The following is a 72,089-nucleotide window of genomic DNA, read 5'->3' on the forward strand; positions in this document are numbered from 1 at the left end:
GAGGTATGTTGATTTAGCTATAGAAATGGCATTAATAAGCTTGATAAAAAATGTTAAGAGGAGGCAGGTGGGGAAGAGAAAGGGAAAAGAAGCTTTGGGCAAGAAGATGGATTGAGAGCATAATGAATTAATGCTCATGTCATTAAGGTTCAACACTTCAGCTTTAATATGAAGAACTAATTTGTGCCTGATCACTTGTGCCATGTGGATAATAATGATCAGCAAGCTGTGTGCTATTTCTCTGATGTTTTGATTTTAATAAGTATTTTCTGAAGTCCTTCCTTCATCATTTGCTGAGTTTATGATTCTCTGGAAACCAGCTGTCATTCTGATTATCACATTTTTCTTCTCCACTGGATCGAAAAATGAGAAATAAATAATTCTGGTCCCATTGTCTTGTCTTTACTTTTTTGGACTGGTTTATCTTTTACCTCATACCAGAAAGTAGTCAATGTTTCCATCTACCTACTTCACAGAGGTTCCTTTTACTTGATTTCTCTGTTATTAATTCCAAGAGGATTCATGAATAGCCCACCAAAAAATTGGGGGAAAATAATCTATAACTCCAGAAAGAATCTTAATCCTGGTACATGGTAAACTCTTAATATTAATTATTGATAATATTATTAATATTAGCATCTATTTAGCATCTGTTAATAATAGCATATAATTGAAGTATCAATTTGTAAATGAGGAAACTGAAATCTAGAAGGAGCAGAGCAAAGTTTATTCAAAGAAAGTTCTGGCTTATGTTCTTTCTGCTCTAACATTAATGCCTCAGAGAAAATGTGAGTGGTTGAATAGTGGATTCAGTGTTGTGTTTTATAGCCAAGGATAATCTGGGATCAAGACCAGTCTCTGATATGTACTAATTAGGTGACTGGAAAAAAAATTCTTAACTTATTTGAAGCTCAAATTTCTCCCTCTGAAAAATTGTCTGAGACTGTTCCAAAGAATCCATGACAAATAATACTATTGAAAGAGAGAGAGAGAGAGAGAGAGAGAGAGAGAGAGAGAGAGAGAGAGAGAGAGAGAGAGAGAGAGAGAGGGAGAGAGAGAGAGGAGAGAGAGAGAGAGAGAGAGAGAGAGAGAGAGAGAGAGAGAGAGAGAGAGAGAGAGAGAGAGAGAGAGAGAGAGAGAGAGGGAGAGAGAGAGAGAGAGAGAGAGAGAGAGAGAGAGAGAGAGAGCGCTGAGAAACTCTGAGTATAGATTGAAGCTTACTATTTCCACTTAATTTTTCTTGTGTGTATTTTCTCCTGCAACATGGCTAATATGGACATATATTTCTTGGAGTAGGAGGATGGGTAGAAGGGAGAGAATTTAAACTCAGAATGCAAAAAAATATTAATTTTTTACATTTATTTGGGAAATATATAATTAAAGAAAATATACTTTAAGCAAGAAAGTCAGATTTGATAGCATCTAAAATCTCTTCCAGTTCTAAATGTACGATCTTATTTTTCTATCTTACTTTTAAGTCACATCTGGAAAGACTGAAATCTTATTATAAAAAGGTTAAAATTTAGTCATTCAATCAAAAAATATTCATTAAATACTTCCTGTGTGCCAGACACTGTGCTCAGGTACTGAATATACAAAAATGTAAGGAATGACACAACCCCCTATTCCATAGAAATTTACATTCTAATAATAGACCTAACAAGTACATGGAAAAGTGCTTATAAAAATAGTTAAATTTCAAGAAGATTGATGAGGAGGGTACAAGCATTTGGGACAATCAGAAAAAGATGGTGCTTGAACTACATTTTGTAGAAAGGATCCACTCTGTGAAGCAGAAATTAAGTAGAAGAATAATCAAGGATATGAACTTCTTAAAAGCAGCCACTGTCTTTTTTTTTTCTAGTGTCTGAGGCTAGATTTGAACTCAGAAAGATGAGTCTTCCTGAATTTAGGTCCTTCACTCTATGCTTTGCAGTCCCACCTAGCTGCCCCGTCTTGTAAATAGTTGTGCACAATAATTATTTCATTTATTTATTTATTTTTAAATTCATTCATTAACTTATTACTCATTTCTTTATTCATTCATATGATATTGATGGATAAATACAATATACTCATGTGTATGAACAAGACATAAGTTGCTATGTTAGACCTTAGGAGTTATATAAGTAATTAGTGACAAGCAAAAGTAAAGGAATGGAGTATAGAGGGAAAAAGGGATGTATTCAATGAAGAAGGAAGAGAGTGAGCAAAGACAAAGAAACAAGAGAATGATGGGCTGTTCAGGAGATATTGGTTCAGTTATATTATATGCAAAAAGGGTCAAGCAAGAAAGAGAAAATGTGATTGTCAAGCCTAGAACAACAGACTAGAACACATTGCAGTGCTTTCAGTGGTGCTCTGTGCTGTAGGGATACAGTCTATAAGCTAAGGTGGAAAGGTTGGTTGAATGTATTATTCCCAACCCATACAACACAGGTTTAAATTTAACTTGGGCCAATGGAAACAAATCATTTTGGCCAATTGTTTACTGACTTTTAACTGATTATTGACCTACAGAAGGATCTATAATATGAAGTGGGGGGCAGAAAATAACATAATTCAGGAGGGGAACCTGCCAATCTGAGAACTGGATGATTTTCAGCTTTAGAAACTGCCAAATAATGATGGCCAGATGATGCCAAGCTATCAATACATGATTTCAGCAATCTGTTCCCAAGCAAAATTCTTGTTCTATTTGAAAATGTGTCTTGCCATGTCTGAGTAAGTATTCAATGTGTTTTTCCTTGGCTTTGGTAATTGAACTTTCATCTTCTCTTGCCTAAAACCAGGCTATCAGACTATTTCTTGAGTTGTTGCCATAATTTAGACTTGCCTTTTCTAACCCAATTTCCAATTTTAATTCCTTTTTATTTATTTAGGTTTGTCTCATTGATTATAAACTTTCTGAGAGCAAGAATCGCATTGTTTATATTTGTGGCCTCAATATTTATCATGGAGGACTATACCTGGAATATGGTAAACGTTCCCCCACTTAACAGCATTTTATTTTTTTCCAATTACATGCAAACATAGTTTTCAATATTCACTTATATGATTTTGAGCTCCAAATTTTTTTTTTATCCTTTGTTCTTTCCCCATCTACTTTCCCCAAGGTGGGAAGCAAAGTGATAAAGATTATATGCATACAAACATATAAAATTTATTTTTACTTTAGTCATGTTGTAAAGGAAGAATCAGAACAAAAGGGAAGGGCGGAGCCAAGATGGCAGAGAAGATACACATGAATTTGTAAGCTCCCTTCTTCCCTCATTACCAATTAGTTAAATCAGCCTCAAAAATAATGATGGACTGATAAAAACCACAAGGATTAGAAGCACAACTTATCAGCTGAAGAGAATCTGGAATTTCAACAGAAAAGGTCGGTTCTGAGGGGAGGAAAGAAAAAGGACAGCATAGACAGGGTTAGGTGCTAACACACTGTGGCAATCAGGCTGGGGAGAACTCTGTGAACAGAGAAGCCACTGAGATAGAGGAATCTGACACAGGCTGTTAGCTCTTCTCTGCTTATAAAACAGCAGATTATCTGTCCTAGATCTATTTTCCAGGTCTATAGATTTCCCCAGTAAGTATTTGACGTTATTCTCCAGCTTTTCTTTTCTTTTCTTTTCTTTTTTCTTTTTTTTTTTTTGTTTTGTTTGACTGATTCTTTGTTTCTCAATGAATCATTCATTTCTATTTGTTCTGTCCTGATTTTTAATGAGTTATTTTCTTCATTCACATTTTGTAGTTCTTTTTGTATATGCCAAATTGAGTTTTTAAATGAATTATTTTGCTCTGTTGAATTTTTTTTCCATTTCACTAATTTTTTTTAATGAGTTATTTTCTTTTTCCAATTCAGAAATCCTACTTTCTTGAGACTTTTTTATCTTCTCCAATTCAGAAATCCAATTTTCCTCTGATTTTTTAACCTTTTCTAATTCAAAATTCTGTTTCCCTGCACCTCCTGTGAATTCTTTATTTTTTCCAACTCAAATTTCAGGACGTTGTTATTCTCTATCATAGCTTCTCTTTCCTTTCCCCATTTTTCTTCTCTTAACTCTCTTAACTTTTTAATAGTCTCTTCTAGGAGAGAGTTATGTGATGGGGGACAGGTATCATTCCCCTTTAGGGTGTTATCTGGGGCCTGTCTGGTGTTAGTTTCCTCAGGGTTGGATACTCACTCTTTCTCTGTGTAGAAGGTGTCAATCGTTCTCTTCATCTTCTTACTCATTGTTAAAAATCTGTTGGAATTTGCCCTTGGGTTAAGAAGTTTATTTATTTACCAGTTCCTCCTAGACCAGAGGTAGAATGCAACAACCCTGTGTCTGAGCTAAGGGAAAGCTCTGGGAGAGAGTTCCCCTTCCCCCTCTCTGGAAATGCCTCAGAGGTGGTTAGCACGGCTGTGCTGTGAGGAGTGCCCAGTGAAGGACCTTGCTGTGTGGCCTAGAGACTGCCCTGAGGTTTAAGGCTGAACAGTGAAAGAGTCACAAACCCCAGTCAATGCCTCCCATAGGGCTGTGGATGTCAGCAGCTGATGTGAAAAGCCCCTGTGCTCAAAACCGGAAGTGTCTGCCCGGAAACCGCGGTCCCTACTTCAAAGGTTCTGCTTCTCTGGGAGTTCTGCTTCTCTTGGAATTCTGCTGCTGCTAGAATTCCACTGCCTCAGGCTGAGCCCTGCACTATGTGGATTAGAGGCTGCCTCAAGCTGTGTCCCAGCTGTTCAGGTTCTTAACTGCCCTAAGGAGAAGCCCCGGGCAGCACAAGGTGTCTGCATAGCTGTGGGGAGATCTATTAGGTCACTTCCAGATTGGGGTGGGTTTAGGATCTGGTTTTATATTTTAAAGTGGCTTGATTTCTCTTCTGAGCTGCTGTTTTATAAGCAGACAAGAGCTAACAGCCTGTGTCAGATTCCTCTATCTCAATGGCTTCTCTGTTCACAGAGTTCTCCCCAGCCTGATTGCCACAGTGTGTTAGCACCTAACCCTGTCTATGCTGTCCTTTTTCTTTCCTCCCCTCAGAACCGACCTTTTCTGTTGAAATTCCAGATTCTCTTCAGCTGATAAGTTGTGCTTCTAATCCTTGTGGTTTTTATCAGTCCATCATTATTTTTGAGGCTGATTCAACTAAATGGTAATGAGGGAAGAAGGGAGCTTACAAATTCATGTGTATCTTCTCTGCCATCTTGGCTCCGCCCTTCCCTTTTGTTCTGATTCTTCCTTTACAGCAAATTCAAAATTAATAATAAAGAAAGAACAAAAGGGAAAAATCCCAAATATATACAGTATAATGAAATTGGATTTGGCAGTCAGAAGACCTTAGTTAGGATCCTGGATCTTCCACTTAAGAGGATGTCTGGATGAGCTTGGAAAAATCACCTCACTTTTATGCCCTTCAGTTTCCTCAGGTGTAAAATGAAAGTCTGGATTGGGTGATATATAAGATTTCTTCCATCTTTCAGTCATTGGGCTCTCAATCCAGGAGTGTATTCAAACTTATTCATGAGAACTGATTATTAAATTTTCATTGTGAATATTTATATCCATAAAATTGGCAAATGTCACAAATCAGGTTTTTATTTATTTTTTAATTATTTAGAATTCAGAAAGTGACAAAGAAAGCATTAATAACACATATTAAAATGAAAAATGTGTTGTACATAGATTTCTTTCCCCCATCGAGAGCTGATTGTTAAACATTTATCAGCACATGACCATCTGCATCCTAGACTACTAGTCTTATTTCCCAAATAATTTCCTAACCTTTACCCATATATGGCAATAACACAGCTTGTCCAGTTTTTGAGCAGCTGGGATTTTGCAAATTCAATTAAACAGCATTTATGAAATTTATTTTATGTGCAAACAACAGACTGTGGAACTTGCCATGAGGCCAGCCTTGGGATACTTGCCTCTGTTACCATGGGGTGCTTGGCAGGTTGGTTGGCACAAGACCCTCAATTCAGGAAGACAAATCAGTCATTAGATAGACATCTGTTGGTCTCAGCTGAGTTCCTGGCTGGGTGTTCTAGTGAACCATAGCTAAAGTACACAACTACAAAGCCTACAGGGGAAGACTGAAATATTATTCCTCTCAGAGAAATAAAGCTACTACTACTGAGGTTTCTCTACTAACAAGGAGCTAAAGATAATGATGAAAACCATGGGATCACAGATTTAAATCAGTGAAATATCTCTGCCATGGTCAATCCTTGTCATTGTAATAAGAATGGTAATAATAATAATCATAATAAACAACAAACATTAAGTGTCTATTATAAATTATTATTGATTCTATTACTATAAGTAATAATTTATAATAGGCACTGCATACTATTACTGTTATTTATTACTCATATATATATATATGTGTGTGTATTTTATACATATATATATATATATATATATATATATATATATATATATATATATATATATATATATATATATATATACACAAATCACTTTACAGATATCACTTTAAAATTATTAGTTTTAAAGCAGATACTTTTACCCCTAATTTACAGAGAAGGAAACTGAGACCAAGATAGATTAAACAATTTGTCCAGGATTATTCAACTAATGAGTATCTGAGGTGGGATTTAAACTCAAATACTTTAACTATAAAGGCAAGGCTGTTACCATAATGCAACACTATCTTATATTTGAAGCCACTGAAATTCATTTGATCTTCTCATTTTAAATTTCATGAATTTTTTCTCCCTTCCATAGTCACTTGTCTTTGAACACAATTGCTGTGTTGGGAATGTTGGACTCTTATCATCTAGCTATTTTTGTCCACTTGATATGTTTAATTGTACAACTTAAAATTATTTAATTTTGCATTCTTGAATATAAAAGAGCCTAAACAAATTTGGTTAGTAATAATTTACTTTTCCTATTTCAAAAATAATCCCTCCATGTCCTCGGACCATTTCTTTGTTAGAGAATGAGTATTGTTTTTATAAATATATTACAGTTCCTTGCAGATTCTGGATGCCAGAATTTTAATAGACATATTTCCTACAAAATTGGTTTCATTTCCTTTAATTTTGAAAATATTCCTTTTGTCATGTAAGATCTCTTTGTATTTATTAAATTCACAAGTTTTTCTCTATCAGCTTCATTTGTTTTAGAGATGAATTTGATTCTTTCTCAAATAGAATTTATTATTTTCTTTCAGTTTTTATAATGAAAAGATCTTTAGATGATTTGCTTAGTTATAAAGTTCATTGTAGTTGATTAACATGGTTTATTGATTTAATTATATTGAATGGGATAAAATATGGTTTTACCCTTCTATTTTTAAAAGTTTCCCAACAAATTATTAAAATAATGATGCTGTTCTCTAATATGGTTTTTTTGGGGGCTTATCAAACACAAATCTCCTATATGCCTTGCTCTCAGCTCCATTTCTATGTTCTCCATCTGGTCCACTTCTATTTTTCTGTTTTGTTTTATGCAATACCTGAAAAATTGTAATTCCCAATAGTATATTTTGAAATCTAGCAAGTTTTCATTAGCCAAAATTTGTTTTCATAGTTCTTTTTGGTCTTCTTATTATTTTTTTTCATCATGACTTTACTCAGTCAATGAGATAACCCATTGATATTTTGATTAAAATGTATTACATGGAGAAATTATTTGGGGAAATTATGAAATACAAGAATATTGGCTCTGTGACTTTTAAATTTTTATCATGTCCATGTATACATGTGCACATGTATACACAGACACGCCTTATAGAGACCTTAGAAATCATCTAATCCAAAGCCCTCATTTTGCAGATAAGAAACAAATTGAAAGAGATTAATTGACTTATTCAAGGTCACAAAGATAGTAAGTAGCGGAGAAGATTACTATCAGTATTCTGATGTTGGACTCCATACTTTCATATCTGAACTATTGAAATAATCTGCTACTTTGTCTCCCTGCCTCATCACTCCTTGTTTCAGTTCATCCTCTACTCAGTTGTCACAGTGATCTTCATAAAACACAGATATGACTTTGCCATTCAACAAGCTTTGGTGAGTCCATATTATTTCAAAGATCAAATAGAAAATCCTGGCTGGCTTTTAAAACACTCTGTGATCTGACACATTTCTAACTTTCTAGCCTTCTTACATCTTATCTACTTCTATGTATTCTATAATGATTGCTGTTCTTCAAGCACAATACTTCATCTCCCAACTCACATATTAACTGGCTGCTCCCCTGATGCCTGAAACTCTCCCTCCCCATCTCTACTCCTAATTTTCCCTCTAGTCTTAGTTGAACTAAATCCTACTTTCCGCAAGAAACCTTTCTCACTCTTTCTTAAGTTTATTGTCTTTCCTCTGACATTATCACAAATTATTTTGTAGAAATATTGGTTGTAAATATATGTATACATGTTGTCTCACCAATTAAACTGTGAGATCTTTGAGAGAAGGGATTTTTTCTTCTCCTTATAACCTTATTGTTTACTACAATACCTGAAGTAAGTAGGTAAAAAGCAATAGACTGAATAAAATGGGAGAGGTATGGCTAAACCATGTGGGAATGAATTTTAGTGGACTGCAAGTTCAGTACAATAGCATTGATATGGAATTTTTAAAAAGTTAATGTGAATTGAGGCTGTCAGAGAAGACTTGTGACCAGAAAGAAGGAAGTCCTAGGTCTATCCTATGTCCTGGTCAGAGTATTCTTTTTAAATACTTAGTACTATATTTTCATAAAGAACATTAACAAATAAAAAAGATGAAGTGGAGGTTGACTTGATGTAGAAGACAGTCAAGTTCATGACCTAATAGGTCCAGACAGAAAAGGACATGGATAGGTTTAGCTTGATTAAAAAATACTTAGGAAAGGGGTCCTCATAATTATCTTTAGCATTTAAAGAGCTTTCATGTAAAAGAAAATTCATGTCTTTTTAATTTTACCCCAGAAAGCAAAATGAATAGCAATATGTGAAAATTGAAAAGAACCAAATTTAAATTCAATTAAAAAAACATTCAGATGGGCAGCTAGGTGGCACAGTGGATAGAGCACCAGCCTTGAATTCAGGACCCGAGTTCAAATCTAGTCTCGGACACTTAACACTTCCTAGCTGTGTGACCCTGGGCAGGTCACTTAACCCCAGCCTCAGAAAAAAACAAAACAAAACAAAACAAACAAACAAACAAAAGACATTCAGAATGTTAGAGATAGCCCCCTCTATTGAATGGTTCTATTGAGCTGACTGTTCTGGGAAGCAATGGAATCCCTCTCACTGCAGACACTGAAATGAAGGTTTCACAATGACTTTTGTCCTCTAATCTGTCCTTCATTTAACTATTAAAATGAAGTTAGGTTTTGACCATGTCATCTCCCCACTCTCATTCAATAAACTCCAGTATCTTCTCATTACTTTAAAAATCAAATAGAGAATCTCCTGTTGGCTTTTAAAGACTTGCATAATCTGGACTTTTCCTACCTTTCTAATCTTATAGCTTATTATGGAATCCAGCAATGTTGATCTTCTTACTGTTCCTCATAAGACATCATTTCTGGACTGTATGCATGTTCATTGGACATCTTTTCTTTCCCACATTAACTTCCTGGCTTCATTCAAGTCTCAACTAAAATCGCATCTTTTGCAAGAAGACTTTTTCTAGTATTTCTAGTAAATGTCAGTACTTTCTCCCCAAGATTATTTAAACTTTATTTTGTTTAAGCATATTTTTTTTTGCTGTGTGTGTGTGTGTGTGTGTGTGTGTGTGTGTGTGCATGTTTTGTCTCCTATCAGACTGTGAGCTCCTCGAAAGTGGGGCTTGTTTTTACAATTGTTTGGGTATCTTGGTATCCCCAGTCTAAGTGTTGCTAGGATTAAGTTAGAAATACTATCCATAAGAATTTGCAGTAATATCAAGCAAATCACAATTAAATTAATTTCAAGCAGACTTTTCCATGGGGAAGACATATTCTCCTGCTAGTCTTTCTTTAGTGGCTGCTAAATAAATGTTTATTGATGGAATTAAGTATAGGTTGGACTAGATCCTGCTCCAGATACTTACTAATTCTGAAATTCTATGACCTTGTGGCACTTTTATTCTTCATTTAATTGGTCAGTTCTCCTCTAATTTCTGTTTAAAGTCATCTAAAATCATCTTTTTATGACTCTCAGTATCATAGCAAGCTAATGTGTGTATATTTGGGCATTTTTGTCAATGGCATCTCTCTTTTAAATCACCTTTTGATGATTTATTATTCATGGCACTTAGGAAGACAGTAGATTTTTCATGATTGTATCTTATAAACCATTTCTTTCTTAGTCATTTATTCTCCAAGCTAATTTTTTGTCCTTTTAGGCTACTGGATATACAATTTTTTTTAGCTCATTCATTATTAATCTTATTCAGTTGAGTTATTGCCATGGCTAACATTGCATAATGGACAGCTTTGCTTCGTTTGTTAAAAATGGGAACACCTCCAAAGCTTCTCCACTTTCTATTGTCAAAAAATGAATCAAGAATGCAATTTACAGTTTACTCAAATTGGAGCTTTATTTCTGTTGTTAAATTGTTTTTCAATGGTGTCAAACTTCCTGACTCAGCTGAAAAATTTTTTGACAGAGATACTGGAATGATTCATCATTTTTTTTCTCTATCTCATTTAACAAATGAGGAAACTGAGGCAAATAAAATTAAGCACTTTCTCAGGGTCACATGGCTAGTGTCTAAAGCCAGATTTGGACTCATGAAGATGTGTTTTCCTGATTCCAAGTGATTCCACTGTATTCACTGCACCATAAAAGCTTTATTACTTATAATTAAAAGGAAGAGCTTTTACAACACAGGAAAGAACACAATGCAGGAGTTCTTGTTTCATTGTTCAAGGCTAAACATTTTTATATTCTTTGAAAGAGGAAAAAAATAGCAAGCAAGGGTCTTGAAGATAAATGGAGTTGGGAGATTAATAGCAGTAAGCAAAATAAGATACAATAATGGAAATATACAAGATAGAACAATCAAAATTTAACAACTGTCGGGAGGGAATAGATTGCAATATTGGTCTGAGAAAGTAAAATATCAACAGGTTATTGGTAACAGTACTTAGTATAAACACTTCTGTTCTGAATAGGAAAGACATTTTCTTCTACTAGTCTTTCTTTAAGTTAGGAATATCATGTCTATCCAAAAGGCTTTGCAGCAATGTCAAGCAAAACAACATTAAATAAACTTCAAGTTGTAGCTTTTGTTTCCATGTAGATAACTTTTATCACAAGGAAAGAAATCCTTCTATTCCCCTTTCTTGAAATGATTTTAAAGTATAGATAAATGTGCATTTATTGAAAGAAAATTCTTTGGTTTACTTCAAGTCTCAGCTAAAATCCCACTCTTATTGAGAAGCCTTCAAGTCCCCCTTAAACTTAGTGTCCTTCCTCTGAGATGATCCACAATTTATTATGTACCTATTTCATTAAAACATAATTGTTTTCCTGTTCTATCCCTCCCTTGCTGACTGTGAGCTACTGCCTCAAGAGAAGGAAATATTTTTTTCTGTTTTTTTTTCTTTATATCTCCAGCATTTTTGACAGTCCCTAAAACATAGAAGGCACTTACTAAATGTTAGTTGATCAAATGTGTGCATTTTTAAAAACTAAAACCTTTTCAATAGTTAAAAATAAATTTAAAATTCTTATTGATGTTTATTACATTAATAATTTCTCTAATATCCTTATTTTCTATCTATAATTTCTGTTCTATCACAATAGTTATTTTGAGAATATATTTCTATATTTTATTTACCAACTTTTTTTTCTAACATATTTTATGATTACTGTTAAATAATGAGCTTGACTTGTCATTTTCCTTTTTTCAGCCTTTTCTTGGACAGATTTGAGGAACAGAATCATATTTGTTTTACACAGAGAGATATTGTATTCAGCTTTTCACTATATTTAGAAAACTTTTTTGAAATATCAAGATTTTGTATTCTGGAAAACCAACTTTTTCACTTTAATCACTTTAATTTATTGATTTGTAAAATTGGATAATATCACTTCAGCTAAGGTAATGACTAAAAAAGAACATTATAAAGCTTAAAGCCTTTTAGCAATGTTAGCTATTACAATTATTACTCTTTACTGATTTGAAAGATTTTGTTTCTTAATATTCATTATATATCAAAATCTTCTTAAGAAGACAAGCACTTCTTCTGGCTTATGACATCATGTTGTGTTAGAAGCTTGGTCAGGCATAGAAAATGCATTGGTTATCCATTGCATTATAGGCTATTTCCAGTCATCTTGACTTTTGTCAGATTACTGACAGAATTAGTGACACTGAAAAAATCAGGCCTTTGATATAATAAGACTTTATAGCTCCAAAGCTAATTTGGGGAAGCCCCACCACAGACCTTATGACAACAAGCAGTTGTGTATACTCAAAAGGAATAAAATAGTATCATGGCTATTGGGCACATGCTGGGGGTATACAGAATCAATCTAGGAAAACAAGTGTAAGGTGAAGATCATGTATCTTCGGGGATTGATTCCGCTAACTAAGTAACCTTCTACAGCTGATGGAGAATGAAGCCTTCAGGGATTAGGCCACTGGATGGTGGGTGAAGTTTAATAAGACTGTGGGAAGAAAAGTAGAGAAAGATCATGATGAGTCAGTTCTCTGGGCCAAATGGAGTCTCTGGAATGCTTTTAAAAAGAGGATTGGACTGTGTAGGTATGTTTATTTTGAGTTTATTCCCTCTTGACTTTAATGTTTGGGATAATTCATTCATGAATATGGCCCTGGGAATTTTCTTCCTAGGGAGTTCATTACTGCCTTGTTCAATTTGTTTGTTAAGATGGGTTTATTTAGGCTTTTTATTTCCAGATGTATTAAGGTAATTTACATTTTTATAACTATTCATCAATTTTGCTCATTGTCAGATTTATTGGCAAATAATAGGGCAAACTATTTCCTAATGCTTTAATTTCTTCTTCGTTGGTAGTGGTTTAATCCTTTACATTTTTGATGTTGGACATTTGGTTTTCTTCTTTTTAAAAATTGAATCAATCAAATGGCTTATCTACCTTATTGTTTTTCATAAAACCAGCTCATAGATTTATTTATTAGCTCAAATAGTTTGTTTTTTTTTAACTTTAAATATGTTAATATGATCTTTGATTTTCAGGATTTCCAATTTGGTGCTCTATTGAGGATTTTCAATTTGTTCTTTTTCAAGTTTTTTTTTTAATTTTAAGCTCAATTCATTGACAAGTTCTTTTCCCATTTTGTTGATGTAAGAATTTAGAGAAATAAGATTTCCCCTAAGTACTGCTTTGGCTGTATTCCATAAATTTTGGTATTTATTGCATTGTTGTCATTCTCTTTAATGAAATGAAATTTATTGTTTCTATGATTTGTTCTTTAACTTTTCTTTATGATTAGATAATTTAGTTTCCAATTAATTTTTATTCTGTGCTTCCATAGCCCTTTTCTGAATGTAATTTCTATTGTATTATGATCCAAAAAAGAGTACATTTAATATTTATGATTTTTTTTTTTGCATTTGATTTTTGAAGTTTTTATGTCCTAATATAGAGTCTCTTTTGTGTTGGTGTAGGTGTAGGTGTTGCTGAGAAAAGAGTATGTTCTTTTCTGTTCTCATTCAATTATCTCCAAAGGTAGGTCATATTAATTTTTTCTAATATTCAATTTACTTTCTTAATATCTTTATTGTTTCATTTTTGTTTGAAGTTCTGAAAATGAATACTTTGAGTCACTCCACTAGTATAGTTTTGCTCTTTCTTTCTTCTTGTTACTCATAGCATCCAGATTTTTTAAAGAGAATTTAAATATCACTTGATGGATGTATGTTTAGTACTGATATTGGTTCATTGTCTATGGCAAATTTTAGTAAGATGCAGTTTCATTCCTTACGTCTTTTAATTAGGTCTATTTTTGCTTTTGCCTTGTCTGAATTCAGGATAGCTATCCTTGTGTTTTTTGTTGTTGTTGTTTGTTTGTTTTGTTTTAACTTCATTCGAAATATAATAAATTCCAGCTCCTTACTTTTACTCCGTGTATGTCTCTCTGCTTCAAGTGTGTTTTTTGGCAAACAACATATTGTAGGATTCTGGTTTTCCATTGATTCTGCTTTTCGTTGCCCTTTTGTGGAAGAGTTCCTTTCATTCATATCTACAGTTATGATTCCTAACTGTATATTTCCATCATTCCTATTCTTCTTCCTGTTTGCCCTCTTTCTTCTTTCATCCTTTCCCTCCTCACCAGTGTTTTCTTTCTGCCACCTCCACTGATCTGACCTCCCTTCTTTCTGTCCCCATCTCAATCTTTACTTAATCACCCCCCCTCCTACTTCCCTTTCTGGTGAAATAGATTTTCATATTCAATTGATTATGTATATTATTCTCTCTGAGTTAATAGAGATGAGAGTAAGGTTCAATTGTTCACACTCCCATCTTACCCTTTCTTAATACCCTTCACATGTCTCTTCATTTGAAATAATTTACATCATTCTCTCTACCTCTCCTTTTCTTCTGCATGCAGTGTACTCTTCTTTCTAACATCTTAATTTTTATGTCATTCTCTCTAATTCACCTTATGTCTGTACTTTCTATGTATATTCCTTCTAGTTGTACTATTAATGATATAATTTTTAAGAACTAAATCTTCCTACATTAGAATGTAAACCATTTTGCTCCAGTGAATCTCTTATATTTTCTTTTATCTTTTTTTCCTTTTTTAAGCTTCTCTTGAGTCTTCATAGTGGAGCTCGGGTTTTTGGTTTAGGTCTGATCTTCTTATGAAAGCATGAAAACCTTATATTTCACTGAATTACTATTTTCTCCCTGGAGTATTAAGTTTAATTTCTCCTGGTAGGTGATTCTTGGTTGTATTCCTAGCTTCTTTGCCTTTCAGAATATCATATTTCATGACCTCTAGCCCCTTAATGCTATAGCTATAGCTGATTGTGACTACACAAAATGTGAATTGTTTCTTTCTGATAATTTGTCTTTTCCTTGACCTGATAGTTCTTGAATTTGGCTATTATAGTCATTGCAGTAAATTTTGGGATCTTGGTCCTGATGTGATTAGCAAATTCTTTCAATGCCTATTTTGCTCTCTAGTTGACATCAGAGCAGGTTTTGTTAATCTCTTGAAAGATGTTATTGTGATACTCCTTTTTATTATGGCATTCAGATGGTACAATGATTTTGATATTGTCTATATTAGGCCTATTTTCCAGGTCAATTATTTTTTTTTTCATGAGGTATCTTACATTTTATTTTATTTTTTTTTCTTTCCTATATATTTGTTTGATTGATTGCTGATCTTATAGAGCCATTAGCTACCACTTGCCCAATTCTATTTTTAAGGTTTTCTTTTCCTCGACTACTTTTGTACTTTCTTTTCCATTTGGGAAATTGTACTTTTTAGGGGAATAGATGTTTTTATCAGTAGATTTTTGTATGTCCTTTTCTACTTGATCACTTATATTTTTAAATTAGTTTTCTAAAATGTTGACTCTTTTTTTCACAATTCTATTGCATCATTCATTTCTTTTTCTAGGCTTTCTTCCTTGTATGAGTTTAAGCCCTTCATTTGTGTTTTCTATGAGTTCTTTTTAAGCATGAGACTATTTCCTATTTTTCCTTGGAGTTTGGTTCATAGATGTTTTGACATTGTTATCCTCTTCTTAGTCTGTGCTGTGTCTTGGTCTTTCCTGTCCTCATAATAATTGTCTATGGTCATATTTTTTAATTGTTTTGCTTCCCCCCCATCCATATCTCTCTCTCTCTCTCTCTCTCTCTCTCTCTCTCTCTCTCTCTCTCTCTCTCTCTCTCTCTCTCTCTCTCTCTCCCCGTCTCTCTGTCTCTCCCCGTCTCTCTGTCTCTCTCCGTCTCTCTGTCTCTCTCCGTCTCTCTGTCTCTCTCCGTCTCTCTGTCTCTCTCAGTCTCTCTGTCTCTCTCCGTCTCTCTGTCTCTCTCCGTCTCTCTCTGTCTCTCTCTGTCTCTCTCCGTCTCTCTCTGTCTCTCTCCGTCTCTCTCTGTCTCTCTCCGTCTCTCTCTGTCTCTCTCTGTCTCTCTCTGTCTCTCTCTGTCTCTCTCCGTGTCTCTCCGTCTCTCTCCGTGTCTCTCCGTCTCTCTGTCTCTCTGTCTCTCTGTCTCTCTGTCTCTCTGTCTCTCTGTCTCTCTGTCTCTCTGTCTCTCTGTCTCTCTGTCTCTCTGTCTCTCTGTCTCTCTGTCTCTCTGTCTCTCTCTGTCTCTCTCTGTCTCTCTCTGTCTCTCTCTGTCTCTCTCCGTGTCTCTCCGTCTCTCTGTCTCTCTGTCTCTCTGTCTCTCTGTCTCTCTGTCTCTCTGTCTCTCTGTCTCTCTGTCTCTCTGTCTCTCTGTCTCTCTGTCTCTCTGTCTCTCTCTGTCTCTCTCTGTCTCTCTCTGTCTCTCTCTGTCTCTCTCTGTCTCTCTCTGTCTCTCTCTCTGTCTCTCTCTCTTCTCTCTCTCTTTCTCTCTCTCTTTCTCTCTCTCTTTCTCTCTCTCTTTCTCTCTCTCTTTCTCTCTCTCTTTCTCTCTCTCTTTCTCCTCTCTCTCTCTCTCTCTCTTTCTCTCTCTCTTTCTCTCTCTCTTTCTCTCTCTCTTTCTCTCTCTCTCTCTCTCTCTCTCTCTCTCTCTCTCTTTCTCTCTCTCTTTCTCTCTCTCTTTCTCTCTCTCTTTCTCTCTCTCTTTCTCTCTTTCTCTCTCTCTCTTTCTCTCTCTCTGTTTCTCTCTGTCTCTCTCTCTCTTTTTCTCTGTTTCTCTTTGTCTCTCTATTTGTTTCTTGTTCTCTCTCTTTCTCTATCTCTATTTCTCTCTCCCTTTCTCTTCTCCTTTCTTTTAAGTCTGAACACTCATCCCCGGGTAGAAAGAGTCATGTCTCAAGATTATTGTGCGAGTGACTTCAGGTCCTGACTCTTTACCTAGTGCTGCACTGATGTTGACCTGAGGTCCACCAGGGATCCCGTGTCTGGTGCTGACTGAAGGTATGAATATTGTTTGGCTGGCACTGATTTAGGGGTTTCGTCAGTTACCTGGTGCTGAGACCCTAGTAATAGTGTTTTGTGCATACTGAGGTCAGAGATGTATTTCTGTGTTTCCCCAGGGCAACACTGGAACACGTGGTAGCATACAGAGGATACTTGTTTGTCTGAGGCTGTGCTGAGGAATGTGGAAGTCTAACTATAATGGAACCTGCGGGCTCTGCTGGCTATGCCAAAGCACTGTAGAAGGTCGTGGTGTTTGCAGTCACTCCTTCTTCTCTCCTAGGGTTCAGAATCTCCTGTTAGTTTCCTGAAGTGGGGCTTGCTGCTGGCTTGCTGGGGTATTTTTTGGACTTAGTGAGTGGGTTCCCTCCTATCAATCTTCAAAGTTTCCTGAGCTACTTTGTCCCACTGGTTTTGCTGCTCCAGGACCTGTATGGTGCACTATTTTTAAGATTGTCAGGAGGTAGACATGGGAGAGTTAAAGTGATTCACTACTTACTCCTCTATCTTGGCTCTTGGAGGTGACAGTTACTAATTCAGAGAGAGGAGACTTCATAATGAAATTTCGCCAGAGTGACAAAGTTGGTTGGAGGAAACTGTTGGAGAATTGTAAGTAAAATAGAAATGGCTGATGATTTCCCTGAAATATTCTTCTTTCACTGTCTCTTCTCTATCATCATGGGTTATGTTATATTAGGGAAGGCAAAGAATGTCAAAGCATCATATTCAGTGAGTATTCATCCAAATTTTCCTTCCATTGATGATATGAGTTAATAAAGGATTTGAGTGACTTATCCATCCCATTCAAGAGAATCCTTGATTTTTATCTAAATCAACCTAAAAGTGTGGCTCAATATACCCTATGAGAAGCTCCTGATTGACAAGGGGCAGATGAGGAATGGAAACTCTTCCAGAATTTTTATGCCTTTGTTTTGAAATTAGATGTTCTATCAGGTTGGAATAAATCCTACAAAGTTTCCTCTTCATTGTGCAGATAAGGAAATTGAGACCAAGAGGAGTGAAGCATTTTTCTAAAAATCATCAGATTGAATAATCAGTGAAAACTTCAAAATTCAAGCCCATGTCTCTAAACCCATTACTCTTTCTATTTTTCCCATAATTATTTTCTTCAGATCATGAGTTCTTTGACCTTGGCTATAACCCATTGCCTTGTCCAGATTCAAATATCAGGACCTTTTGAGAGTCTCTGGTCAAGTTTCTAAATCATTATAGTTACCCCTCTAGAAGGAATCAGAATGGAGAGGAGGGAAACTTCATTGTTATACAATTCCCTGATTCTTAAAGGGCATTTTATTATTGGAGCCTATTAACTGAAGAGCCTGCCAGTTCCCTAAGATAGAGTATATTTACTCTTTTTTTTTTCCCTGAGGCAATTGGGGTTTAGTGACTTGTCCAGGAAGTGTTAAGTGTCTGAGGGCAGATTTGAAATCAGATCCTTCTGACTTCAGGACTGGTGCTCTATCTCCTGCACCACCTAACTGCCCTATATTTTACTTTTGCCTCCATCAGACATGCCATAGAGATAAGGTATGTTTATACAGAAAATTCTATCAGAAAGTACAGAGATAGATACTTTTAAGAAAAGTATATTTTTGATATACTCTTCTGAGGCTAGTTGATGACAAATTCAGGATAAAGTATCCATCTACCTTTCTTTTACCAATATATCAGGCAGATGGACTGGATACTCTCTAAAATTCATTATTTAAAATAGCATTCCCTCAAAGTCATTATTCAGATTCTTATTAGGTTGACCTCAAAAGAAAGCAAAAAAAAAATTACCTTTTGTGCTAGATCATAATGTAACTGATTTGAAATCAAGGTTGAATTACATTACATATTATTACAAGTCAATTAGACTTCTTTGTGTGGCATAGAAAACCCAGAAATGAACCCAAAAGTGCCAGACTTCCTGTTCCTAATTTAGCTCTCCAGAATTTTGTTTTTACCCATATCCAAAGGTAAATTTTATTAAGTATTTTTCACAGGGTTCCTGGAACAAATGTCTTTGATGGAAAGATCCCATTGTTTGATATCGTGGAATGTTTTGAAGTTTAACAGATGGCTCGTTTTACAGATGATTGTTGAATAATACATTCCAAAATTCATGAAAAATAGATTGAGAATTAGAGTGGTGCTGAATCAAAAAGTACCAGCCTGTTTGTGTCTTCATAAATGTGTGCATATTTTTCCCAGACCAGGGAATAATACAGAAGTGAGCCAACTTAGATGGGAAAGTTTCAATTCCAATTGGATTCTCAAAGATGGGCTTGGAGAAGTTTATAATTGTTTCTCCATGATTCTACTGTAAGGGTAGCATGGTAGTACAGGGAAAAGGGTATTAGGTTTATAATAAATACAGGTGGGCTCAAATCCTGAAACTGTTTACTCCAGGTGACCTTAGTCAAGTAACTGCATTAGGTTTCAGTTTCCTCATCAGTAGAATACAATTCAGATTAAAATAGCCCTGATATCCCTTCTAACTTTATATCTGGGATTCTAGGTCTATTGTTGAACTAGGATTTTCAGCCTCAAATGATTCTTCCAGACCTTTACATGTTTTCAAATAGGAATATAAATTATTTTTAACTTATTTAAGGTTTGAAAAAAACGTTGGGTATCCAAATGATAATGATAGTAGTTATAAGTATAAAATGAATGAAAAATATATAATGGCAAAGAGCTATTACTGATTGAGTGAGAAAAAGTAAATTTTCATTTAATTTTTCACAAGAGAATTTTGATATATTCGAAAAACAATAATTGCAAGACAGAGATAATGTTGAATAATGGTCATGGTGCAAGGATATGTGGTTCAAATTTTTCTTCTGGCTCTTAATAGCTTTCTCATAGACAAGATGCAACCTGTCTTAGTGGAAAGACTTCCCATTCCAGAAATTCTCTGTGCTGCCTGAATCACAGATTCTTCAAATACTTGTGTAATACTTATGTATGTAAAATATTATTTATATATAGTATGGAAGGGATATTTAATAATAATGCTTAACATTTATATATTTTAAAGGACCTTGCATATATTATCTCAATTGACCTTCCCAATAATCCTGTTTGATAATGAGCAAACTGAGACGAGGAGAGGATATATGATTTATCTTAATGTCACAAGATTAGTCCACATCTGAGTAGGACAACCCAGCTCTACCTGACTTCAAATTGATCATTTTATTTGCTGTACCATGTTGCCTTTATTTATAAAAATTGATGAGGTTTGGAGCACATAGATTCATGGACCCCTAACACCTCTCTGCATGTCCAAAAGATCTGAATCCCTGAGACTGAAAACCACTAAGATAAGTTATTTTGAAGAAAATATTTTGAGGTGTTCTAAACTCTGTACCAGAACCTCTTAATTTTGAAAGAGTAACTGTCTGTGTCTTTGTGTCTTTCTCTTTTTATCCTTCCCATCTTCTCTCCATTTTTCTCTTCCTTTTCTTACCTCTTTCTCTCTCCCTGCCCACTGCCTTTCTTTCTAAAGTCTGATCACCCAAAAGCTACTAGATTAAAGGAAACTTGGTTGTTTCAGAAGCTGAAACTAACCAACACTACACAAAGAAAGTCTATCTGCTTTCCCAAACCCCTTGGACAATAAAAAAGTAGGACAGCTTCAAGGGATAAGCAATGCCCATCAGCCAAAGGCCCATTGGGGAGAAATGTTGCTGACAGGCAGTAAAGATTAGTTTGGTCATTATAATTTGTTTTAAGCTATAAAGAGCTACTCTAATGCAGGGCATTCTAAGAAACATAATGCATCGTAGAAGAAGCTGTATAGGATTTAAAGGTAGGGTTTATATTAGGGCTCTGTTACTTATTTCAACTCAATATTGGGCAAGTTTTTTATTCATCTGGGCCTCAATTTTCTTATCTGGAAAATGGGAGTAATCTGCTAAATTACTTCAAAGTTCCTTTCCACATTGAAATTCTATGCATATATTTGTATACAAACATTGACTGATGAAGGAATGTTGACTGACATCTCTTACAGAATAATTTACATGGACTGGTTTTTATTTCCATTCTATTGTGAATTATTGTTAATTTTTTCTAGAAGTCTTGACATGGACAAATTTTGCCTGAGTATGGATGCTTTCTTTGAAATGAAATATTTATGAAATTCAGATATTCTTGCTAATTTCAGGTAGTTTCATTTATTTATGAATAGTAGTAATTGTAATAAAGACAGCTTATATTTTTAAAAATTATTAGTTTGGAAAAGAGAAGTATATGCCACAGAATCAAAAATTTCTGGTTGGAAATCTCAGTGGGTCTGTGACCTTATTGATGTGGGAACTATGATAATGGTGAAGATTATGATCTGCTGGAACTCTATCTTCCCAGAAATCAGCAGGAGTCAGGACCACTAAATGTCTTTATTCTAGATCTTTACCGTCGCCTCCAAAGCCAGGTCACGAGTGCAAGTGAGCGTGAGTTCCACCACCCAAGTTTCTCTTCCTCCTCCCACACAAGTCACTTCCCCCTCTTTGTCCCACCAATCAAGTCAGCACAGAACAGCTGGGGAGGGTCAACCTTCAAACAAGTTAATAGGGAACCGTGCAATTGGCAATTAGTCTCACGTGCTTCATTATCCAAGTGCATTGCTCAGTTCTAGCCCTTTACAATGATCTATCCATGGATTCTCATTATATTTGATATCTATATCTATAGCTATAGCTATATTCTTTGCTTGTCTTCCCATTAAATCCCCCACATGTATCAAGGAGATAAGAATCTTCCTCAATGTCTCTTGGCTTTGTATGGAGACGAATGAGGCAAGTGAATTCTCTGCTATTTATCCCTTATTCTTGCTAAATAACCAGCCCATTTCTTTATCTGATAACATCTTCCTTGTGATGTCTTTTAAATTCCTTTCCTGGCACAATTTCTCATTACAACTATCCATTGTCCTTTAGATTTTTACAGCATTAATTATTCACCTGCTTTGTTGCTTTATGACTGCAGCAATTCTAGGAGAATAAGGAAATAAATAGTCAAGACATCAAATCAAGGATATTTTTTAGTCCACTAACCAGTCAGCAGGCATTTATGACAAACTTACTATGTGCCCATGTAAAAAACTATGGATATAGAGACAAATAACAATACACACCCTTAAGGAGCTCATATTCTAACAGGAGAAATAGCATGCACACAACTCTGTACATATAAAATATAAAGGCATATAATATCAAAGTGAGGGCACTAATTGTGAAAGAGTCCAGGAAAAACCTCTTGCAATAGTTGGGATTTGGAATTATTTTTGAAGGAAAACAGGGGAATTAGGAGGTGGAGGAGAAAGAAGAGGGAGAGTATTCCAGGTATGAGGAACAGTCAGAGGAAAGACACCCAAGCTGAGACTGGAATGGAACTGACAATAACAACAGTTGATGAGCATATCAAGATATAGTCTGCTTTCCATCTTTTAGCTAGTTATATGTTGTGAAAATAGGGTCTTCTCTAGAATGAGGAGGGAAATACAGGATTTTATACATGTCAAACTTTCATTAGGGTGCCTCTTATGGTTGTATGACTCCAATTTCCTCAGGTTTTTGTTTTCATTTATGACAAGACAGTCAATATTGATATGGTTAGCACTTTCATTATTATGTCCATTCAATCACTGAGTAAAGAACAGAAGTTTAAATCCTAAAAGTTAAGCTAAAATTTAGTGGTAATGGCTCATTCACCCCACCTCCAGCTTTTTTCTTTCCATCCTGGTTTCATGAGTGCAGAAATAGAAAGTATCCATGTAGGACTGGGAATCATTTGGTATTTGTTTTTGTTACACAGGTTGCTGCAGCTGACTAGGGCCAGACCCCTCCTATTTTGGTAGGCTGGTCCTGGAAAAGATGTTATTTGTCACCAGTTCTATGGTTGAAACTTTTCCTTCTTGGTAAAATATGCTAGCTTAATCCTTTTAGAATCCAGGGATCACCCTTCTGCCATATATAATTGGTGCATTTCTTTATCTAGTTATACATCTACTGCTGATGTCTTTTAAGCTCCTTTCAGATGCCAATGATGGGCCACCGGAAGAGTAATTAGCAGAGAAATGGTGAATTGGATCAATGTTTGATATTTTGTTCCTTGACAAGGGATATTGTTAGCTGGTGTTCAGTTTTCAGTTATGCTATGATCACATGCTGGGTGACTACTTCAACTCTTTCAGTGCAACTGCCAGTACACATATAAATGCTTACTTTTTATGTAGAACTGCCAGACTATACTCATTGATGCTCCCGAAGGTCAGAGACTGTGTCTTCACAGAATCACATATTTAGAAGTTATCTCAGTTTTCATCCAGTTAAGTTGCTACCTAGAAATAAATTCTGTCTGAATTATAAATTGTCTTACATGCTTCAGATTAAACATAATTGTTTAATGAATAAATGAATGGACAAATGAATGTCAATAATATATTATTTTGAATTCTATAGTTGTATTCAAATTATTTGGCAAGGATTTTTAGCCTGGATGGGTGAATTCTCTTTCTTTCCTTCCCTTTCTTCCCTTTCTCCTTCTCCTTTTCTTTCTCTCCCCCTCCCTCTCCCTTTATTTTCATTCTCTCTCTCCCCCTCCCCTTTCCTCTCCCCCTCCCCCCCTCCCCTTTCCCCTCCCCCTCCCCTTTCCCCTCCCCTTTCCCCTCCCCCTCCTCCCCCCCTCCCCCTCCCCTCCCCCTCCTTCTCTCTCTCTCTCTCTCTCTCTCTCTCTCTCTCTCTCTCTCTCTCTCTCCCTCTCTCTCTCTCTCCCTCTCTCTCTCTCTCCCTCTCTCTCCCTCTCTCTCTCCCTCTCTCTCTCTCTCCCTCTCTCTCTCTCTCCCTCTCTCTCCCTCTCTCTCCCTCTCTCTCCCTCTCTCTCCCTCTGTCTCCCTCTCTCTCCCTCTCTCTCCCTCTCTCTCCCTCTCTCTCCTTCTCTCTCCCTCTCTCTCCCTCTCTCTCCCTCTCTCTCCCTCTCTCTCCCTCTCTCTCCCTCTCTCTCTCTCCCTCTCTCTCTCTCCCTCCCTCCCTCTCTCTCTCTCTCTCCCTCTTTGTCTTCCTTTCCTCCCCTCTAATTTTTGATAACTGCATCTCAATATAATTGGTTTCCTTTTGTAAACATATATTTTTGTTTTCAGTAATTTAATTGTTTTGGGGAGTCCATTGTCTTTATCAGATTGCCAGAGGGATTCATAACATAAAAGAAAATATTTAAAGTTTCTATTTTAAAAAAAAAGTGTCTATTTTATAGAGTTTATCAATTTATAGGAACTGATCTCATCCATAGATAGTGGCCATGAATCATGAATCAAGTCAGTGTTTCACTTCTTGTAAAGGGAATTCAAGGATATAAGCCATCTTCTTAAACAAATCAATTTCTTTATTAGGAAATACACACACACACACACACACACACACACACAGACACACACACAGACACACACACACACACACACACACACACACACACACACACACACATATATATATATATATATATTTAAAAAATGACTAATTCCTCATAAATGGAATTATCACCTGACATCATTTTCATTTTTTAGTGTGTTCTTTTTTAAAATAATATTTGATATATATTGACATATATATTTGATATGGGTTATATAATAGATGCTAAATGTATATAGTTGTAGTACTGCATTGCACTTAAATATTTTCCCCTTGTATGTTATTATTGTTGTGGTTATATGGCCCAACATAGGTTGATAGTATGATCCCTCTCAAAGTAGACAATTACTAGCTACAACTCAATACTGGGAAATTTAAGTAACTTTCATCATCCCTGGGCATTGTGTATGTAAAAGTGTGTATTTGTATGTATGTATAAAGCAAAAGGATCATTATAAAGTTAGTTCACAGAATGGTAAAATCTCCCCACATGTGCAAAAATGTTTGTAGTAGCTCTTTTTGTAGTGGCAAGGACCTGGAAAATGAATGCACGTCTATCAGTTGGAGAATAGCTAAATAAATTATGAATGCCACGGGATATTATTGTTCTATAAGAAGACCAGCAGGATGATTTCAGAGAGGCCTGAAGAGACTTGCATGAACTGATGCTGAGTGAAGTGAGTAGAACAAGGAGAACATTGTACAAAGGAACAGCAAGATTATATAATGTTCAATTCTGATGGACATGGTTCTTTTGAACAGCAAGGTGATTCAGGCCAATTCCAATGGATTTGTGATGAAAAGATTCATCTGCACCCAGAGAGAGGACTATGTATACTGGGTGTGGCTCACAACATAGTGCTTTCTCTTTTTTGTTACAATTTGCTTGCATTTTGTTTTCTTTCTTACCTTTTTTCTGGTTTGATCTGATTTTTCTTGTTCATTATGATAATTGTGGAAATATATATAAAAAGAATTGCACGTATTTAGCATATATTGGATTACTTGCTATCTAGGGAAGGAAATGGAGGAAAGGGAGGAAGAAAAAAGTTTGAAACACAAGGTTTTGCAAGGGTGAATCTTTGAAATGAAACAAGTCTTTCATAGTTAATCAACATACAATCTTGCTGTTACTGTGTACAATGTATTCCTGGTTCTGCTTTATTTCACTCAGTATTAGTTCCTGTAAATTCTTCTTGGCTTTTCTAAAGTCAGCTTTTTCATCATTTTTATAGAAACCCATTACTTTCATATGCCACTCCCCAATTGATGGGCATCTATTCATTTTCCAATTATTTGCTACCACAAAACGAGATGCCACAAACATTTTTGCACTTGTGGATCCTTTCCCCTCCTTTATGATTTCCTTGGGATATAGATCCAGTAGTGGCACTGCTGAATCAAAAGGTACACACAGTTTTATGGCCCTTTAGGTATAGTTCCAAAATGTTCTTTACAATTGTTGGATCATTTCACAACTCTATCAACAAAGAGTTAGTGTCCCAGTTTTCTCACACCCTCTCTAACATTTATCATTGTCCCATCCTGTCATCTTAGCCATCTGAGTGGTGTGAGCTGTTATCTCAGAGTTGTTTCAACTTATATTTTTCTAATCAATAGTGATTTAGATTATTTTTTTCATATGACTATAAATAACTTTAATTTCTTCATCTGAAAATTGTTTATATCCGTTAACCATTTCTCAATTGAGGACTGACTTGTTTTCTTATACATTTGACACAATTGTTTACATATTTTAGAAATATCTTTATCAGAAACATTGCCTGTATAATTTTTCCCAAGGTTGTGCTTCCCTTTTAATCTTGTTTGTATTGATTTTTGTGCAATTTTTTTTTAATTTAACATAATCAAAATTGACCATTTTGTATTTCATAATGTTCTCTAGTTCTTCTTTGACCATAAATTCTTTACTTTTCCAAAGATCTGAGAAACAGAATATCCCTTGCTCTCCTAATTTGCCTATAGTAGCACCTTTTATGCTCAAGTCATGTACCCATATTTTCCTTGTTTGGGGTTGGGTGTGAAATGTAAGTTTATGCCAAGTTTCTGACATAATATTTTTCAGTTTTTCTAGAAACTTTTGTGAAATAGTGAGTTCTTGTACCAGAAACTGGAGTTTGGGGGCTTATCAAATACTAGATTATTATAATTATTGATTACTGTGTCAAGAATTTCTGATCTATTCCATTTATTTCTTAGCTAGTACCATATGCTTTTTATGACTGCTGTTATATAACAGAATTTTAGGTCTCATACCTCTAGGCCACTCTTCTTGATGTTTTGTTTTTTTTTTCACTTATTCCCATGATATTCTTGACTTTTTTTCTCTTTTTAATAGTTTTTTTTTTTTTTCCTAGCACTCCTCTTTCCTTATTTTATTCATGTAACTATTTAGAGATACAAAATTTCCTTTTAAAGGAATTTGAAGACTGCTTTAACTGCATCTCATAGGTTTTGGTATGTTGTCTAAATATTATCATTCTCTTGGATTAAATTGTTGATTATGTCTATGATTTGTTGTTTGACACACTCTCCCCCCCCCCAGGCAATTTGAGTTAAGTGACTTGTACAGGGTCACACAGCTAGGAAGTGTTGTTAAGTGTCTAAGGCTAGATTTAACTCAGGTCCTCCTGACTTCAGGGTTGGTGCTCTAACCACTCCACCACCTAGCTGTCCCTTGACTCACTTATTCTTTAGAACTAGATTATTTAAATTCCAACAGGTTTTTAGCCTATCTTTCCTTGGCTCTTTATTAAAAATAATTTTTATTTCATCATGGTCTGAAAGGGAAGCATTTACTATTTCTGCTTTTCTATATTTGATTATGAAGTTTTTATGCCCCAATATATAGTCAACCAATTTCACTTCATTGTCTATGGTACCCTTTAACAGATATAGTTTCCTTCCTTATATCTTTTAATTAGCCCCCATTTGGAAAAGAATTGGAAATGGAGGGAAGAGAGGAAATGAAGTTGTTTAGTGTAAAAAGAGGTGTGAAAATCCACCAAGGTTTTATCTGGTGGTTTATAATTAGAAAATTGAATTAATTATTCAGTTTTCTGAATCATTTTCAAAAATAAATTACCTGACTAATTTGGAAATATGTTTTATATGATTGCACATGCATGACCAATATGAGCTTATTTACAGTCTCAGGGAGGGGGAGGGGAGAGTTTCTATTGGTTTGGTTACTGATATAGTCAATTGTGCTAATGGTTTTCCTAATATTGAACCAGTCCTGTTGTCCTGGTATAAATTCCCACTTGTTCATATTGCATTATCCTGCTGATAAGTTACTATAATATATTTCCTAATATTTTATTTAAAATGTTTGCATCAATATTTATTAAGTAGATTGATCTATAATATTCTTTCTCTGTTTTGATCCTTCTTGGTTTAGGTATCAGTGCCATATTTGTGTCATAGAAGGAATTTGGCAGTAGTCCAAATTATCTTTCCAAATAATTTACATAGTATCAGAATAAATTGTTCCTTAAATATTTGGTAGAATTTACTTGTGAATTCATCTGTCCCAGGAGACAAATGCAAATGACTGTCCTATAGGTGGAGCAGTATTAAAATTCTGTTGTAAATCAGCAGTCATCAAAATCATTTAGTACTGGCTAAGAAATAGAGTAGGTGATAAGTGGAATATGTTAGGTTTACAGGACAAAATAATCAATGACAATAGTAATCTAGTGTTTGACAAACTCAGATTTTTTTAATAACTATGCTTTTTTCATCAAAAATAAGTGGAATTCATCTATTTCACTGAATATTTCCCCCTGTGTTTATAGAATATTAGGATAGTTTTCCTTAATGACTTCTTATAAAATGTTACTCAATTTCTTTTATCTTAGTTATGGCCTTCAGATAAGCCAAAACTTTTTAAATATTCTCTTCTGAATCAATTTTCCAGGTCGGCTGTTTTGCCAATGAGGTATTTCACATTTTCTTCCATTTTTTTTTCATTATTTTTAATTTGTTTAGTTAGTTTTGGCTGTCTCATAAAGTCATAAGCTTCCAACTTCCATGTTCTTAGTTTTAAATGTATGGTTTTCTTCACTTATCTTTGGTAATTCTTTTTCCATTTGCTTTATTCTACTTTCTTAAGGAGTTATTTTCTTCAGACAATATTTCCTTCCTTTTTCCAAACTTTTGACTCTGACATTTCTTTTTACCTCTCATTGATTTCTTCATTTTTTTCTTCTACCTCTCTTATTTGCCTTTTGGAGTTTTTTATGAACATTTGCAAGAAGCTTCTTTGGGCTTGAGACCAATTTATCTCACTCTTTCAGATTTCTTATGTATACATTCTGACTTGATCTGAGTTTGTGTTTTGGTCTGCTCTGTCAGCTGAGTAACTTTTTTATGGTCAAGGTTTCTTTCTGTTTCTTTCTCATTTTCTCTGCTTTTCTTTTGATATGTCATCTTTTTCATGGTATAACTCTGCTCCTGAGGTAAAGGTTGCTCTGCCTCCAGCTTCCTCTGTAGCTCTGAGCCTTGGCTTTAAGTGCAGCGCCCCCTTGTGTTTGTAAGGGGTAGTTTTGCTGTTCTTTTTTGGGAAATAGTCTCATTTCCCAGAGTTTGCCTTCCCATCCTCTACTGGAAGCTACACACCCACTCCATTTGCTTTTGTACTGAGAGAAGATTGATTGGCTTAGTTGCTGATTTACTGTAATTAAGAACTTCTACCAGCTTTTCCAGAAACCACCTGACTTGGGATGGATAAATTCAAAAGTGAAAAAAAAAAACACAAAAATGCCAAAATTTAATTTTTGTACTTAATGGGAAAATATAAAATGGTTTAAAAAGGTGGTTTAATTCATGAAATAAAAGTATCATTTTGTAATTCTTTTTAGCTTCATTTTGGACATTTGTCCACAGAAAGTCTACTTACAAATCAGATTTGAAAATCCATTGAGACAAAATTTGATGTTTTCTTAGCATATCTCCTGAGAGACACAGGAAGCCATTGTCTTTGGTGGAACATGTCAATTAAGAGAGGCCAAGCAGGGTGTGAACTCAGAAACTTCACGGCTTCTCCCAAGAAGAAGAGTTAACAGGTTGTATTGTAGGATTCCAGGCCTGGGGAATTCACACTTTCAGTGGGAGGGCCTAAGAGGTGAGGCTATTTCCTATAAAAGGAGAGCATCTTCTTGCTCAGAAGCACTGCCTTCATTGAAAGAGAAGTGTCTTCCTCTGGCTGCTGCAGACTAGAAGCAATTGGGGAGAGGACAATGGCTGCTACTGTGGAAATTCTGAAGAAAATGCAGAGTAAGATCACCTGTAGCATCTGCAGGGGCTACTTCTGTGAGCCTGTCACCATTGGGTGTGGGCACAGTTTTTGTCAAGCTTGTCTCTCCTTCAGCTGGAGAATTAGAGCCCCAGCTTTTTCCTGTCCTGAATGCAAGCAAGTGTCCCAGGACAGGGAGATCCCATTAGTGAACAGGCGCCTAGCAGAGTTGACTGAGCTGGGCAAACAAGTCAGCTCCAAACTTTTGGAGAGCACTGAAGAACAGAGCCAGTGTGACACTCACAAGAAACCCTTGAAGCATTTTTGTGAAGAGGATCTGACAGCACTGTGTGTGACATGTTGTGAAACCCCAGAGCATGGGGCTCACAAGATCTCCTCTATACAAGAGGCTGCTCAGAAATACAGGAGGGAGCTCCAGCACCTTCAGATTCGCTTGGGGAAACATTTGGAGGAAGACAAAGAACTTCATAGTCGGATGGAGAGCCCTACTTATGAGTGGCTACATTTGTTTCACCATGAAAAAAGTAAAGTACACACTCTTCTGGAGGAAGAAGAATCCCGAAGTCTTCAAAGATGTAAGCAACAGGAAAAGGCCAGGTGGAAAAGACTAAAAGAGTACGGGAAAAGTCTGAAGGACCTCATGCTAGAGCTGAAGGAAACACGCCACCTACTCAATCTGGATCTGCTGCAGGATGCCAAGCAGCTGCTGGGAAGGTGTGAGGCTGTGTTGGCCCAAAGGGCCCAGGCTGTCATCCCAGTTCTGGAAGAATATTACACTCCTGGCCTGATAAAGATACTCTACAAATTCAAAGTGGATCTCACCATGGACCCCACATCAGCTGATTCCTCTGTGACTGTTTCAGAGGATCTCAAGAGTGCCAAGGCTGGAGAAGGCTGGCAGGTGGAGACCAAGTTTCCTGATGACTTCCCTCGCCATTATGTCTTTGCTAAGCAGTCCTTCACCTTAGGCGACCAGTACTGGGTGGTGGATGTGACTCAACTCTCCCAGTGGACCTTGGGGATCTACACCCCACGCATGAGGACCTTTGAAGGAATGGAGGTGGATTCTGCTGTGATCCTGCTGCACTGTGTCAAGAAGGAAGGGGAATTCTATTTACAGACATATCCTGGATCATTGAACCATCGAGTAAAAGGCCCTCTACCTTGGATTGGAGTGTACCTGCGTGATTTGCCTGCCACGGTTGTCTTTTATGATGTTCTCAGGTGCACCCTCATTTATAGGTTCAGTGCTTTGATCTTCAAAGGGCCTGTTACTCCCGTATTTTCCCCTGGTCCTCCGCTTCCAGGAACAAATCCAGGTACCATGACTCTTTTTCCTGCAGACTCTCATCTTTGTGCTTGCTGCTATTCACGTGGCTGAGCATTTAGGAATTCTCACCAGCTTCCAGGACTGAACACCTTACATTTTCAAGCACTCCTGGCAAGAGAAGAAGAATCACCTACTCACTGATGAAGAACAGACTTCATGGTCATCAACTGGAGACCAGATTTCTACCCTGTAAACTGGCTTGAATTGTCTCATTCCCAGCCCCCTTGGAATTTCAGTAACCTCCTTTGTAATCTGATGTCAAATGAAATAAATGTCACCTTTTATTTAGGATTATTTTTGTCATTGTTCTTTCATTTTGTTTCTTTGCAAAACTTTGCAAAGCTCGGGTTCAATAACTTGTCCAGGGTCACAGAGTTATTAAGTGTTTCAGGACAGATTTGAAGTCAGAAAAATAAGGCTTCCTGACTTGAGACTGGTATTTTATCTCTTTTGTCTACCTCATTGCCTCCTTTATGCACATCAGAAATGAAATCACTTCATTTATTTCCGAATAATCATTAGATTTCTTGCCAAGCATTCTTAATACCATGGGATACATTTCCCTTGGCACCACTGGCCATCTGCATATCCCAGATTGGGAACACCTGATGGCATATGGGTTGTACATATAGGATGAATATATATGGTGGGGAGAATGGAAATTTAAGGGAAACTAACTCTTAACTGCCTCTTCCAGATATGTATGAATCTGAGTAGAATTTTCTAGGTACAATTTTGTAAAAAGAAAAAAAAAATTCACTTCCCTATCATTAATTTGTTTTGAAATCTTAATTTTACATCTGCATTCATCACCTTGTTAAGTATCTACCATTGGAACAAAGACATGATGTGCATATGCCATCACTCCTGGTACAGTGCTTCTTGTTCTCCTTCCATTTGGGTCCCAGAACTAATGCAAAGAGTGAACACTCCTAAGTGCTGGGAGACAAACCAACCCCTGTTTTCTGGGAGCTGAATCTTTGGGTCTCTCAGGAGCTCCTTGGAAACATGGAGTTTCTTGACGATGATGGTTCTGCTGCTGCTACTCTTGCTGTTGTTGCAGTCAAGAGGAGGAAAATGAAAGCAATAGAGGAAGCTCTTTACCTGCTTCATGGACAAGGAAGAACAGTAAAAATCAATGTTTCCATCTCTGTTAGGCATTGAAATAACTCATTAAATATGAAATATTCCAGAATCATCAAAGCAAAACTAGAATTGAGGATGCCCAGAGTCCTTTCATCTAAGCTGAATTTTGCCTTTAGCTTCTGAGGAAGTACTGAGGTTAGATGTTTGCTTCGGGTCACAGAGGTAGAAATTGAATCCCATTCTCAGAATTCCAATTGAATGTAAAATATTAGCACTACTGTCTATCTACCCAGGTTACTTATACCTTCGGAAACCAATACTTAATGTGCAACAAGAAAATTGGATTTACATACATATATTATATCTAGGTTATACTGTAACACATGTAAAATGCATGAGATTGCCTGTCATCTAGGGGAGGGAGTAGAGGAAGGAAGGGGAAAATCTGGAAAAATGAATACAAGGGATAATGTTTAATACTTTAAACATTAGGCCATGTTGCTTCATATGAGAGATGCAGTGGAAAGAAACATGACCAGTCAAGGAGAGCAAGGTTTAAATACTGTCCTGTTTTGCATTTAGTTGTGTCATTTTTAGGAATGTCATTTCACATCTATGTATCTAGGAAAACATTTAGAGACCCTCAGTCCCAGAGGAGGTCCTTATTACTGTGTATGATGTTCTCTTCTCTAAAATATAATCATTCTCTGGGAGCATGGTTCTTGGGGGCTTCTGGAGGCAGCCTAAGTTTCAGTTCAGTTTAATAACCCCAAATGCAGTCAGGAGTTAAGCCCAAATCCTTTATTGTGTCCTTCAAAGTCTTGTCTCTTTTCCTGAGGCCTGGTTAGCTTTAGTAAAGACCTATCTCTCTCCTTGGTTCCAAGAGCTCCTTGCAAATGTCTCCAAATGCAGAAGTTTATCCTTCAGCCTCCATCTAGCACAAAGGTGGAAGTTGGAATGAATCTAACTCTGCCTCCCAGAGTGGGATTGTGGATTTCTGACTTGTGAATCTCCCAGAAGTCCAAGAGTGGGCTTGTCCTCTTCTTATATATGCTCTCTTAAAGGTGTGGAGTCTAATGTGTGAACTCCTCTAAAGGTGTGAATGAAATACCTAAGCATTATAAGCACCTTGTTTCAAGTTCTGGCCCAGAACAACTGTGGGTAGAGAAAGTAGGAAAATTCCTTCCCTTGATGGGCCTGCATCATAACCCCAGCTAGCATCTGCATCCAATCTCATAGCATCTTTGAAGATTTGCAAAGTGCTTTTCATTTGAGACCTCACTGAATCCTGAACACAACTCAGAGTGGAGTTATTTCTTTTCCAGCATAGGAGGCTGAGGCTGAGTGATAAAAGGATTTTGCTCAGAGAGTATATGCTGGGACAGGATCCAGCTCAGGTCCATTTTTCCAGAGCAATTATCTATCCACTATAGTGGGTTTTAAAAAGTTCTGCTTCATTTTAGCTTCTAGGACCTGTTGATATTGAACTAGAAGACCTCTGAGACTCTTCATTAATATCAGGAAGTGAGAAAGCCCATGTGAAGTTATGCAAAACATTTCCTTAAAAGTCACTTTGCGGGGGCAGAGCCAAGATGGCGGAGAAGCTAGATGGAACTTTCTAAGCTCTCTAATTCCCTTTCTACCAAGTATTGAATTCAGCCTCAAAAACAGGCTTGACTTGTAAAATCCAGGAAGATTGGGAATACAAAAACTTACCAGTGGAAGAGAATCTGGAATATCACCAGAAAAGGTTTGGCCTGAGGTGCTGGGAGCAGAGCAGTGCAGAGCAGGGAGAGAAATGGGAGCGGGGTGGGCATCTGCTGTTGGAAGATTTACACAGAGCTCTCTGCTGTAGCTTGATTGCTTTGCTTTGGTGGCAGAGGGACCAGCAGAGAAGTTGGAGCCTGGTTTAGTGGGTACACTAAGGGATGCCAAAGCCTGAGAGACTCTGGCTGTGCCCACCCAGGACTGGAAGTGAGCTAGCACAGACCATAACACAGCTCTTTGTGGCATTCAGCAGCTAGGGGCCCATGGGGGGCAGTCACAGACAGCAGGGGCATAATCCAGGGAAGACTTTCATCTGTATAGTGAGGAGCTCACTGGGAATAGTGGAATTTCCCCAGCCCAAATTGTGCTCCCCCAGGCAGGGACATTTTCGGTATTGTGAGGAACAGGAAGATTGCAAATACTCAAAGTGAATGTTTGTGGGGGAGCAGTGATACCTTTGCTCCTTAACCACTACCCCCAAAGCAATCACTAATCCTCACAGTGGGGCTCCTAGCAGGGCACTTGCATAGCCCCCCCACCCCCCCAGTGATACCCAGGCATAATCACTTCCTTGTTGAGTTATTCACAGAGCCCTCCCACAATTTGGCCATTCCTTGCAGCCCATTGAGAAGGCAAATACTGCCCATAAACCCATCCTAGCTCTGTAGAGGAAGCTGGTAATATCCTTGCCCTGAAGGCAGACCAAGAATGCTTTAAAAAAAATGAGCAAAAAAAATGAAGAAAACGATTGAAAGCCTCTATGCAGAAAAAGAGCTAGTTTCCAAACCTGAGGAGGCTAATCCAGATAGCCTCCAGAAAATTCCCCAAATAATGCTCTCCTAGAAGAAATTATTAAAAACCTGAAGAGAGAATTAGAAGAAAAATGGGGAAAGGAAAGAGAAGCTATGCTAGAGAATAACAATGTTCTGAAATGTGAATTAGAAAAGGTAAACAACTTACTGAAATGTGATTTGGAAAAAGTAAAGAATTCATAGGAAGTGCAGGGAAACAGAATTAAGGAGTTGGAAAAGGTAAAGAAATCACAGGAAAGTAGGATCTGTGAATTGGAAAAGGTAAAGAATTCCCATGAAAGTAGAATTTGTGAATTGGAAGAGAAAATAATTCATTAAAAAACAAATTTAGTGAAATGGGAAAAAAAATCTATGGAGCAAAACAACTTATTTAAAAACTCAATTGGACACCTACAAAAAGAAGTTTAAAAAGTTATTGAAGAAAATAATTCGTTAAAAATCAGAACTGATCAAATAGAAATGGATGATTTACTGAGACACAAAGAATTAGTCAAGAAAAGCCAAAAAAATGAAAATCTGCAGAAAAATGTCAGCCATCTACTTGCCAAAATGACAGACCTGGAAAATAGATCTAGGAGAAACAATCTGAGGATTATTGGACTTCCCGAAAATTATGATGAAAAAAAGAGCCTAGATACTATTTTACAGGAAATCATCAAAGAGAATTGCAGAGAAATAATAGAACCAGAAGGTAAAATAGGCATTGAAAGAATTCATCAAATACCTTCTGAAAGAGATGCTAGAAGAAAAAAACAAACAAACAAACAAACAAACAAAACGAACACTGTGGCCAAATTTCAGAACTATCAGACTAAGGAAAAATATTACAAGCAGCCAGGAAAAAAAACAATTCAAATACCAAGGTGCCACAATAACGGTCACTTTAGATTTGGCTGCCTGTACATTAAAGGATCGAAGGGCCAGAAATCTGATATTCTGAAAGGCAAAAGAACTTGAAATAAAGACAAGAATAAACTACCCAACTAAGTTGAGCATTTCCTTCCATGGAAGAAGATGGACATTTAATGAAAAAGATGAATTCTAGCTGTTTTTAAGTAAAAAAACAGATCTAAGAAAAAAATTTAATCTCCAATTGTAGGACTCAAGTGAAGCAGAAAAAGAAAAAGGGACCCTTTAGAACTGTATTTCTGTTGTGGATGTACATTAAGACTACATGTATAATTTGATTGTAAGGATATAACAAAAACAAATAGGGGGAAGTAGAAATGAAAAGCGGATAGTGTAAGAAAAAGGGGAAAGGGGAGATAAAAATAGGGAAACCACATCCCACAAGGAGGCAAAGAAATCATATCATATCTGAGGGAAGTTAGAGAGGGAGAGAAACATTATGTGAACCTTACACCCATCAGAATTGGCTCAAAGAGAAAATAATTAACATATGAGTTTTACAGAAAATTCTTTCTCACCTCAATAAAAAGAGGGAAAGGAAAAGTGAAAAGGAAAAGAGCAATAAGGAAAGGGAATAAAAAAGGGAAAAGGATTTAACAGTAGGAGAGTGGGATATTAAAGAGGATGGGCTATGTGATACAAGTGGCGATCATAAGTTTAATACTGGGGAAGGAGTTCTGTGGGGGTAAGGGATAAAAGCATAATCAGGGGATATTATGATGGCAGGAAATACATAATTAGTCATTTTAACTGTAAATGTGAATGGGATGAACTCTCCCATTAAGCAGAGGCAGATAGCAGACTGGATCAAAAGTCACAACCCTACAATATGTTGTTTACAGGAAACACATTTAAAGCAGGGAGATACTTACAGAATAAAGGTAAAAGGCTGGAGCAGAATCTATTATGCTTCAAGTGAAGTTAAAATAGTAGGGGTAGCCATCCTTATCTCAGATCAAGCAAAAGCAAAAATTGATCTAATCAAAAGAGATAAGGAAGGAAACTATTTCTTGCTAAACGGTAGCATAGACAATGAAGCCATATCAATACTGAACATATATGCATCAAGTGGTATAGCATCTAACTTCCTAAAGGAGAAGTTAAGAGAGTTGCAAGAAGAAATAGCCAGCAAAACTATGATAGTGGGATATCTCAACCTTGCACTCTCAGAATTAGATAAATCAAACCACAAAACAAATAAGAAATAAATTAAAGAGGTAAATCAAATATTAGGAAAATTAGGTATGATAGATCTTTGGAGAAAACTGAATGGTGATAGAAAGGAGTATACTTCCTTCTCAGCAATTCATGGAACCTCTACAAAAATTGACCACATATTAGGACATAAAGATCTCAAAATTAAATCCAGGAAGGTAGAAATTATAAAGGCTTTCTTTTCAGATCACGATGCAATAAAAACTACATTCACCAAAAAGTTAGGGGTAAATAGATCAAAAAACAATTGGAAAATGAGCAATCTCATCTTAAAGAATGATTGAGTGAAACAGCAAATTATATACAAAATTAATAATTTCACTCAAGATAATGACAATGATGAGACATCATACCAAAATTTGTGGGATGCAGCTAAAGCAGTAATAAGGGGAAATTTTATATCTTTGGAGGCTTATTTGAAGAAAATAGGGAAAGAAAAGACCAATGAATTGGGCTTGCAACTTAAAAAGCTAGAAAAAGACAAAATTAAAAACCCACAATCAAATAGTAAACTTGAAATTCTAAAATTCAAAGGAGAATTTAATAATATTGAAAGTAAAAATCCTATTGAACTAATAAATAAAACTAAGGGTTGGTTTTATGAAAAAAAAACAACAACAATAAAATAGATAAACCTTTGGTAAGTCTGATTAGAAAAAGGAAAGAAGAAAATCAAATTGTTAGTCTTAAAAATGAAAAGGGGGAACTTTCCACCAATGAAGAGGAAATTAGAGAAATAGTAAGGAGTTACTTTGCCCAACTTTATGCCATTAAATTTGATAATTTAAGTGAAATGGAGGACTACCGCCCAAAGTATAAGCTTTCCAGATTAACAGAGGAGGAAGTAAATTGCTTAAATAGTTCCATTTCAGAAAAAGAAATAGAGCAAGCTATTAATCAGCTCCCTAAGAAAAAATCTCTAGGACCAGATGGATTCACAGGTGAATTCTACCAAACATTCAAAGAACAATTCGCTCCAATGTTATATAAACTATTTGAAAAAAATAGGGAATGAAGGAGTCCTACCAAATTCCTTTTATGACACAGACATGTTACTAATACCTAAACCAAGTAGGTTGAAAACGGAGAAAGAAAACTATAGACCAATCTCCCTAATGAATATTGATGCTAAAATCTTAAATAAGATATTAGCAAAATGACTCCAGAAAATCATCCCCAGGATAATACATCATGATCAAGTAGGATTTATACCAGGAATTCAGGGCTGGTTCAATATTAGGAAAGCTATCAGTATAATTGGCCATAGTAATAATCAAATTAACAAAAGTCATATGATCATCTCAATAGATGCAGAAAAAGCATTTGATAAAATCCAATTTGAGAGTATAGGAATAAATGGATTTTTCCTTAAGATAATCAGTAGCATCTATTTAAAACCATCAATAAGCATCATATGTAATGGAGAAAGATTCCAACGATTCCCATTAAGATCAGAGGTGAAACAAGGATGTCCACTATCACTATTACTATTCAATATTGTATTAGAAACACTAGCTTTGGCAATAAGAGTGGAGAAAGAGATTAAAGGAATTACAGTAGGTAAAGAGGAAACCAAATTATTACTCTTTGCAGATGATATGATGGTATACATAGAGAATCCCAAAGATTCAACTAAAAAGCTATTAGAAATAATCCACTCCTTTAGCAAAGTTGCAGGATACAAAATAAATTCACATAAATCAACAGCATTCTTATATGTCACTAACAAAGTGCAACAGTTAGAGTTACAGAGAGAAATTCCATTTAAAGTAACTACTGATAGTATAAAATAGTTAGGAATCTATCTGCCAAGGGAAAATCAGAAACTATATGAGCAAAACTAGAAAACAATTTCCCCACAAATTAAGTATGATATAACCAATTGGAAAAATATTAAATGCTCTTGGATAGAGTGAGCAAATATAATAAAGGTGAAAATACTACCTAAACTAATCTATTTATTTAGCGCTATACCAATCAGACTCCCAAAAAACTATTTTAATGACTTAGAAAAATAACAACAAAGTTCATATGGAAAAATAAAAGGTCAAAAATTTCAAGAGAATTAATGAAAAAAAAATCAAATGAATATGGCCTAGCTGTACCAGATCCAAAATTATATTATAAAGCAGCTATTATCAAAACCATTTGGTATTGGCTAAGAAATAGACTAGTTGATCAGTGGAATAGGTTAGGTCCAAAAGGCAAAATAATTAATAACTCTAACAATCTATTGTTTGCCAAACCCTACTATCCCAGCCTTTGGGCTAATAATTAAATTTTTGACAAAAAATTGCTGGGAAAATTGGAAATTAATATGGTAGAAACTAGGCATTGATCAGCACTTAACACTGTACACTAAGGTCAAGTCAAATTGGGTTCATGACCTTGGAATAAGAAATGAGATTATAAATAAATTGAAGTAACATAGGATAGTTTACCTCTCAGACCTGTGGAAGAGGAATGAATTTATGACCAAAGAAGAACTAGAGATCATTATTGATCACAAAATAGAAAGCTTTGATTATATCAAATTGAAAAGTTTTTGTAAAAACAAAATCAATGCAGATAAGATTAGAAGGGAAACAATAAACTGGGAAATCATTTTTACAGTCAAAATGTTCAGAAAAAGGCCTCATTTCCAAAATATATAGTGAATTTACTCTAATATATGAGAAATCAAGCCAATTTCCAATTGATAAATGGTCAACAGATATGAACAGAAAATTCTCGGATAAAGAAATTGAAACTATTTCTAGTCATATGAAAAGAGGCTCCAAATCATTAGTAATCAGAGAAATGCAAATTAAGACAACTTTGAGATACCACTACACATCTGTCAGATTGGCTAGAATGACAGGGAAAGGTAATGGAGAATGTTGGAGGGGATGTGGGAAAACAAGGACACTGATATATTGTTGGTGGAACTGTGAATACATCTAGCCATTCTGGAGAGCAATTTGGAACTATGCTCAAAAAGTTATCAATCTGTGCAGAACCTTTGATCCAGCAACATTGCTACTGGGTTTGTATCCCAAAGAGATCTTAAAGAAAGGAAAGGGACCAGTATGTGCAAGAATATTTGTGGCAGCCCTCTTTGTGGTGGCCAGAAATTGGAAACTACGTGGATACCCATCAATTAAAGATTGGCTGAATAAATTGGCTGACTAATATTATTTTTCTGTAAGAAACGACCAGCAGGATGATTTCAGAAAGACCTGGAGAGACTTACATGAACTGATGCTGAGTGAAATGAGCAGGACCAGGAGATCATTATATACTTCAACAACAATACTGTATGATGATCAATTCTGATGGACGTGGCCCTCTCCAACAATGAGATGAAGCAAATCAGTTCCAACAGACTAGTAATGAAGTGAATCAGCTACTCTCAGCAAAAGAACTCTGGGAGATGACTATGAACCACTACATAGAATTTCTAATCACTTTAATTTTGTCTGCCTGCATTATGGATTTCCTTTACAGGCTAAATGTACACTATTTTAAAGTCCGATTCTTTTTGTTCAACAAAACAACTGTCTGGTCATGTATACATATATTGTATTTAATTTATACTCTAACATATTGAACATGTATTAGTCGACCTGTCATCTGGGGCGGGGGGAGAAGGAGGGGAAAAAAAGAAAATTATCCATGCATATGTTTTGAAAATAAAAAGCTTTATTTAAAAAAAAAAGTCACTTTGCAAAAGAAACCAGATCTGCATCCCCCTCCAAAAAATAAAAATCAATAAAAAAGAAAGTTAACATAAAAGTATACTTCTGGCTGTATTCATCTATGACCAGTTCTTTCTCTAGGTAAGATTAGCATTTTTCATCTGAAATCCTTCAGAATATTATCAGATCATTACATTGTGGACAATAGGAAAATTATTCAATGCTGTTCATCCCTGAACTTTGCTATTATTATATAGCCTTTCCATTTCACTTTACTGGAGCTCATGGAGGACTTTCCAGGTTTTTCTGATAGCATCCTGCTCATCATTTCTCATAGAAACATCAAAATGTTTCTTCACTGCTTAATGTCTGAATATACTCAGCCTTTATTCAATTGATATGACCCTCAATTTCCAAATCTTCACCCTGAGAAGGGAGTTGCTATAAACATTTTTATGCACATAGGTTCTCAACAAATAAAAAGCATTTCCCTTAGGATTCATCCCCATTAGTGGTATTGTCACTTCAGAGGATATATGTGACTTTATAATCTTTATTCATAGATTATATGTTTTTTTAGTTGGATTTCTATAATAATAGCATTTCTATTTCAAAATACATGTAAAGATGGTTTTCAACATTCCCCCTTGCAATACCTTGTATTCTAAAACTTTCTCTCCCCCTTTCTCTTTCTCTCCTCCCCTACTTAGCAAGTAATCCAACATAGATTAGGCAGTGCTGTAGTGTCCTACTTTCTAGAGGCCCCATGCTGGGTGCCAAAATGGAGTTTACTTTCTAGATTTCCCAAATTGAGGTACCAAAACATGCTATCTTGATTAGCTCTCTGGAGGATCTCAGGACCAGCCTTGGTCTTAGTGGAGAACAGAAGAAGGCAGGAGTCCCACCAGGATGGTCAAAGACAGAGTGTCTTTATCTCCAGTCCTCCCAGCCCTTAAGTACATCAGTATAATTACATCATTACAACACACCTAGGGAACCATTATATCATCATACTGAGCAAGAGCAAACTATAAACACCCTGCTATTGAAATGTCAATGCCTCTTACTGTGAGTATCCCTTGCTTCAAGTAGAAAACTGTTGTTCACACACTCTTTGACTTCTCAAGAAGGATGAAAACACCAAAGGCAGGGGATCATGCCCTCCTTGACTTCTCAGGAAAGGTGAGAACACCAAAGGCAGGTGGGGAGCCAAACCAAACATTTTCACTGTGTTCCCTCTTGGTGAAGGATCTTATGCCATACCCAGAATTCCCCCACTATGTGAAGAATTCTACACAGTGCATTTCTAAATATCATACCATGTCTATCATACTGTATAAGAAAAATCACATCAAAAGGGAAAAGTGAGAACCAGCAACAAAAAGAAGTTAAAAAAACTCATGTTATGATCCACTTCAATTCCCATAGAACTCTATGAAGCAGATAGCTCTCTCCATCACAAGTCTATTAGAATAGCCATGAATCATCTCATTATTGATAAGAGCTAAGTCCATTTCAGTTGTAGATCATATCATTTAATCATTTAGCTATTGGGTAATGTTTCTTTTGTATTTAAATTTTACCCAGTTTGCTATATGTTTCAGAAGTGAGGCCTTCATCAGAGAAATTCTCTTCCAAATTCTTTTCCTAATTACTATTGCTAACTGTATTTCCCTATGTTCATTTTTATTTCTTTCGTTCATGCTGTTCCCTCTCAAAAATTTGCTCCTGAATAATCCCTCCCTCAGTTTACCTTATCCTTTTCCCCTCCAATTTTCCTGCAGAGTAAGAGAGATTATATACCCATAATGAGTCTATGTGTTATTTCTATTTTGAGCCAATTCTGAGGAGTGTAAGGTGCACTCACTCCCTCTCCTTTATTTCTCTTCCCCTCCACTGCAAATTATTTTTCTTCTCTCTTATGTGGAAGATAATTTACACCATTTCAGCTTTCCCTTTTTTTTTCTTTTTCTCTTTCCATTTCTCTCTCACTCCCTGATGATATTTTTGTTTTTTCCACATTATCTCTTTATATTCAACTCACACCTATGCCATCTATGTGTATACTCAGACACACACACACACACAAATATATATATATATATATATATATATATATATATATATATATATATATATATGCTCCTAATTATCATAATAACAAGAAAGTTCTTATGAGCTACTAATATTATTTTCCCCCGTTGGTATTGTTTATGATTTCTTTATTATTTATTGTTCTTTATTATTTATGCTTAGGATTTTTTTTACTAATTACATCCTTATACTTCTTTTGAGTTTTGTATTTGAATATCAGATTCTCTATTCAGCTCAAGACTTTTCCTGATAAATGCTTGAAAACATTTTATTTCATTGAATAGCCAGTTATTCAGGTTTGATATTTCTGAGATTTATCATTTTAGGATATCTTTCAACACATGATATCTGGATTCTTTACATTTTTCTTTTTCCTTTTGGTTCTAGAATATGAGGACAGATTTTCTTGATAATTTCAAGAAAAGATGATGACCAGGATCTTTTTTGATCATAACATTCAGGAAGAGCAATAGTTTTAAAGAATTGTTTTATTTTTTTCGATTGAGAAATGATTTGTATTCTTGTCAATTTGACACAATTATTTATATATTTTAGAAATGATGCCTTTTCGATAAACTCTGTCTCTAAATTTCCCCCCCAATTTGGTGCTTCCCATTTAAACTAGATAGTTTTAGTTTTGTTGTCCATTTTGTATTTCATAGTGTCCTCTACTTTTTCTTTGGGCAACATTTCTCCCTTTTCCAAACATCTTACAGGCAGACTATCCCTTGATCTCCTAAGTTGCCTCTGGGATCACCTTCCATCCCCAAATAACATATTCATATTGACCTTTTTGAGATGTGGACCTATGCTAATATAATGACATCTTATTTGTCAGTGTTCTTAGCTGCTTCTGTGAAATACTGAGTTTGTATCCCTGAAAGTGGAGTTTTTGATAAATACTACATTACTACAGTCATTGATTAATGTGTAATTTTTATCTAATCTATTCATTTGATCCACCACTTGTTTCTTAGCCAGTACCAAATGATTTGATGACAGTTGCTTTATATCAGAATTTTAGGTGAGGTACAGCCAGGCCAGCGTTATTTGTATTTTTTTTTCCATCAAATCTCTTAATATTCTTGACCATTTGCTCTTTTTTTCTAAATTGGTTTCTAGCATGTGAACTCATTGATCTCCTCTTTTGTTATTGTATTCATATAACTATTTAGAGTTATACTATTTCCACTAAGAACTATTTTCATTACATCTCAAAGGTCTTATTATTGAAATTCTCTTGGATGAAATTATTGATACTTAATGACTTGTTGCTTGAACAATACAATATTTAATTTCCAATTGTCTTTTGTTCATCTTTCCTTGGCTTTTTAGTGAATGTAATTTTTATTGCATCATTGTCTGAAAAGGAATCATTTTACATTTCTTCTTTTCACCATTTGATTGTAAGGTTTTTATGATCAGTTGATATCACCTCATTGTTTGGAACTCAACTGAAAAACACGAATGCCAAAATTTCCAATGGGAAAATATAAATTGTTTTTAAAAGGTTGTTTAATTAGTGAAATAAAAATATCATTTTGTAATTCTTTTTAGCTTCATTTTGGACATTCTGTCTACAGAAAGTCTACATACAAATCAGATTTGAAAATTCATTGAGCCATACTTTGATGTTTTCTTAGCATATCTCCTGAGAGACACAGGAAGCCATTGTCTTTGGTGGAACATGTCAATTAAGAGAGGCCAACCAGGGTGTGAACTCAGAAACTTCACGGCTTCTCCCAAGAAGAAGAGTTAACAGACAGTATTTCAGGATTCCAAGCCTGGGGAATTTACACCTTCAGTGGGAGGGCCTAAGAGGTGAGGCTATTTCCTATAAAAGGAGAGCATCTTCTTGCTCAGAAGCACTGCCTTCATTGTAAGAGAAGTATCTTCCTCTGGCTGCTGCAGACTAGAAGCAATTGGGGAGAGGACAATGGCTGCTACTGTGGAAATTCTGAAGAAAATGCAGAGTAAGATCACCTGTAGTATCTGCAGGGACTACTTCTGTGATCCTGTCACCATTGGGTGTGGGCACAACTTTTGCCAAGCTTGTATCTCCTTCAGCTGGAGAATTAGAGCCCCAGCTTTTTCCTGTCCTGAATGCAAGCAAGTGTCCCAGGACAGGGAGATCCCACTAGTGAACAGGCGCCTAGCAGAGTTGACTGAGCTGGGCAAACAGTTCAGCTCCAAACTTTTGGAGAGCACTGAAGAACAGAGCCAGTGTGAAACTCACAAGAAACCCTTGAAGAACTTTTGTGAAGAGGATCTGACAGCACTGTGTGTGACATGTTGTGAAACCCCAGAGCATGGGGCTCACAAGATCTCCTCTATACAAGAAGCTGCTCAGAAATACAGGAGGGAGCTCCAGCACCTTCAGATTCGCTTGGGGAAACATTTGGAGGAAGATGAAGAACTTCATAGTCTGAGGGGGAGTCCTGTTTGTGAGTGGCTATATTTGTTTCGCCTTGAAAAAAGTAAAGTACACACTCTTCTGGAGGAAGAAGAATCCCGAAGTCTTCAAAGATGTAAACAACAGGAAAAGGCCAGGAGGGACAGACTAAAAGAGTACGGGAAAAGTCTGAAGGACCTCATGCTAGAGCTGAAGGAAACACGCCACCGACTCAATCTGGATCTGCTGCAGGATGCCAAGCAGCTGCTGGGAAGGTGTGAGGCTGTGTTGGCCCAAAGGGCCCAGGCTGTCATCCCAGTTCTGGAAGAATATTACACTCCTGGCCTGATAAAGATACTCTACAAATTCAAAGTGGATCTCACCATGGATCCCACATCAGCTGATTCCTCTGTGACTGTTTCAGAGGATCTCAAGAGTGCCAAGGCTGGAGAAGGCTGGCAGGTGGAGACCAAGTTTCCTGATGACTTCCCCCGCCATTATGTCTTTGCTAAGCAGTCCTTCACCTTAGGTGACCAGTACTGGGTGGTGGATGTGACTCAACTCTCCCAGTGGACCTTGGGGATCTACACCCCACGCATGAGGACCTTTGAAGGAATGGAGGTGGATTCTGCTGTGATTCTGCTGCACTGTGTCAAGAAGGAAGGGGAATACTATTTACAGACATATCCTGGATCATTGAACCATCGAGTAAAAGGCCCTCTACCTTTGATTGGAGTGTACCTGCATGGTATGCCTGGCACTGTTGTCTTTTATAATGTTCTGCAGGGCACCCTCATTTACAGGTTCAGTCTTTTGATCTTCAAAGGGCCTGTTACTCCCGTATTTTCCCCTGGTCCTCCGCTTCCAGGAACAAACCCAGGTACCATGACTCTCTTTCCTGCAGACTCTCATCCATGTGCTTGCTGCTATTCACGTGGCTGAGCATTTGTTTCTTCAGGGAGGAATTCTCACCAGTTTCCAGGACTGAACACCTTACATTTTCAAACACTCTTTGCAAGAGAAGAAGAATCACCTACTCACTGATGAAGAACAGACTTCATGGTCATCAACTGGAGACCAGATTTCTACCCTGTAAACTGGCTTGAATTTTCTCATTCCCAGCCCCCCTGGAATTTCAGTAACCTCCTTTGTAATCTATTTGATGTCAAATGAAATAAATGTCACCTTTTATTTAGGATTATTTTTGTCATTATTCTTTCATTTTGTTTCTTTGCAAAACTTTGCAAAGCTCGGGTTCAATAACTTGTCCAGCATCGCAGAGTTATTAAGTGTTTCAGGACAGATTTGAAGGCAGAAAAATAAGACTTCCTGACTAGAGACTGGTATTTTATATCTTTTGTCTACCTCATTGCCTCCTTTATGCACATCAGAAATGAAATCACTTCAATTATTTCCGAATAATCATTAGATTTCTTGCCAAGAATTCTTAATACCATGGGATACATTTCCCTTGGCACCACTGGCCATCTGCATATCCGAGATTGGGAACACCTGATGGCATATGGGTTGTACATATAGGATGAATATATATGGTGGCGAGAATGGAAATTTAAGGGAAACTAACTCTTAACTGCCTCTTCCAGATATGTATGAATCTGAGTAGAATTTTCTAGGTACAATTTTGTAAAAAAAATAAATTCACTTCCCTATCATTAATTTGTTTTGAAATCTTAAGTATCTACCATTGGAACAAAGACATGATGTGCATATGCCATCACTCCTGGTACAGTGCTTCTTGTTCTCCTTCCATTTGGGTCCCAGCACTAATGCAAAGAGTGAGCACTCCTAAGTGCTGGGAGACAAATAAACCCCTGTTTTCTGGGAGCTGAATCTTTGGGTCTCTCAGGAGCTCCTTGGAAACATGGAGTTTCTTGACGATGATGGTTCTGCTGCTGCTACTCTTGCTGTTGTTGCAGTCAAGAGGAGGAAAATGAAAGCAATAGAGGAGGCTCTTTACCTGCTTCATGGACAAAGGAGAAGATGGACAAGGAAGAACAGTAAAAAGCAATGTTTCCATCTCTGTTAGGGATAGAAATAACTCATAAAATATGAAATATTCCAGAATCATCAGAGCAAACCTAGAATCAAGGATGCCCAGAGTCCTTTGATCTAAGCCGAATTTTGCCTTTAGCTTCTGAGGAAGTACAGAGGTTAGATGTTTGCTTCGGGTCACAGAGGTAGAAACTGAATCCCATTCTCAGAATTCCAAGTTTAACACTCTAAACATTAGGCCATGTTGCTTCACATGAGAGATGCAGTGGAAAGGAACAAGCAAGGTTTAAATACTCTCCTGTTTTGCATTTAGTTGTGTCATTTTTAGGAATGTCATTTCACATCTATGTATCTAGGAAAACATTTAGAGACCCTCAGTCCCAGAGGAGGACCTTATTACTGTGTATGATGTTCTCTTCTCTAAAATATAATCATTCTCTGGGAGCAAGGTTCTTGGGGGCTTCTGGAGGCAGCCTTAGTTTCAGTTCAGTTCAATAAGCCCAAATGCAGTCAGGAGTTAAGTCCAAATCCTTTATTGTGTCCTTCAAAGTCTTTTCTCTTTTCCTGAGGCCTGGCTAGCTTTAGTGGAGACCTGTCTCTCTCCTTGGTTCCAAGAGCTCCTTGCAAATGTCTCCAAATGCAGAAGTTTGTTCTTCAGCCTCCACCCAGCACAAAGGTGGAAGTTGGAATGAATCTAACTCTGCCTCCCAGAGTGGGATTGTGGATTTCTGACTTGTGAATCTCCCAGAAGTCCAAGAGTGGGCTTGTCCTCTTCTTATATATGCTCTCTTAAAGGTGTAGAGTTTAATGTGTGAGCTCCTCTAAAGGTGTGAATGAAATACCTAAGCATTATAGCACCTTGTTTCAAGTTCTGCCCCAGAACCACTGTGGGTAGGGAAAGTGGGAAAATTCCTTGCCTTGATGGGCCTGCATCATCAATCCAGCTAGCATCTGCATCCAATCTCATAGGATCTTTGAAGATTTGCAAAGTGCTTTTCATTTGTGGCCTCACAGGATCCCGAACACAACTCAGTCAGAGTGGAGTTTTTCCATTTCATAGCAGAGGAGACTGAGGGTGAGTGATTAAAGGATCATGCCCAGATAGTAAATGCTGGGACAGGATCCAGCTCAGGTCCGTTTTTCCAGAGCAACTATCTATCCACTGCAGCGGGTTTTAAAAAGTGCTGCTTCATTTTACCATCTGGGACCTGGTGATATTGAACTAGAAGCCCTCTGAGACTCTTCATTAATATCAGGAAGTGAGAAAGCCCATGTGAAGTTATGCAAAACATTTCCTTAAAAATCACTTTGCAAAAGAAACCAGATCTGCATCCCCTGCCAAAAAACCATCAATACAAAAAGAAAGTTAACATAAAAGCATACTTCTGGCTGTATTCATCTATGACCAATTCTTTCTCCAGGTAAGATTAGCATTTTTCATCTGAAATCCTTCAGAATAATATCAGATCATTTCATTGTGGAGAATAAGGAAATTATTCAATGCTGTTCATCCCTGAACTTTGCTATTATTATAAAGCCTTTTCATTTCACTTTGCTGGAGTTCATTGAGGACTTTCCATGTTTTTCTGATAGCATCCTGCTCATCATTTCTCATAGAACCATCAAAATGTTTCTTAACTGCTTAATGTCTGAATATACTCATCCTTTATTCAACTAATGTGACCCTCAATTTCCAAATCTTCACCCTGAGAAGGCAGTTGCTATAAACACTTTTATGCACATAGGTTCTCAACAAATAAAAAGCATTTCCCTTAGGATTCATCCCCATTAGTGGTATTGTCACTTCAGAGGATATATGTGACTATATAATTTTTATTCATAGATTATATGTTTTTTTAGTTGGATTTCTATAATAATAGCGTTTCTATTTCAAAATACATGTAAAGATGGTTTTCAACATTCCCCCTTGCCATGCCTTGTATTCTAAAATTTTCTCTCCCCCTTTCTCTTTCCTCCCCTACTTAGCAAGTAATCCAACATAGATTAAGCAGTGCTGTAGTGTCCTACTTTCTAGAGGCCCCATGCTGGGTGCCAAAATGGAGTTTACTTTCTAGATTCCCCAAATTGGGGTGCCAAAACATACTATCTTGATTAGCTCTCTGGAGGATCTCAGGACCCGCCTTGGTCTTAGTGGAGAAGAGAAAGAGGCAGGATGGTCTTTATTTCCAGTCCTCCCAGCCCTTAAATACATCAGTATAATTACATCATTACAGCACACTAAGTACAGGCCAACTAGGGAACCATTATATCATCACAGCACACTAAGCAAGTGCTAACTATAAGCACCCTGCTCTTGAAATGTCAATGCCTCTTACTGTAAGTATCCTTTGCTTCAAGTTTCAAGTAGAAAACTGTTGTTCACACACTCCTTGACTTCTCAAGAAGGATGAAAACACCAAAGGCAGGGGATCATGCCCTCCTTGACTTCTCAGGAAAGGTGAGAACACCAAAGAGAAGTGGGGAGCCAAACCAAACATTTTCATTGTGTTCCCTCTTGGTGAAGGATCTTATGCCATACCCAGATTTCCCCCACTATCTGAAGACTTCTCCACAGTGCATTTCTAAATATCATACCATGTCTATCATACTGTATAAGAAAAAAACACATCAAAAGGGAAAAAATGAGAACCAACAACAAAAATAAGATAAAAATCTCATGTTATGATCCACTTCAATTCCCATAGAGCTCTATGATGCAGAAAGCTCTTTCCATTACAAGTCTATTACAATAGCCATGAATCATCTCATTATTGATAAGAGCTAAGTCCATTTCAGTCGTAGATCATATCATTTAATCATTTAGCTATTGGGTAATGTTTCTTTTTTATTTAAATTTTACCCAGTTTGCTATATGTTTGAGAAGTGAGGCTTTCATCAGAGAAATTCTCTTCAAAATTCTTTTCCTAATTACAATTTCTAACAGTATTTCCCTAGTTCATTTTTATTTCTTTCCTTCAATGCTGTTCCCTCTCAAAAGCCTCTGAATAATCCCTCCCCAGTTTACCTGCTCTTCTTTCTCTACTCTTTTCTTATCCTTTTCCCCTCCAATTTTCCTGCACAGTAAGATACACATATAATGATTTTATGTGTTATTTTTATTTTGAGCCAATTCTGAGGAGTTTAAGGTACACTCACTCCCTCTCCTTTACTTCTCTTCCCCTTCACTGCAAATTATTTTTCTTACCTCTTCTGTGGAAGATAATTTAAACCATTTCACCTTTTCCTCTTTGTCTTTTGCTCCTTCCATTTCTCTCTCACTCTCTGATGTTATTTTCTGTTTATCCATATTATGTGTTTATATGCAACTCACCCCTATGCCAATTATGCGTATACTCAGACACACACACACACACACATATATATACTTCTAATTTCCATAATAACAAGAAAGTTATTATGAGTTACAAATAGTATTTTCTCCCTGTTGGAATGACCTTGTTTATGATTTCTTTATTTATTATTTAGGCTTAAGATTACTGATTACATCCCTAATACTTCTTTTGAGTTTTGTATTTGAATATCAGATTCTCTATTCAGCTCAAGTCTTTTCATGATAAATCCTTGAAAATCTTTTATTTCATTGAATAGCCACATTTCTTCAGGTTTGATATTTCTGAGATTTAACATTCTGGGATCTCTTTCAACACGTGATATCTGGATTCTTTAGATTTCCATTTTTCCTTCTGGTTCTAGAATATGAGCACAGTTTTTCTTGATAATTTCTAGAAAGATGGTGACAAGACTCTTTTTTATCATTACATTCAGGTAGAGCAATATCTTTTTTTAAAATTGTTTTATTTTTTCGATTGAGAAATGATTTGTACTCTTGTCAATTTGACACAATTATTTATATATTTTAGAAATGATTCCTTTGTAATAAACACTGTCTATAAATTTTGCCCACCAATTTGGTGTTTCCCATTTAAACTTGATAGTCTCGGTTTTGCTGTGCATTTTGTATCTCATAGTGTTCTCTAGTTCTTCTTTGGGCAACATTTCTCTTAGAGGTAGACTATCCCTTGATCTCCTAAGTTGCCACTGGTATCACCTTCCTTCCCCAAATCCCATATAGAGTTTGACCTTTTGTGAGATATGGACCTATGCTAATTCCCTTACATCTTATTTGTCAGTGTTCCTAGCTGCTTCTGTGAAATAATGAATTGGTATCCCTGAAGGTGGAGTATTTGATAATTACTACATTACTATAGTCATTGATTAATATGTAATTTTTATCTAAACTATTCATTTGATCCACCCATTGTTTCTTAGCCAGCACCATATGATTTGATGACAATTGCTTTATAATATAATTTTTTTTAGTCTTTTTTTTTTTAATTATAGCTTTTTATTGACAGAACATAATCATGGGTAATTTTTACACCATTGTTCCTTGCACTCACTTCTGTTACAACTTTTCCCATCCCACCCTCCACATTCTTTTCAATTGTTTCATTTCTTTGGTTTTGTTTGACTACCTCTTGGTTTCTCCTTGAGTCATTCATTTCTACTTGTTCGAGTCTAATTTTCAATGATGTATTTTCTTCATTCACTTTTTAATATCTTTTTGTAATTGTCCAATTGTGTTTTTAAGTGAGTTTTTTTTTCTTCTATGGAATTTTTTTCCATTTTATTTTTTAGAGAACTGATTTCTTTATCCAGCTCACTAATCCTGTTTTCCTTGGAGTTGTTTATCTTTTCCAGCTCACTAATCCTGTTTTTCTTGGAGTTGTTTGCCTTTTCTAATTCACTAATTTTATTTCTCAATGATTTGATCTCTTTATCCACTCTGGATAACTTCTCCAGGCTCTCTTTCCAAGCTTCCCTTTCCTTTTCCCATTTCTCTTCTAGCTCTCTTGTGAGAGCCTTTTTGATTTCCTCTCTGAGATTCTTTTGTATTGAGGAGCAGCTCATATCCCCCTTAAGGGATTCCTCTGGGGACAGTCTGTTTTTAGTCTCCTCAGTATTTGAAGTCTGCTCTCTCACCCTACAGAAGCTGCCAATGGTAAGAGCCCTTTTGAATTTTTTGTTCATTTTGTCAAGATCAGGATTTGAAGAAAACAAATTGAGTAGATAAACAATAAGTCTGGTTTTGGGGGGATGGGGCTGGATGGTGTTAATGGGCTTCCTCTACAGACTGGGGGTAGGGCAGCAGAGAGCCACTAACAGGCAAGTGATGGCTGCACTGAGTCTGTGCTCTGAGGCTCTGAGAACGGGCTGATTCAGTCCAGGTGGGGTTTGGGTGTGGCCGGTTCCTAGCGACTCTAACTTTCCAGGGTTTTAATCTTCACTTCCGGTGTTTACACCCTCTCTGCTGCTCCCTATAACATAATTTTAATTGTGGTACAGCTAGACCACTGTTATTTGTATTTTTTTTTTTTTATCATATCTCTTAATATTCTTGATCTTTTGTTCTTTTTCTAAATTTGTTGCTAGCATGTGAACTCATTGATCTCCTCTTTTGTTATTGTGTTCATATAAGTATTTAGAGTTATATTTCCACTGATTTCATTACATCTCAAAGGTTTTCATATGCTGTCTTATTAGTGCCATTCAGTGGATGAAATTATTGATAGACTTAATGACTTGTTGCTTGAGCAATACAATATTTAATTTCCAATTGTCTTTTGTTCATTATTCCTTGGCTTTTTAGTGAATGTAATTTTTATTGCATCATTGTCTGAAAAGGAAACATTTTATATTTCTGCTTTTCTCCATTTGATTGTAAGATGCTATCACCTCATAGTTTGGAACTCAACTGAAAAACATGAAAGCCAAAATTTAATTTTTGTACTCAATACTAAATATAAATATATAAAATATAAAAATATAAAATGTTTTAAAAAGGTGGTTTAATTCGTGAAATAAAAGTATCATTTTGTATTTCTTTTTAGCTTCAATTTGGACATTCTGTCTACAGAAAGTCTACATACAAATCAGATTTGAAAATCCATTGAGCCATACTTTAATGTTTTCTTAGCATATCTCCTGAGAGACACAGGAAGCCATTGTCTTTGGTGGAACGTGTCAATTAAGAGAAGCCAACCAGGGTGTTAACTCAGAAACTTCAGGGCTTCTCCCAAGAAGAAGAGTTAACAGGTTTTACTGCAAGATTCCAGGCCTGGGGAATTCACACCTTCAGTGGGAGGGCCTAAGAGGTGGGGCTACTTCCTATAAAAGGAGAGCATCCTCCTGCTCAGAAGTACTGCCTTCATTGTAAGGGATGTCTCTTCCTCTGGCTGCTGCAGACTAGAAACAATTGGAGAGAGGACAATGGCTGCTACTGTGGAAATTCTGAAGAAAATGCAGAGTGAGATCACCTGTAGCATCTGCAGGGGCTACTTCTGTGATCCTGTCACCATTGGGTGTGGGCACAGTTTTTGTCAAACTTGTCTCTCCTTCAGCTGGAGAATTAGAGCCCCAGCTTTTTCCTGTCCTGAATGCAAGCAAGTGTCCCAGGACAGGGAGATCCCACTAGTGAACAGACACCTAGCAGAGTTGACTGAGCTGGGCAAACAGTTCAGCTCCAAACTTTTGGAGAGCACTGAAGAACAGAGCCAGTGTGACACTCACAAGAAACCCCTGAAGAACTTTTGTGAAGAGGATCTGACAGCACTGTGTGTGACATGTTGTGAAACCCCAGAGCATGGGGCTCACAAGATCTCCTCTATACAAGAAGCTGCTCAGAAATACAGGAGGGAGCTCCAGCACCTTCAGATTCGATTGGTGAAACATTTGGAGGAAGATGTAGAACTTCATAGTCGGATGGGGAAGACTGCTTATGAGTGGCTACATTTGTTTCGCCGTGAAAAAAGTAAAGTACACACTCTTCTGGAGGAAGAAGAATCCCGAAGTCTTCAAAGATGTAAGCAACAGGAAAAGGCCAGGCGGAAAAGACTAAAAGAGTACAGAAAAAGCCTGAAGGACCTCATGCTAGAGCTGAAGGAAACACGCCACCGACTCAATCTGGATCTGCTGCAGGATGCCAAGCAGCTGCTGGGAAGGTGTGAGGCTGTGTTGGCCCAAAGGGCCCAGGCTGTCATCCCAGTTCTGGAAGAATATTACATTCCTGGTCTGATAGAGATACTCTACAACTTCAAAGTGGATCTCACCATGGATCCCACATCAGCTGATTCCTCTGTGACTGTTTCAGAGGATCTCAAAAGTACCAAGGCTGGAGAAGGCTGGCAGGTGGAGACCAAGTTTCCTGATGACTTCCCTCGCCATTATGTCTTTGCTAAGCAGTCCTTCAGCTTTGGTGACCAGTACTGGGTGGTGGATGTGACTCAAGTCTCCCAATGGACCTTGGGGATCTACACCCCAAGCATGATGACCTTTGAAGGAATGGAGGTGGATTCTGCTGTGATCCTGCTGCACTGTGTCAAGAAGGAAGGGGAATACTATTTACAGACATATCCTGGATCATTGAACCATCGAGTAAAAGGCCCTCTCCCTTGGATTGGAGTGTACCTGTGTAATGTCCCTGGCTCTGTTGTCTTTTATAATGTTCTGAAGCGCACCCTCCTTCACATGTTCAATGCTTTGATCTTCAAAGGCCCTGTTTCTCCCGTATTTTCCCCTGGTCCCGCACTTCCAGGAACAAATCCAGGTACCATGACTCTTTTTCCCGCTGACTCTCATCTTTGTGCTTGCTGCTATTCACGTGGCTGAGCATTTAGGAATTCTCACCAGCTTCCAGGACTGAACACCTTACATTTTCAAGCACTCCTGGCAAGAGAAGAAGGATCACCTACTCACTGATGAAGAACAGACTTCATGGTCATCAACTGGAGAAGGATTTCTACCCTGTAAGCTGACTTGAATTTTTCTCATTCCCATCCCCCTGGATTTTCAGTACCCTCCTTTGTAATCTATTTGATGTCCGAAATAAATCCTTTTATTTAGGATTATTTTTGTCATTGTTCTTTCATTTCATTTCTTTGCAAATCTTTGCAAAACTATTGTTCAATAACTTGTCCAACGTCACAGAGTTATTAAGTCAGAAAAAATAAGCCTTCCTGACTCTATCCTGGATATTTTATCTCTTTAGTCTATCTCCTTGCCTCTTTTGTATAATATTATCTATATCTGAAAATGGACTATTTAAGCAATTTACTTTTCCTCTCTTAATCTGGGAAGCCTATATTTTTGCTTCTTCCCATTCACATTTACAGTTAAAATTACTACTTTTGTATTTTTTCCTGCCATTATATTATCCCCAGATTGTTTTTTCCTTGTCCCCCCTGAACCCCTTCCCCAGTATTAAACTTAAGGGCCCCACTTGTGTCATGCAGCCCTCTCTTTTTAGTATCCCTCCCCCTCCTTTTAAATCCCTTCCCCTTTCTTATACCCTTTCCTTATTAATCCTTTCCTTTTCCCTTTTCTTCTCCCTCTTTTTAATGAGGTGAGAGAGAATTCTCTGAAAAACAAATATGTCAATTATTTACTCTTCTAACCAACTCTGAGAGTAAGATTCACACAATGTTCCTCCCCCTCTCTAAATTCCCTCGAATATGATAAATTTTCTTTGCCTCTTCCTGGGATGTAGTTTCCCTTTTTTTTTTTTAATCTCCCCTTTTCCCATTTTGTGACATTCTACTTTCATTTCTACTTCCCTTTTTTATGTTATATAAGTAAGATCAGATTATACATGTGGATTTTCTCTATATCTACAACACAAATACAGTTCTCAAGAGTTCCTTTTACCTTTTTCTGCTTCTCTTGTGTCTTGTGGTTGGAGATCAAATTATTTTGTTTAGATCTGTTTTTTTTTGTTTGTTTTGTTTTGTTTTTTCTTAGAAACACATGGAATTCATTTGATTCATTAAATGTCAATCTTCCATGGAAGAAAATGCTCAACTTAGCTAGGTAGTATATTCTTGGCTCTATTCCAAGTTGTTTTGCCTTTCAGAATATCAGATTCCAGGCCCTTCAATTCTTTAACATGGATGCAGCCAGATCTTGAGTGTCCCTTATTGTGGCATCTCGATATTGAATTATTTTTTCTTGGCTGTTTGCAATATTTTTTCCTTAGTCTAATAGTTCTGCAGCTTGGCCACAATATTCCGTGACGTTTTTGGTTTTTGGTTTTTGTTTTTGTTTTTGTTTTTGTTTTTTTTTTTTTTTTTTTTTTTTGCGGGGGGTCTTTTTCAGAAGGTGTTTGAATTCTTCCAATGCCTATTTTACCTTCTGGTTCTATTACATCTGGACAGTTCTCTTTGATGATTTCCAGTAAAATAGAATCCAGGCTCTTTTTGTTCATCATAATTTTTGGGAAGTCCAATGATCCTCAGATTGTCTCTCCTAGATCTATTTTCCAGGTCTGTTGATTTTCCCAGTAAATATTTGGCGTTATTCTCCAACTTTTCATTTTTTTGGTTTTGTTTGATTGATTCTTGATTTCTCAATGAATCATTCATTTTTATTTGCTCTGTCCTAATTTCTAATGAGTTATTTTCTTCATTCGCTTTTTAAATTTCTTTTTTGTATATGTCCAATTGAGTTTTTAAATGAGTTATTTTACTCTGGATTTTTTTTTTTCCATTTCACTAATTTTTTTTTTTTTTTTTAGTGAGTTATTTTCTTTTTCCAATTCACAAATCCTACTTTCTTGCAAGTCTTTATCTTTTCCAATTCACAAATCCTACTTTCTTGCAAGTCTTTATCTTTTCCAATTCACAGAGCCTACTTTCCTACGATTTTTTAACCTTTTTCTAATTCACAAATTTTGTTTCCCTGCAGTTCCTGTGAATTCTTTATCTTTTCCAATTCAAATTTCAGGATATTGTTACTCTCTAACATAGCTTCTCTTTCCTTTGCCCATTTATCTTCTAGCTCTCTTTTTATATCTTTAATAGTCTCTTCTAGAAGAGTTATGTGATGGGGGCCAGGTAACAGTCCCCTTCCAGGGTATTATCTGGAGACTGTCTCCTGTTAGTGTCCTCGGGGTTGGAAACCCTCTCTTTTTCTATCTAGAAGCTGTCAATTGTTTTGCTGAATTTTTACTCATTAAAAAAAAAAAAAAAAAAAACTATGGGGTCTGCCTTCATGGTATGGAAATTACCAGCTTCCTCTGCATAACAGAGATAATTTGGACAGCACTATCTTGTATATGGGAGGGATGCAAAAGTAAGATGTTGCTGTGGGAAAGAGATTCCCTTCCCACTGGAAGTGATTCAGAGCAGGTTAGCACGGCTGGGCTGTGGGAGTTCCCAGGGAAGAACCCCCCTATTTGGCCTAACAACTGCCCTGAAGCTAGAGGCTGAACAGTGCAAGTGTCAAAACCCCAGGCCAAAGCCTTCTGTTGGTCTGTGGGTATTAGCAGCTGACCAGCGAATACCCCTGGCACACAGACTGGATGTGTCTCTGCCCTGGGAAGCACAGTCCCTTCTGCAGAAGTTTCACTTCTGTGGAAGTTCCACTGCCTCAGGCCAAGCCCCCCACTGTGAGATTAGCAGCTGCCCAGGGCTGTGTCTCCCCAATGCCTTGCATGTTCTTAACTGCCCCAAGGAAAAGCCCCAGACAGCAGAAGGCTGCTGCAGTACAGTGATATGTGCTGAGTCATTTCCAGTTTGGGGTAGCTATAGGCAGTTTCTGGCAGTATTTTTATTTTTATTTTTTTTAATGGCTTAATTTCTCTGCTGATTTGTTGTTTTGCAAGCAGAGTAGAGCTATCAGCCTATGCCAAAGTCCTCTGTCTCCATAGCTTTTCTAACCTTTTCTAGCCTTCCCAGCCTAATCAACACAATATGCTAACCTTTAGTTTATCACTGTCTGCCACTGGTCTTTTTCTCTACCAGTCAGTACTGACCTTTTCTGATGAAATTCCAGATTCTCTTCCACTGGTAAGTTGTGTTTCTAATCTTCGTGGTTTTTACCAGTCCACTGTTTATTTTTGAGGCTGAATTAAAAAGTTGGTATTGAGGGTAAGAGAGAGCTTAGAAATTTGAGTTTATCTTCTCCACCATCTTGGCTCCACTCCCCCCTCTAGAGCTACTTTTATCTCAGCTACCTTAATAAATGATAACACACAACACTGGCTACAAGCACTTATCAGCTCATTTATAAATCAACTTCAGTATTCAGTAGATTATTAGAAGGCCATTTACTTCATGGCCCATTATCATTTCCAATAATTGAAAGGCAAGAAAAGGGAAGAAGAAAAAAAATTAAGAGGAGACCATCATGTTTCCATAATGCTTCAGGGAAAGAGTCATATTATTGCATCTTTGTTGTTGTTGTTGTTGTTTTCTTTGTGTTATTTAGGGATTAAAAGATAGAAGTTGGAGGGAAATGATAAAAGTTGGACAGAAGATAAGCATTATGAAGAAAAGAGATTAACCATGTTCTTTTTGGCCTCAAAGGGCCCACACTAAAAGCAATGGATAGATATAGTAGAGGGGCAGGTTTCCACTCAATGTTGAGAATAAAGAATAATGAAAAAACACTTACTATGTGCAAAGCATTGTGCTAAGTGCTAGCATACAGACAGAAAACTTAGACCTAGAAAAATCTCATTAAGATCACATTCTAAATAAATGAGACAACACAAGTGGAAGGATTAGCTTCAGGATGAATACAAGACCCTGATGTTCCTAAGGGTGCAGTTTTAGGTTGAATGGCAAGGATTAGGGTAGAGAGCATTGGCAAGTAAGATTGCAGTACCCAGAATGGTTTCTAGAGGGCATAGTAACAGGGCCTATGGTAAGGTCTTTTTGCTTCCAAATCCACCTCAACCCACCATCTTCTCTTTGGGCACAAACCTATAGCTTTTGTATTGGCAAAAAGTTTAGGGGGAGGAAGGGTTACTGAGCATGTCTGCTTCAATCTGAGACCCCCAACTACAGGAAAAGAGGTTGGGATAGGGCAGGGAAACAGAAAGGGAAGCCCATGGTGCCTGCTTCCCATTGGACTTATTGAATGGAAATGAGAAGGGGAAAGGCAGCTTTAGCAATCAGAGTTATCTAAAATAGCTATCATTTGGAACCAACATTGAGACCAATATCACTGGAGGCTGATCTGCCACTTGGGAATGTTGAAGAAAGAATCTTGGTCAGGTGGGGCTTGGACAAAAAGGACATTGAATTTCTTTCCAACATTGGGTTGCTTTGATATTCTAGAAGCCATATCAAATATCAGTCAAGTAAAACAAAATTTTGTGGACTTGAGTGTTCAAAGCACTGGCCAAAATGAAGTTTCTGTTGATTTCAGAGACTTTTGAGCTCTAAAGGTCATCAATCTCCTCATGTTACATAAGAGGAAATTGAGGTCGAGAGAGGTTATATATGACTTGTTAAGGAAAGAGGACTTTTAATGATAGAACTGGAATTAGAATCCAAGTCTTCTGAAATCTAACAGGGAACCACCCCATACATTCAACTATTCTCATCTCCATTGACATGGTTAATTGGGAGTACATTGTAGTTTTTCTCATACCCACTGTATTACAGCTGTATTTAAAATAAACCTTTTAAATGGGCTGAGTTCCTGCTACTCTTTGTTCTCTCACATTTTGGGCATTGAACTCCCTAGCCTCTGAACAGCAACAGCAGCATTTCTCTACCTAAGTGATGAATATGTCACTAAAGAGAAGTAGGAGTACTACACTGAACCCAAAGTTTTCAGACAATCCAATTATTGAGTATCTGTGGATGGAGATCTCAATTGGATGGGATGGAAAGAAAAGATGCTGATGATTCTTGGAGTGTTATATGCTAATAATCAAGATACCAGTTCTCAATTGCATCATTTTGGGTGGAGGAAAATTATTTAGAATCATGAGCTTGAGGAATTACTAAAATCTTAATTGAAGATGTGTCTAAACTCCTCTGATCAGTATGATCAGAGGAGTCTAAGCAAATGATTAGGAGCCAGAACACAGTGATGTGATAGTTTGCAAAATTCTATAGGGCAGCTGGAGCCAAGATGGCAGAGAAGGCACACATTCTTTAAGCTCCTCTCTCTTGCCCTCACTATCAATCTTTGACTTTAGCCTCAAAAATAATGTTTGGTGAAATTCATGAAGATTAAAGGTGCCATGACTTACCAGCTGAAGATAATCTGGAATATCACCAGAACAGATTTGTCTGAGGGGCCAGGACAGACCAGCAGTAGACAGGGAAATAGGAAAGTTTGACGTCCTAAGTGGACCAGGCACACGGTTATCCTCTCTGTATAGAAGAGCAGTAGAAACAACCCTGCCATAGGCTGACTGCTTTGCCTTGATTGTAAAACAGGGGACCAGCACAGAGATTAGAGTTGGAGGTACAGAATACTCTAAAAACTCCAGAACTATACCCTTCCCCAAACCAGAAGTGACCCAGCATAGACCAGCGCAACAGTGCAGCTGCACACTGAAGCACAGCCAAGGCAGCAGCAAATCTACACAGTAGAGGGATGCAGCCTGGGGAAGCCTCTAATCTGTACAGCTGGGGGCTCAGACTGGGACAACAGAACCTCCACAGCATGACTGTGCTTCTGAGGCAGAGACACTTCCAGTCCAGGCAGAGAAACTTCCAGTCAGAGCAGGGCTATTCAGCTGATCAGCTGTTAATACCCACAGAGGCCCCTGATTGGGGCAATGACACTTTCATTGCTCACACTCTTGCCTCAAGGCATTCATTAATCCATAGAGCAGGTTCTTAGTAGGGCATCCCCCACAGCCTGGCTGGGCAGACCTGAGAAAATAATTGACATATTTGTTTTGCAGAGAATTCTCTCTTACCTCACTAAAAAGTGGGAGAGAAAAATGGAAAAGGAAAAGAGTAATAAGGGAAAGGTACAAAAACGGGGAAGGGATCTAAAGGGAGGAGGGATGGATACTGAAGTGGGAGGGCTGTGTGACGAAAGTGGGGCCCATAAGTTTAATACTTGGGAAGGAGTTGGGGGCGCAAGGGAGAAAAAAAAAAAGCATAATCCGGGGATATTATGATGGCAGGAAATACAGAATTAGTAATTTTAACTGTAAATGTGAAAGGGATGAACTCTCCCATTAAGTGGAGGCAGATAGCAGACTGGATCAAAAGTCAGAATCCTACAATATGTTGTTTACAGAAAACACATTTAAAGCAGGGAGATACATACAGAGTAAAGGTAAAAGGCTGGAGCAAAATCTATTATGCTCCAAGTGAAGTAAAAAAAAAAAAAAAAAAGCAGGAGTAACCATCCTTATCTCTGATCCAGCTAAAGCAAAAATTGATCTAATTAAAAGAGATAAGGAAGGAAACTATATCCTGCTAAAGGGTAGCATAATAGACAATGAAGCAATACCAATACTAAACATATGTTTAATATTGCACCAAGTGGTATAGCATCTAACTTCCTAAAGGTGAAGTTAAGAGAGTTGCAAGAAGAAAGAGATAGCAAAACTATAATAGTGGGTTATCTCAACTTTGCACTCTCAGAATTGGATAAATCAAACCACAAAACAAATAAGAAAGAAATTAAAGAGGTAAATAGAATATTAGAAAAATTAGGTATAATAGATCTTTGGAGAAAACTGAATGATGATAGAAAGGAGTATATTTTCTTCTCATCAGTTCATGCAACCTTTACAAAAATTGACCCTATATTAGGATATAAAGATCTCAAAATTAAATGTAGGAAGGCAGAAATAGAAAATGCTTTCTTTTCAGATCATGATGTGATAAAAAAACTACATTCAACAAAAAGTTAGGGGTAAATTTATCAAAAAGTCATTGGAAACTAAATAATCTCATTCTAAAGAATGATTGGGTGAAACAGCAAATTATAGACACAATTAATAATTTCACTTAAAATAATGACAATGATGAGACATCACACCAAAATTTGTGGGATGCAGCTAAAGCAGAGAAAAAGAAGATCAATAAATTGGGCTTGCAACTTAAAAAGATAGAAAAGATCAAATTAAAAATCCCCAGTCAAGTACTAAACTTGAAATTCCAAAATTAAAAGGAGAAATTAATAATATTGAAAGTAAAAAAAAAACTATTGAATTAATAAATAAAACTAAGATTTGGTTCTATGAAAAAGACAATAAAATAGATAAACCTTTGCTAAATCTGATCAGAAAAAGGAAAGACGAAAATCATATTGTTAGTCTTAAAAATGAAAAGGGGGAACTTTCCACCAATGAAGAGGCAATTAGAGCAATGATAAGGAGTTACTTTGATCAACTTTATGCCAATAAATTTGATAACCTAAGGGAAATGGATGACAACCTCCAAAAATATAGACTTCCCAGATTAACAGAGAAGGAAGTAAATTGCTTAAATAGTCCCATTTCATAAAAAGAAATAGAACAAGCTATCAATAAACTCCCTAAGAAAAAATCCCCAGGGCCAGATGGATTTACATGTCAATTCTACCAAATATTTAAAGAACAATTAGCCCCAATGTTATGTAAACTATTTGAAAAAATAGGAAATGAAGGAGCCTTCCAAATTCCTTTTATGACACAGACATGGTACTGATACCTAAACCAGGTAAGTTGAAAACTAAGAAAGAAAACTATAGACCAATTTCCTTAATGAATATTGATGCTAAAATCTTAAATAAAATATTACCAAAAAGACTACAGAAAATCATCCCCAGGATAATACACCATGATCAAGTAGGAATGCAGGGCTGGTTTAATATTAAGAAAACTATTAGTATAATTGACCATATTAATAATGAAATTAACATATTAACAAGAAGCATATGATCATCTCAATAGATGCAGAAAAAGAATTTGATAAAATCCAACATCCATTTCTATTACAAACACTAGAGAACAGAGGAATAAATGGACTATTTCTTAAAAGTCGAAAGCATATATTTAAAACTGTCAGTAAATATCCTATGGGGAGAAACTGGAACCTTTTCCAGTAAGATCAGGAGTGAAACAAGGTCGCTCATTATCACCATTACTATTCAATATTGTATTAGAAACGCTAGCAATAAGAGCTGAGAAAGACATTAAAGGAATTAGAGTAGGTAATGAGGAAACCAAACTATCACTCTTTGCAGATGATATGATGGTATACTTAGAGAACCCCAGAGATTGGAATAAAAAGCTATTAGAAATAATTCACAACTTTAGCAAAGTTGCAGGACACAAAATAAATCCACATAAATCCTCAGCATTTTTATACATCACCCACACAATCCAACAACAAGAGATACAAAGAGAAATTCCATTCAAAATAACTGTCGATAGTATAAAATATTTGGGAATCTATCTACCAAAGGAAAGTCAGGAATTATATGAGGAATTACAAAACACTTGTCATAAAAATAAAGTCTGATTTAAATAATTGGAAAGATATTAAGTGCTCTTGAGTAGGCCCAGCGAATATAATAAAGATGACATACTCCCTAAACAAATCTATTTATTTAGTGCTATACCAATCAGACTGCCAAGAAACTATTTTAATGACCTAGAAAAAATAACAACAAAATTTATATGGAAGAACAAAAGGTCAAGAATTTCAAAGGAATTAATGAAAAAAAAAATGAAGGTGGTCTAGTTTTATCTGACCTAAAACTATATTACAAAGCAGCACCAAAACCATTTGGTATTGGCTAAGAAATAGACTATTTGATCAGTGGAATAGTTAGGTTCACAGGACATGATAGTGAATAAAAGTAGCAATCTAGTGTTTGACAAACCCAAAGATCTCAACTTTTGGGATAAGAATTCATTATTTGACAAAAACTGCTGGGAAAACTGGAAATTAGTATGGCAGAAATTAGGCATGGACCCACACTTAACACCACATACCAACATAAAATCAAAATGGGTCCATGATTTAGGCATAAAGAATGAGATCATAAATAAATTAGAGGAACATAGGATAGTTTACCTCTCAGACTTGTGGAGGAGGAAGGAATTTGTGACCAAAGGAGAACTAGATATCATTATTGATCACAAAATAGAAAATTTTGATTACATCAAATTAAAAAGCTTTTGTACAAACAAAACTAATGCAAACAAGATTAGAAGGGAAGTAACAAACTGGGAAAATATTTTTACAGTTAAAGGTTCTGATGAAGGCCTCATTGAACTGACTCTAATTTGTAAGAAATCAAGCCATTCCCCAATTGATAAATGGTCAAAGGATATGAACAGACAATTTTCATATGATAAAATTGAAACTATTTCCACTCATATGAAAGAGTGTTCCAAATCATTATTTATCAAAGAAATGCAAATTAAGACAACTCTGCGATACCACTACACATCTGTCAGATTGGCTAAGATGACAGGAAAAAATAATGATGAATGTTGGAGGGGCTGTGGGAAAACTGGGACACTGATGCATTGTTGGTGGAGTTGTGAAAGAATCCAACCATTCTGGAGAACATTCTGGAATTATGCCCAAAAAGTTATCAAACTGTGCATACCCTTTGATCCAGCATGCTATTACTGGGCTTATATCACAAAGAAATTCTAAAGAATGGAAAGAGACCTGTATGTACCAAAATATTTGTGGCAACCCTCTTTGTAGTGGCTAGAAACTGGAAAATGAATGGATGCCCATCAATTGGAGAATGGTTGGATAAATTATGGTATATGAGTGTTATGGAATATTATTGTTCTATAAGAAATGACCAGCAGGATGAAAACAGAGAGGCTTGGAGAGACTTACATGAACTGATGCTGAGTGAAGTGAGCAGAACCAGGAGATCATTATACACTTCAACAACAATACTGTATGGGGATGTATTCTGATGGAAATAGATATCTTCAACAAAGAAAAGATCTAATTCAGTTCCAATTGATGGACAGACTCAGCTACGCCCAGGAAGGAACACTGGGAAAGAGTGTAAATTGTGTGCACTTTTCTTTTTCTTCCCAGGTTAGTTTTACCTTCTGAATCCAATTCTTCCTGTTCAACAAGAAATTTGGTTCCACAAATATCTAGGATATATTATATCAAATATATCTAGGATATATTATAATACATTTAACATGTATGAGACTCCCTGCCATCTAGGGGAGGGGATGGAGGGAAGGAGGTAAAATTCGGAATAGATCTGAGAGCAAGAGATAATGTTGTAAAAAATTATTTATACATATGTACTGTCAAAAAAAAGTCATAATTATAAAATTAATTTTAAAAAAGAGGGGAAAAATACGACTTATGACTAAACAAATGACTAAAAGACTTTGGTCCCTGATTGCTCAGGACAATAATTCCTTTCTAATAAGTAACTAAACATGTGAATCAGGTGAGGTGAGGCAGAGTAGGGGGCATGTGAATGTCACCTGGATTTTTTCTACTACTCTCTGTTGAGTGGCATTTTCCCAAATTATCCAGACAGTATTAGTCCTGTAGGTGAATTTTATCCTAAACCAGCATCTCCCTGACTGGTCATTCGGAAATATTATAGACTCATAGGTTCCTAAATTTGGAACTGGAAGAATCTTTAGAGGCCATTGACCACAACACTTTTAATTTACAGATGAGGAAACTGAGGCCCCAAAACTTGGATGGCTTGCCTGTGATCACACAGCGAGTAAATGTCTGAGGGCAAGATTTGATTCTAGGTATTTCTAATGTCTCATCTAAGACATAATGAGTGAAAGTCCCCTTTTGGTAGCAAAATGAGAATTGATGGGTAGTCAGGCTTTTTCCAGCAATGCGCTCTTTCTCTCTCACTCTGTACCTCTCTCTCTCTCTCTCTCTCTCTCTCTCTCTCTCTCTCTCTCTCTCTCTCTCTCTCTCTCTCTCTCTCTCTCTCTCTCTTCATTTTCCCTTTCTTCCTTCTACACTTGCCTCAGAGAAATATTTTTTTATGAACAAATTTATCATCACCCTTTTCTTCCTTAAAACATGTTCTAGGGGTCAATTATACTTTTATATTAACTATTTAAACATTATTATATTAGTTTTTTTCTTAGGGAAGATTCAACAGTATTTTGACCAGAGATAAATACCAAATCCATCTTGGATTGAATATACAAATACAATACAAATAGCCAAATTTCAGCATTGGTTTTCAGCACTATTAAAGTTGACTATGTAGACATCTATCAACCAGTCAATCAATCAACAAGGCCTTATTAACTTCTCTTATATACAACACCACACTTACTGCTAGAGGTTCGCTTACAAAAAAAGATAAAAATGAAATAATCCCTGCCCTTACAGAGCTTATACTATATAGAAGTAGAGAACAAAAACACATGATAATAACAATCATAATAGAAATGATTATTTTGGTGCTGATAATGATAATTATATTTATAATGCTTTAACATTTACAAAGTGATTTTACAAATATTATCTAATTTTATACTCATAACAACCTTAGTAAATTGATAAAATTATTATCTCTGTTTTATAGATGAGGAAACTGAGGCAGGGTCACATAGCTAGTAAGTGTTTGTGGATAGATTGGAACTCATGTCTTTGGGGGTGGATGATGTAGAGGGATCAGAAAAGGCTTCATAGAGTAGGTGTCAATCTGAAATGATCATTGAAGAAAGCTAAAGTTTCTAAGAGAAGAGATAAAGAGAGTGTATTTCATGCTTCAAAGACAGTATGTGTACAAAAAAGCATGGGGACAGGAGATGGAGGGTTGAGGTGCAAGGAACAGCAAGAAGATCAATATAGTTGGATGAAAAGTGTGTGAAGAAATAGTTATACCTAAGTTGTGAAAGCATTTACATGCTAAACAGTACAATTTATTACTCTGAGATAATAAAGAGCTATTGATATTGAGCAAAGAAGTAATATAATGTGGCCATATTTTTAGTTTAGCAATTTTTTCTAGTAATTTGTTCTAGTATTTTTGCCCCTTTGGCAACTGTGTGGAAAATGGATTGAAGTAGGGATATACATGATTCAGTTAGGAAACTGTTGTGATCCTGTAGGAGAATGGTGATACATTATGAACCAGGAAACAGAAGAGTTTGAATGTGAGAAATATTGTCATAGTAGAATAGATAAGACTTGAGGACATACTGTATGTGGGAAGTGACAAGAAGGGAGGAGTGGAAAAAGTCATCAAGGACACAAACATGAGTGACAAACATAGATATGGAACCTTGAAAGAAAAGAGGATTTGGTGGATGAGAATGATGCTGTATTGGGCCATGGTAATGTTGAGATGTCTATGGAGTTTCTAGACAGATGTCCACTGGTTATGCTGCAATGGAATAACCAGAAGCTAAAGAGAGAGGGTATTGTTGAGATAAAAAAATGAAACAATGGGCAAGTCTCTTCTTTTTTTAATTAATTTTATAATTATAATTTTTTGACAGTACATATTTATGAGTAATTTTTTATAACATTATCCCTTGTATTCATTTTTCCAAATTTTCCCCTCCCTCCCTCTATTCCCTCCCCTAGATAACAGGCAACCCCGTACATATTAAATGTATTACAGTATAACCTAGGTGTAATATATGTGTGCAAAAAATCCAATTTTCTTGTTGCACCTTAAGAATCAGATTCCAAAGATAAAAGTAACCTGGGTAGAAAAGCAGTAGTGCTAATAGTTTACATTCAATCCCCAGTGTTCCTTCTCTGGGTGTAGCTGTTTCTGTTCATCATTGATCAGCTGGAAGTGAGTTGGATCTTCTTTATGTTGAAGATATCCACTTCCATCAGAATAGATCTTCATACAGTATTGTTGTTGAAGTGTACAGCGATCTTCTGGTTCTGCTCATTTCACTCAGCATCAGTTGATGTAAGTCTCTCCAAGCCTCTCTGTAATCCTCCCGCTGGTCATTTCTTACAGAGCACTAATATTCCATAACATTCATTTACCATAATTTACTCAAACATTCTCCAATTGATGGTCATCCATTCATTTTCCAGTTTCTAGCCACTACAAAAAGGGCTGCCATAAACATTTTGGCACATACAGGTCCCTTTCTCATCTTTAGTATTTCTTTGGGATATAATGGGCAAGTCTCTTCATCTCTTAATTCAATTTATTTTAACAAATATATAGTCAGCATTTATGTAGGACCTACTATGTAATAAGCATTTTATAAATATTATCTTATTTTATCCTCAAACAACCTTGGAGATAGATGCATTATTTTCTCTATTTTACAGGTGAGAAAATCTAGGTGAACTGAGGCTAGGTCATTTGTCCAGGATCACATGACTAATAAATGACTGAGACTAGATTTGAATTCACATTTTTCCTGAATCTGGGTCTTGTGTTCATTTAGTCCACTAAAACGGAAATGATTTAGTAAACATCTACATTCCAGGCACTAGACCTTATGGACATTAAGGGGAAAAGAAGTAGTTCCTATTCTTAAGAAGCTTACTTTGCTATTAGAGTACATAACTTTGTAAGTAAAACAAAATATAATGGAAGTGATTGCCTAAGGGAGAGCATAGATTAAATATGAACAGCAGTTTGTTGGTAAGAGAACAAAATGTAGCAGAGGACATAAGGAAAGGATAGCAAAGAGTCCAGATGGGGAACTTGAGGGATGGGACTGTCATGATGTGTTAGAATTCTTATAGATGTTATGGGCCAGAACTTGAGACAAGGTAATATTCTTAGTTCACAGGAGAGCAAAACCTTTAAAAGAATTTACACCTTTAAAGGAGTTCAAACCTTGTTAGGATTACAAGATGAGAACTCAGGTTGCTGGACAGTTCTCTGATGTTAGGATTACAAGATGAGAACTCAGATTGTCTGGACAGTTCTCTGGCTCAGAATTCACACCTTTAGTTCTGGCCTTTAGGGGAAGTTTACAACTTTGAACTTCTGAAAAGGAGTTCTGAAAAGGAGTTTACACAACCTTTAAAAGGAGCAAGTTCATTGGTTGAAGTAATTTCTCACAAGCCCCATTCTCACTACAATCTCTGCTAGGACAAAAGAGGAGGGTAGGAGGGCAAGGAGTTAATCTAGTCTGGGATTGAGTTGAGACTGCAGTTCCCAAGGACAATTTAGAGACAACCGGACCTTTACAATTGGGGGAAGTTTACACCTTTAAAGGAGTTCAAACCTTTGAAGGAGTTTACACCTTTAAAGGAGTTTACACCTTTAAAGGAGTTTGATCATTGGTCCTTTAAGGAGTTCCCTCATCTTGTCTCAAGTTCTGTAAAAATCCTAACAATGATGAAGTGTGAGGAATCAGGAAATGGTAATCAGGTCTCAACTAAGACAACAAATAACATAGAATCACAGGATTCTTAGTGGACTCCGAGTGGAAGCTTGCTAAATCCTTTATAGCTGTGAAGATAATGACCTTAGTATCTTCACCTGTAAAATTAGGGAATTGGGTTGGATTATTTGGTGTAGTCTTCTATTATTATTGTATAAACAAAACTAATGAAGACACGATTAGAAGGGAAGAAATAAACTGGGAAAACATTTTTACATTCAAAAGTTCTGAGAAAGGCCTCATTTCTAAAATATTTAGATAATTGATTCAAATTTATAAGAAATCATTCTTCAATTGATAAATGGTCAAAGGATATGGACAATTTTCAGAAGAAAAAATTAAAACCATTTATAGTCATATAGAAAAACACTGAGATACCACTACACACCTCTCACATTGACTAAGTTGACAGGAAAAGATAATGATGGCATGTGGGAAAATTGGGACACTAATGCATTAATGTTGGAGTTGTGAACTGATCCAATCATTTTGAAGAGTAATATGGAAGTATTCTCAAAGCTCTATCAAATTGTGCACATCGTTTGATCCAATAGTGTCTCTACTGGACTTAGATTCCAAAGAGATTTTAAAAGAGGGAAAAATTGTTTGTGACAGCCCTTTTGAAGCAAGAAACTGGAAACTGAGTAGATGCCCATCAATTGGGGAATTGCTGAATAAATTATGGTACATGAATATTATGGAATATTATTGTTCAATAAGAGATAATAAGCAGGATGATTTAGGCAGGTCTGGAGAGACTTACATGAACTGATGCTAAGTAAAATGAGCAGAACAAAGAGAACATTGTACACAGCAACAACAAGATTGTATTATGATCAATTCTGATGGACATAGCTGTTTTCAACAGCAAAGTTGATTCTGGCCAGTTTCAATGGTCTTGTGATGGAGAGATTCATTTGTACCTAGACAGAGAACTAGGGGACTGAGTGCGGACAACAACATAGTTTTCTTACTTTTTTGTTACTGTTGGTTGCTTGCATTTTGTTTTCTTTCTCATTTTTTTTTTTAATTTTAAAATCTGATCTTCCTTGTGCAGCATGATACTTATGGAAATATGTAAAAAGAAACACACATATTTAACATATTGGATTACTTGCTATCAAGGAGAGGGGAAAGGTAGGAGAAAAAAATTTAACACAAGATTTTGCAAGGGCGAATGCTGAAAACTATGCATATGTTTTGAAAATAAAAAGTTTTAAAATTAATTTTAAAAGTGTGTGATACTTGGGCAGTATACAATACTACTTGAAATATTTCAGGTCCTTTAAGGGAAATATTGTTATTGCTGTGGCAATCTCTAATTCAACTAGAATCTTGCCCAGTTTTGCTTTGGATTGTAAGACCAATAGAAAATTTGTGATCCACAGAGGCCAACAGGATTATATGGACAGCAATAGTCTAATCTTAGGGGTGAATCTATATGCCACCTCACCCTATAATAAAATTAACCATTCAGGGTTCGTATTTGAAAGTTTATTTCTGAAAAATAATTTCCTGACGATTATTGTTGAGACCACAATTACATTCCTATATCCTCTTAAATCTTCCTTTCAAAAAGTTAAGCAAAACTGTCAATCATGACAACTTCTATTGATAGAGACTATGCCATTCTGTAAAATTAGAGAACCAATTTTCTATCATAAAAAGGGGGAAGGGAAGATCTGTAATGTAAGTAATCTTAAAATAGGACAGCTAGTTTGTAATTAACATTAGTCATTGTATATGATTTAAATTTTATAATGTTTTTGTTTGGTATCATGACATATCCTGTCCTGGTTCTTTTTTCTTCATTTCTGCATTAATCCACATAAGTTTTCCCAAGTTATATTCATAATTCATTGAAGTACAATATATTCTATAGCACTGACATAACACAATGTGTTTGCAATTCCCTAATTGTTCATCGATGCCCTAATTTATGATCATTCATTTGTTTCCAGGTGTTTTGTTTGTTTGTTTGTTTGTTTGTTTGTTTGTTTTTGCTACAAAAGTACTGATTTGGCCTTTTGGATATTTACACATTCTTTCTTTCCTATTCTTGGGGAACACATCTAACATAGCTTTGCTGGGTCAAGAGTATCACATTAGTGATTTTTCATGCATAATTTCAGGTTGTTTTCCAGGATATGTTGATAATTATAGATCTCTATTCAAAGTGCATTACACAGAGTACTTCTGTATTTTTATAGCCCCTCCCACATTGCTTATGTCTGCCTTTTATCAAATTTTCCAATCTAATGAGCATGAGTTAAAACTTATTTTTAAATGTATTTTTCTATGTGCTTTTTCTTTATTATTATTATTATATTGAAGCTTTTTTTTTACAAAATTTATACAAGGAAAAATTTTCAATATTGACCCTTGCAAAACTTGTGTTCCAATCCCCCCTTCCTCCCATCCTATCTCCTATATGGCAAGTATTACAATATATGTTAATATACCCAGGCACAACCAATCAGCCAGGAAGCCATCTGATGGAAGAAAGGGATTACAACTAGGGAGAACAGAGTTGTATGCAGCTGGGACAACTGACATACCCCCTGGAGGGGTGAAATCTTCAGCTTCTAGATCCCTTGACTCCAGGCATGATAGACTTGACCATTTTGCCTCCTAAGAGTACTTACAAAACAGTGTTCATCCATATACTGATGTTGGAAACTGGAGAATGTATAAATCATATTCAAGTCACTAATACAGGAGAAGTAGTAGCATCAGGTTTACTGATGGACTTCTAATAAGCCATCGAGTGATAGTCATCCAGAATCTGATTCCAAGCAATAAAATCCACTAATATACTGGTCAGCAGTTGTGACAGCTGACCGACCTATGCTCACTATCTATATAAATGGCATACCATTAGAAGGATTGGTAGACATTAGTGTAGTAGTGTACAGTCATTAGAGGTGCCAACTGGCCCAGTCACTGGCCAAAGTTTAGGCAATCATCTACATGTCTGG

General features: G+C 36.4%; 2 protein-coding genes across 2 annotated transcripts; both read left to right on the top strand.

Moving 5' to 3' along the window:
* Positions 1 to 29,676: 29,676 nt before the first annotated feature.
* Positions 29,677 to 31,074, top strand: LOC141543797 (tripartite motif-containing protein 43-like). Its single transcript, XM_074269521.1, has one exon. It carries the CDS (start codon positions 29,677 to 29,679, stop codon positions 31,072 to 31,074), a length of 1,398 nt encoding a protein of 465 aa, XP_074125622.1.
* Positions 31,075 to 41,546: 10,472 nt separating this feature from the next.
* On the top strand, positions 41,547 to 46,173 carry LOC141543295 (E3 ubiquitin-protein ligase TRIM17-like). The gene is made up of 2 exons (XM_074268289.1): positions 41,547 to 41,671; positions 44,227 to 46,173. Exon 2 carries the CDS (start codon positions 44,520 to 44,522, stop codon positions 45,915 to 45,917), a length of 1,398 nt encoding a protein of 465 aa, XP_074124390.1. The 5' UTR covers positions 41,547 to 41,671; positions 44,227 to 44,519; the 3' UTR covers positions 45,918 to 46,173.
* The last annotated feature ends 25,916 nt before the right edge of the window (positions 46,174 to 72,089 follow it).

The sequence above is a fragment of the Sminthopsis crassicaudata genome, chromosome 5 (assembly GCF_048593235.1).
Source record: "Sminthopsis crassicaudata isolate SCR6 chromosome 5, ASM4859323v1, whole genome shotgun sequence".
Taxonomy (NCBI): Eukaryota; Metazoa; Chordata; class Mammalia; order Dasyuromorphia; family Dasyuridae; genus Sminthopsis; species Sminthopsis crassicaudata.

Coding starts and splice junctions, on each gene's coding strand:
- LOC141543797 (XM_074269521.1), top strand. CDS start 29,677: ATGGCTGCTACTGTGGAAATTCTGAAGAAAATGCAGAGTAAGATCACC.
- LOC141543295 (XM_074268289.1), top strand. CDS start 44,520: ATGGCTGCTACTGTGGAAATTCTGAAGAAAATGCAGAGTAAGATCACC.